Source organism: Helianthus annuus, chromosome 7 (genome assembly GCF_002127325.2).
Source record: "Helianthus annuus cultivar XRQ/B chromosome 7, HanXRQr2.0-SUNRISE, whole genome shotgun sequence".
Classification (NCBI taxonomy): Eukaryota; Viridiplantae; Streptophyta; class Magnoliopsida; order Asterales; family Asteraceae; genus Helianthus; species Helianthus annuus.
The window spans coordinates 126,043,428-126,115,516 of NC_035439.2; the positions used below are offsets into that span (position 1 = coordinate 126,043,428).

Genomic DNA, 72,089 nt, shown 5'->3' on the forward strand with positions numbered 1-72,089 from the left:
GATGGCTTGTTGAAGTAGACTGATCATCATCTTTTCGGCTTTATACATGACCCGTTCTTGATCCGTAAACTCTGATAACTCTTTGAGAACTTGCAAATCTGTTCGAGGCAACACGTATTTCTTCAGAATACATTCCCAAGACCTGAGATGGTTTGCCTGAACCCAGTTTACGAATCTATCTTTCCACCCGTAGTATTCTTCAATACTCATCAGTTTCGGGGGCTTTTGGGTGGTTCCCGTCTCGTTTTCTAAACTCATGGCTTGTGCAATGATAGACGGGCTAGACGGTGTTGCAAATGCGTTGTAAAACTCGGTATCCATGATGACTTATCACGTTTTTCAAAATCAGTGACTTATGAGCGAAATTAGATATGAACTTCAGAAGCGAAATCACTAAAGTACGTTGGAGCGAAATCACTAAATGCACTTGGAGCGAAATCCCAACTTAATTCCCTTGGAGCGAAATTAGATGTCTGTAGGAGCGAAATCACTTAGAAACTGGACTCTCGAGCGAAATTAGACTGTACTCTTGAGCGAAATCCCAATCTTATGTGTCACAAAAGCGAAATTAAGCTGCTTTTAGAGCGAAATCAGATGTTTGTGCAGCTATGAGCGAAATCAACACTGGCACAGGAGCGAAATCACTGGACGTCCATATGAGCGAAATCAACTCGAAGAGTAATTTGGTCCATTTTTAGTCCGAATTTCAGTGTCAAACTTTCAGGGATTTGTCTATGTCCAATTGTCTATAGTCTGTGAAATTTTGAACAGGTTTTGTCCGTTAAAACTCGTTCTGGTAAAGAAAGAAGGTGTAGAAGTAAGAAAACTTGATGAATTCCAGCTAATCTCTGCAGAACTCCTCCTCCTGAGCTCTGATACCACTTGTAGGATCGTGATCTGACCTGAATGAGTCGTTCAGAGAAGCTCTACTCTGTTTCAGGTGCGGAATAACAAGAAACAAAGCTACAAACAGCTGATTCTTCACTTTAACTACTGATTGTATTGATTGGAATGCAATTACAAGTAGTCTTCACACCGGAAGCACCTCGGTATGGAAATCGTACAACTGTTCCTACTGATTTCGCTCTTGAACACTATATATAATGTTGTGATTTCGCTCCAAGAGACACAGGGTCCACATGAGCGAAATCAGAACATGACCACATAAGCGAAATCAGACTCCTTAAGACCCTATGAGCAAAATCAGTGTCTAATACACATACGTTCTCCCATTTTCTCGTAAAATGTGCCCTAATCTATACAAAGCAATCTAAGACTCGATACAAGACGAAGTCGACAGATGTAGTGCACCAACAAAAATACGTCACCGTATAGCCATAATACGGAACAATACGACAAGTAGAGACATACTACGCCATAATACGCAATAACACAACACGTATAGACAATCTACACCCTAATACGACACTTTCAGGCAATAAACGTGACAATACCAAACGTCACCGACACGACCCGTACGACCAATATATGCCATAATATAGAACATATTGACAATATACGTCATAATACGACATTTAACGACAAAATACGCAACTAATGATATTCTAAGACACGTATACATATAACACGACACATTAGAGTACAAGTGGATTTCAAACAAAATTGTACGTAATCATACAATACGATAATCACACGCAACCGAACGTCACCGAAACGACGCATGTTGAAGGTATACTTCATAAAATGACAAAATACGTGAAAATTCATCAAAATACGACACGTATACGTGTCGAACCGAGGAAAACACGAAAAAAAACAATTTTTGCTATTATGGCCAATACGATCATATAGGCCTATACAATGCGTATTACCCCCTGATTTCTCAAAAAATCAGGGGGTCCTTTGAAAATTCAGGGGGTAATACGCATCGTATAAGCCTGTATGATGCGTATTACCCCCCTGAATTTTCAAAAAAAAAAAAAAAAAAACAGGGGGTTATTACGCATCGTATGGGTATAACGATGCGTATTAGTATGCAAAACGATACAATTTTGGCCTATACGATCGTATTGTCCAAAATACCAAAACATGTATTTTTTTTGTTTTTCTCTGTTCGACGCGTATACGTGTCGTATTTTGACGAATATTAGCGTGTGTGTCATTTTATGAAGTATACCTTCAATACGCGTCGTTTCGGTGACGTTCGGTTCCGTGTGGTATCGTATTCTATGATTACGTGTTTGGAATCCACTTGTACTCTAATGTGTCGTGTTGTATGTATACGTGTCGTACGATATCATTACTTGGCGTATTTTGTCGTATAAGTGTAGTATATAATACAATTATAAAATGGATAGTATAGTATAATAAACATGTACCAAACCTATACGACATGATAAATTTTTAAAAAATGTTTTTTGTTTAAAAATAAAAGAATTCTTTTATTAAACTTTTTTTAAAACTATGATTAAATGTATACAAAAAAATGTAAAAAAAAGTGTATTATATAATACGATTATAACATAGATAGTATAGTATAGTAAACATGTATCAAACCTATACGACATGATAAATTTTTAAAAATGTTTTTTTTTAATAAAAGAATTCTTTTATTAAACCTTGTTAAAACTATGATTAAATGTATACAAAAATTTGTAAAAAAAGTGTAGTATATAATACGGTTATAACATAGATAGTATAGTATAATAAACATGTACCAAACCTATGCGACATGATAAATTTTAAAATTGTTTTTTGTTTAAAAAATAAAAGAATTCTTTTATTAAACTTTGTTAAACCTATTATTAAATGTATACAAATATTTGTAAAAAAAAAACAAAACAATACGACCCGTATTGGTCCAGCTAACCGCCAGACAAGGACTGACACATGCAGATTTGACTTCTGGCTTTTGAACCTGTACGACCCATATAGGCCTATACAACCCATATTGAAAAAGTAAAGTGTGCGGATTGATTGGCTGGTGTGCCAGTAGAATTCCCCTTTTAAAAGCACGCCAATGTTAACCAACGGATCGATGAATACATACATGTATCAAAGCAAGTGAAATTAACATTATCCGTGGATATCATCGACGATTTTGGCACAAATCTACCATAGATCGCCATTATAGGAGTTCGAATCTTCTTATACTCGCAAATGTCCTACTACAATTATTAATAAATTAAAAAAAAAAGTAGAGTAAAACGGCGCCAAACATTTTTAGGACCTAAAGCGCTAGTATTTTTTATAGCTAGTGGCCGACAACCGGACCAACTAGATAGTAGTGTTTTTTTTTTTTCTTAATACCTTTCAAGATTCTGAAATGCATGCAATTTAGGGGTGAGCATGGTGTAGTTCGGTTTGGTTATTGCCTAAAACTGAAACCATAACCGCATACCTTGGTTATCAAAAATAATAACCGTTCGGTTTCCATTAATGCGGTTTTAGCTAATCAGTTATAGGCGGTAAATGCGGTTTCGGTTCGGTTACAGGTCGGTTTTTTTCATTGTTTCTAAAGTTGGGTTTTAAATGTGTGGGTCATGCAAAATTAATGCGCAAACACTTAAACACTTCAAAAAAAACATATGGATTGGGTTGTGGTTAAACACTTATATACTAACTTAAAAACCTACTGTGTGACTTGAAGATTTTGAATCATTCAAATGGAATCTGATGATGATTATTGTAACAACTATTCTTAGGTCAGTGATTTTGATTTTTTACAGCATGATTCCGGTAGGCCCGGTTTGATACTATCTTGTTAAACCTGTTACATTTGGTTTGATCTCCATATCTGCTGCTGCATAAGCATGACTTTTAATGTCAGCAAATAAAGCTAGAATCAGGTGTGATCTGCACACATCAGTTATATATCAAAGTAAATCTCAGTTCTGAATGGTATCTGTGTATCTTATTTCATATTAACTAATTATTTAGTAAATAATAATAATTAAAGGTGTATATAAAGAGAAGGAGAGACTGAGCATTGAGGGTAGGTTGAGTCCAGCAGTTGGTATTGAACCCATGAAACCTTTCCTACGTGGAAAATTTATTATCATAATTAAATAAATTAATTAATTAACTATAATATTGTATTCACATTTAATAATTGATTAGTTCCTTTTACACAAGTAGTTAGATGCTTACATCTCAAAGCTTATAAGACTATGTGTAGTGGTTTTAATGAATAATGCCTCACCTTTGGGCGTTATTTATCACGTGGCATCCTTGTAAGCCAAGGGACGTTTTGAAAAAATGAGCGTAATGGGATAATGCCCCACCCTTGGGCGTTGTTCGACACATGTCACTTCCATAATTACCCAATTTTGTTTTAAAACAAATAATATTCTAGTAATTAAATAAAAATTACATAAATAATAAAACAAATACACATAATATTTTTAAAACTAATAAAATTTTATTAATTCTCGTCTTCGCTTTCGCCATTTCCATCATCTTCGTCTTCTTCGTCATCTGATTCTTGCTCTCCCTCGTTTGGAATATGTCGAACCGACCACGCGTGTTTGACCAAATCAAGCGCTAACTCACTATGTGCGGCTTCAGACCGCAATTCATGTGCATTCTTCACTCTTTCTTTCATTGTTGATTGGGGATACTCCCGAACGTCTTCCGGTACATAGTTCTGACATATTGTTTTTCCTTCGTCTTCCAAAATCATATTATTAACCTATAAATAAGCAAGTTATATATGCATAAAAGGTTGTATCTTTAGCTTTGGGAGTCTTTAAAAAAATAGGAATTTTTCTTTTTAACCCTAAAGTTTTAATGTTTGACAATTTAAGTTTAAACTTCTAATCTTTGTTTCCTTTTTAACCCTAAAGTTTTAATCTTTGACAATTTACCATAAAGTTTTAATCTTTGACAATTTAAGTTTAAAATTTTTAATCTTTGTTTCCTTTTTAACCCTAAAGTTTTAATCTTTGACAATTTAAGTTTAAAGTTTTAATCTTTGGTAATTTAACCTCTTTAATTAATTTGATTTTTTACTTCTAATTCAAAAGTTTCCATCTTTTGCGATTTAACCACTTTGATTTTTTTTACTTATGTGTTGTAATCTTGGCTTTGGAGGTTTTTTAAAGAAAAATTGGTTATGCATATGGTTGTTGTAACCTTGTCTTTGGGGGTTTTTAAAAAAAATGATTTTTTTACTTTTCACCCAAATGTATTTCATAAATTACTTTTAACCCAAAACTATTTGTTTTTTTTTTTTACTTTTAACACAAAACTTTTTATCTTTTGCAATCTATACTCACAACTTTTTTTACTTTCAACTTTGGTCCTTTACAGTTTTCATTTTCCGCAAAATTTTCGTTTTATGTTTCGTTCTAAATTTTGTGACTTAACACATCGCAACGTGCATCTTTGGTTTAGCGTTTTTACGTTTCGTTCTAAATTTTGCGAGTTAACACGACGCAACGTGCGTGTGTGGGTGAACGTTTTTACATCGTCTATTTTTTTCCCGTTTGACAGGTTCAACATAACGTGCGCGTCCTAAATCGACTTAGTTATAACTAAAGAATCCCTGCCGCATTGCGGCGGGTCGTAATTCTAGTTATGCATTATTATACAAGCGTACATACCATCTCTCATTTTTTCTTTGCTCCATGCACGACAAGGATTTCTCAAATAATGCCACCGTTGTTGAAGAACCCCAAAGCATCTCTCAATATCCTTCCGCGAAGACTCTTGAACCTTTTTAAAGTGAGCTCTTTTTTCCAAGGTATCTCGCGTTGTTTTCTCGGCCATTTTTAAATATTCGTCATTGATGTCCGTCATGTTTCCGTACCCAAGGACCCGTAGAGCTGAAGTACACTTTTGAATACCGTTGAATCCAAGTGTCCCTTTCGCATCAACTATTTGTTTAAAATAATTATACGTGTTTTCCAAGTCTTCAACGATGCATAAAAATAAACGTTTACTCATCCGGAAACGACGCCTAAAAACTTCGGGGTTTGGGTAAGTAGGCGCTTCAGCGAAGTAATCTTTAATGAACCGGTCGTTTGCCACTTGTCGGTCTCGTTGGATACATTCTCTTGGTAAAATCTCACGTTGAGGCTCGCTATAATGTTTCATATAACGAGCCGCTAGTTCGCACGCACTCGTAACCGCTTCTTGCTCGACCTCCTCATCGGTCGAGTCACCCTAATTTGCTAAGAAATTTTTGTAGTAATAATTTGCAATGGACGACAAGGAGGTGGGGGAATCCAGTTTTTTATAAAATGGGTGAAGGTTGTATAAAATTTTGATGTTTGAAGTTGTGGGTGAAAGAGTTTTTTGGTTGTAGTTTGTATAAAATGGATGAGGGTGTGGTAGTATTTATATAAAAAGGTTAAATTAAAAAAAAAGAATATAGCCGTTAATTATTACCGTTGCCAACGGTAATTGGGCAATTGAAATTCGATCCGACGTGGAATAAAAAACGCTCCAAACAAATTTTGCCAAAAAACACCTACGGGGGCGGCATGTCAGGCGTTGTCTGGCGTTTTCATCCAAAAAAAGGCCCAAAAATCAACGTGTACGCATGGTCTAACCTTCACACTGTCAAGCCTAAACTTTTTCAGTCTTCATATTATTATTATTATGGTTTATATATTAATATGTGTGCGTTTTGTACATGTATAAACTGTTAAGTTTTATTATTTTCTTATGCAAAAATTATATATATATATATATATATATATATATATATATATATATATATAGGGTAGGGATATGTTAAAAAGTGTCTAAATTGTAAGAAGGGTAAGAAGTGTTTTAAACCATTGGATATTTGATCTAATGGTTGAGATCAATAGGGTATCAAAATGTAAATTGTGTTTTAATTAGAAGGGCCTTATGTAAAATTGAAGGGCAATAGTGTCTTTTACAATGTTTCAAATATGGTAACCGTATCCTACACAACCAAAACCCCCTATCAATCTCCTAAAAACAAGCGACGTTCCCGTAAAAGCTAAATTTTGTATATTTTCCGTCAATCTAACTACAGAGCAGGAAACATAGAAGGGTTTTATAGGTAAACGGTGCACATTGTTCGACGCCAAATTCCTGTTGCACTAAAGTGTTTTATATTTCACTAATCACATTACATTCTTGTTCTGTTAACAGTAGAATCAATAATCAAAGGAGGGTTTTATGGATTCAAAAAAAGGAACGATGAAGCCATCGGGTTTGAAGAGGAAGCGAGAATCAACAATTTCGAAACCAGGTTAGTGTTTTATTGGGTATTTGATGTTCGGTACAGTGCATGGTTGTCAATGGTGTTTATTGAAATTTGGGATGTTGTTAACAACCCGGTTAGCACTTTAGGGTTTTTTAAGGGATTTATTGGGTGTTATATGTGATGTAGATGGGGTGATAGTGTAATATAAGTAGATATAAGGTTGTTTTAAAAGGGGTTAAATTTTAAATCGCTCTCTTCTGTGTTTTCTCTGTTTTGATTATTGAAGGGTGTTTTAAATGGGGGTTTTACAAATGTAGTGTCTTTTGCAGTGTTATATGAAAGAATGAAGGGGGTTTTAATGGGGGTTCTATTTTAAATTGGCCTGATTGCAAAAAACACTTCAAGCCTGATTCTGTCATAGTGTTATATGTAAATGGTGGTTATGGATGACAATATTGCATAAAACACTAAACTTCTGAAGTAGTTGGTGTTTTCTAAACACTTTATTGCATAAAACACTACATTTCTGATTAAGTTGGTGTCTTCTAGTGACTTTATTGCATAAAACACTACACTTCTGATGTAGTTCGTGTCTTCTAATTACTTTATTGCATAAAACACTACACTTCTGATTTTGAGAGAGTGTTATATGGAGATGGTGTCTGTTGAATACTTTATTGCATATAACAATACAAGTCTAAACTATGTTATTGCAAAAAACACTACAAGTCTGATTCTGTCATAGTGTTATATGTAAATGGTGTTTGAGAATGACAACATTGCATAAAACACTACACTTCTGATGTAGTTAGGGTCTGCTAGTGTCTGCTAATCACTTTATTGCATAAAACACTACAAATCTAATGTTGGGAGAGTGTTATATGTCGATGGAGTCTGTTGAATACTTTATTGCATATAACACTACAAGTCTAATCACTTTATTGCATAAAACACTACAAGTCTGATGGTGACATCATTGCATATAATTTGGAATTCCTGGTTCGATAACTAATTGTAAAAAGGATTTAATTTTAGTCCGGAGAAGCAGCCGAATACCCAAATTCAAAATGGGAAAGGGATTCCATAACACAATTGGGCAAAGCATCCAGTTGAGCGATTCGGATAATGATAACTTAATGCAAGAAGGTATATGTAAAATAGAAAACTACGCATGTAAAAAACAGTTTGATGGACAATTTACTTTTAGAAATTTGTTATGCACTATCACGTTTTGACGAAATTCTTGCACCAAGTCTCACCAAAAAAATACGACGCTTTAATTTTAGTAATTTGCTGGTTTAAAATAACAAAACGTGTTCGATTTGCAGCTACAACAGCACCCGATGCAAACAGCGATGATGACTTCGAGACACCGCTTCCGGTACCATTCGCGGAAGGTAAGTAGTTGATTAATTCAAATGAAATGTCGGGGTTTTTCGTATGATAGGGATCATAGTATAACACAATATAGATATTTTTTTAGTTTCAGAAAAACACCCTACACCAGCTGATACAACACACCGTGACACAGCCGACGACGACTTCGTGACGCAACCAGAAATGACAAATCAATCAGGTAACTTTGCACACAAAATTTGTAACCAAATCAGTCTTTTCATTTCATTGTAAATATAGTCTAACTGATGTGAATATATGGGTTACAGCTGCCAAATCACAGCCGGTCCGCGACAATGTTGACCACCAACAACCATGCGACGGAAAAAGACGTAAGTCAACAGCGAGTAGGAGGAAGTCGACGAGACCACCAGCGTCATTTCCATCAAAAAAATATGAGCCCTTCACCGGGCTAAAAATTAAACTGAAGACGTCTTCGGAGAACCTTGTTATATTGGTCAACAACTTGAATAAACCACAAAAAAAGAAGGTCATAGAAATGGGATTCGGTACATTGCTGAATTTCAACATACGACATGTACCGACGCGGCTTGCATATTGGCTGGCGAGCAACTATGACGACAACGCAGGAGTGTTGAACTTTGGTGAAACCCGTTTACGGATCACAGCAAATTTGGTGAATACAATATTCGGAATACCAAACGGGGGGATAAAGATTGTAGAAAAAATAAGAGCGAGGGACAACAATCCGGTTGTAAAAGAATGGAGGGACCAATTCAATGATAACACTAAAGTGTCGCCACTCGGGCTGAAGGACATGATGGTTACAGACACTTCAAGTGACCGGGAGTTTGAATTGAACTGGTTGGTGTTGTATAATACTATACTTGGGGAGATAAGCGCATGCAACACAGTTAATCAGCGATTCTTGGGATGCGTGGACCCAAATGTTAAAATATCGAGCTTTGATTGGAGCAGCTACATGATAACCTGTTTAAATCGCACGGCGAATGCATGGAACCGGAAGAGGAATGACCCTTTTAGAGGCCCGATCGTGTTACTAGCGGTATGTGAGTCTACTCTATTGTTCATAATATGAGACTGAAACACTACATGCATAAAACACCACAAAAACTTTATTTAACAACATAAAATTGGTTACATCAGCTACAATTTCATACAAAACCATTAAAGTCTATTAAAACACTAATACACTATGTTACTATGTATAACACTACAGTCACATGTATTAGATTACAAACAAGTCTGTTTTGGAACAATACATTGGATATATTGTATTCTATAGCATATTAAACAGTACAATCATAATAAAACACTACATTTACAGACAGTTCACTACGTAAAATGCTACAGTCAATAGTATAACACTAATACACTATGTTACTATGTATAACACTATAGTCACATGTATTAGATTACAAACAAGTCTGTTTTGGAACAAATACATTGGATATACTGTATTCTATAGCATATTAAACAGTACAATCATAATAAAACACTACATTTACAGACAGTTCACTATTTAAAACACTACAGTCAATAGTATAACACTACAATAAGCATGCATACCCATTAACATGACTACATAATTCTTAGAATTGAATGCTTATATGTGCAGGCTGCATACGCGTACGACCAAATGGATGTTTTCAAGCGTCATAAGAAGGGATCTCATCCGATTGAGTTTATAGATGACGAAATGCTCGATGAACTGCTCGGAAAGCTTGACGACATACTTTGGGCAGACCACATAAAGCATAACACCCCAATGATACCTAAAATTCATGTAGATGAAGATAAGCCGAGGAGTGAAAAGGTTACAAAGATACCTGAAGAAAAAAAATCATCATCCACCAGCGCTAAAAAAGTTGAAACGGCATCTGAAAAAAGTGCGGATGACAATGAGGATGGGGGCAACGAAGACTACGGACCGTACGATGAAAGGGATGACGGCCATCTGGGAATATACAAACATTGCAAAAATTATCTGTTATCACAGCCAAGTACACAGGAGTTGCCGTTTGTATGTCAAGTTGGGGCAGACGACGAGTTTCGGATCCCAATGGTATCACAGTATGGGACGCCGCCCGTCTACTCACAAGAAGAAAAAGATAGTGAAGAGGTACATGACTTGATAACCTTTTTAACGTTTGGTATAATATCATACCTATTTATAATTATATACATCTGACAACGGTTTGGATGACACTTTATAATTTGGTTAACAGGATCAGGAGAAAAAACTGGATGATGCATTTAAGGAATTTGAAGATTGCATTGAGAAGATCAAAAATACAATGACGGAAGCTTTACGTTTGCACCCAAACAGTGAAATGATATTGAGTAGGAAAACGTCATGGATTGCGACGGTCCGCAAACATCTGAAGGACCTTGCGGATAATGAGGAAGGCGATGTTGTGTCAGAAAAAACCCCCACACCTGTCAAAAACACTGGACTATTGACACAAGGTAATCAATCTCCTTTCTCGCCCATGACTTCATCACTTTGCGCAGAAGTAGATGAACTGATATCTGCAATACAATCCATACGACACCCAGGCACACAATCGAAAGCTGAGGGGATCCAACCAGTAAACTTGCAAAGTGAACTGGACAACGTCGCAACAACGTCAAGTATTCCAGACACTGAACAGGAAGGAAACACCTTACTGCAATATAAACTCTAGAGGCCAAAAAGAAACACCAATCTTCCAGATGCGCTGAGGTCACCGTACGTGCAGCGTGTGGTTTCATTAACAGATAAACAAGAACAATTGGAATCTGCATTGGCTAGTTGTATACTCAGCACAACGGGAAACAAATGGTAAGTATCGACAACAACAAAAAAATTAAATAATTGAACGAATCTACTTGTTAATTAATGATTGTGTTTCGTGTTATTACGTAGGGATGTTATATTCGATTGCCCAGCAGGTGTCTCGATTTTGAGAGGCTCGTTTGAGACGATCTACCCGGAATTATGCTTGGATGCAGATATTATATCAGCATGGGCTGCAGTCCTTAACCACGAGGAGCGGTTAAGGGCACCGGGTACCCCCGCGAGGCTGTTTTGCAATGCCGGAATGTTGGTAAGGAACATTTCACACTTTATAAAACACTATTTGATAATGTAGGACAGTTTATAACACCACAATACTAAAAATAAATTAGAAAAAAACTACTTGTAACACTATATGTTGCAATCAACCAGCTTATGAATATCGTCAAAATATCGAAGGGACAAAGTAGCTTATATAAACTTAAATGTGTTATTTATTATGAAACAGGTGGCAACTGATTTTGAAGGGACCGAGGAATACAGAATCTCGATGTTCTGTAGCCGGATGGAAGCAATATTAGGCCAAGCAGATAGCATGGACATCAGAAACTTCCAAATGGTATTCGTGCCGGTGTTGTATAATAAACACTACATTCTAGTGTTCTTCAATCTAGCACAATACCAAATATTGGTGATCGACAATATCGAGGGTGATGTCCCTATCAACATACGATACAGCGGCTACGTAGAAAAAGTTGTAAGAACACTACCAGCAAAATAATAGTTGACATACAATATCTATAACTTTTAAAATACCCCATTTGACGTCGTAAATTTTACAGATCAATGCATTCTGCTCGTATGTCAAAAACCACTCGCCTGCTATCGCTAAAAAACTGCGATCAACATCACCGGTTAGTCTGAAGTTCCCGTGGCAAACATTGTATAACGGAACAGATTGTGGAATATTCGTCATGCGTCATATGGAGACTTTTAAAGGTGTTTTTGTAGTTATAGTTTTATTATTAAAGTTGAAACTGGCATGTACGCTAATTTGATTTGTATTTCTGTTCACTAGGGACAAGTGTGCGCGAATGGAACTGCGGACTATCGCCAGAGCGAGACATCGTGGGGGAGGTGTTGAAAGATCAATCGAAAGAACTATGTGACTTGCGAATAAAGTACTTATCAAAAATCTTGTTAAGTGACATAAACTCACTGCGATCTAAAATGGAGAAAGAAGTACATGAGTACGCAAATTTGAGTCAAGATGAAAGAGTGGAAAATGCTAAAACTGCAAAGCACAGGATCGAGTTACGATTGAATGAAGAATAGCACATAGTTTCGTTACAATTGATAATGTTTTGATACATGTCTTATTTTAGATATTAGCCTGGTTCTGAAATGTTTTGATACACGTTATAATTTAGATATTAGACTGGTTTCATTTTGTCTGGTAAAACGGAACACACTGTAGAAAGTGATGGTAATGGTATATTTTTCTTAATATAACACTATATTTCAGTATAAAACACTGCATGTATAATGTGACAGCATGTAAGTGTTTGATTCACGTGATTATTGTTGTCATAGTTGAAACTATAATGTAACACTACATTTAAATATAAAACACTATATTATAAAAAAAGAATTCATTTAGATCAATTTAAAAAAAATTACAATTTCTATTCATCTTGACAATGTACAAATTCAAAAACATATAACACTATAATTATACATAAAACACTATAAGTAAATGTCAGACTTTAAACTAACTGCATATCACAATAACACCGTGTATATTACTGCATTTAATACAGATTACCAGCATGGACACATTTGATTCATGTTATGCGAAATCGAACCTATAATATAACACTACAATTCAAATATAAAACACTATATTTAGAATATGATAAACGAATTTACGAACAAACAACGTAAAAAAATATTATGTTTTCCCATTCATGGCCAACATGAAAATAAAAGACAAGTTCGAAATCTATAAACTCCAACACAAGGAATCCAACAAAAAATTAAACGTCATTAAAAAATAGAAAAAAACTCAAAGTTTGCATAATTTAGTAATCAACTACTCCTGCTCTTCATCTTCTAGCTCCTCTTCGTCGTCTCCTTCACCCGCCGCATCTTCTAGCTCCTCTTCGTCGTCTCCTTCAAGGGTCGCTTCATCACTTTCTGAGGAGTCGTCGGCCTTTTCCCTTGCCGGGTACGTGCAGGTACGTATATTATGCCCCCGATGTTTGCAATTGCTACATTCACGACCCTTTTTTTCTTCGCAGATTGAATAATGGCAATTTCACGATTACTCTTCATTCTGGAAGGTTTACCCATACCTTTATATCTAACGGTTTTCGGCATGCGAACAGTTACAGGTGTTTCTTGCGTGTATCCAGTTATTTCAGCAAACCTATCGCGACGACTCCTAGGGGGTGCGTTTACGACTGCCTGATCAGCGGTCGATTGATACTGGACAACATGGTCCCTGAAAGCGCACAACGCATCAAAGTTATGAACCAACTTGTTAATAAGAGACTCGGCTGACCTTGTTATCTCCCTTACAACACCATTAACTTGCTGGTACCGATCATCACTTTCACTAATCCCTAATATCGCTCCAGGGGCACTATTAGGAACAGCTGCCCTGGTCCACCGTCGCATTATATACCTTTCAGGGAACTGCCTGATATCAAGAAACCGCAAAACGCAAAAAATGTGCGCACACAAAAGCCCAAACTGTTCATACCTATTGCATGAACAACTCACGGTCATGTCTAGCTGTCGCATCATAACCTATTACATAAAAACAAAAAAAATGAGAACAAATATATATACTCAATTAAAACTATAAGATAAAACACCATGGACAAGAAAAATTATAAACAAACAATTGTTACATTCTATGGTTACCTGAAAAAATGTAGTACACGTTTGAGAAAAGTCCTTCACAGAGATGTTCACAAAGTTATCCTCTCTATCATCCCATTTTCCAATACCACACTTGTGAATGGCTGTCTGAATTTCAAGTTGCGCATCAAAGAAAATTGTCCGTGTGTATATGTTTGCAGCCTGTTGTTCTAAGACAAACTCTTTTGCAAATATTTGGGGTTCGTGTGCCTAGTATCGTGATCATTCTTCTTGTGCTCGTGTCTTTGGGCTTCAATTGCAGAATCAAAATGCCCCAAGAATTCAACAAGCATACAGTTCAGGTTGCAAAACTGCCCAAAGAAATGGTTCTCACTCTCCGAACGTGATGACGTACGCATCAGCCCAGACATGTGTTGATCACGATAGTACGCAGGGATCCATGTATCCCTAATCTGATAAATTGACTGTAACCATTCATGATTCACCAAATCAAAATCAGCTAATATAACACCCCAATTGGTTTCAAACTGTTCTGGTAGTAATGCATCGGTCCAAACAATATCACACAACCTCTTCTTAAAACCGGTGCTATTGCATAGGTTGGCGCCAACCTAATAAACAACTAGTCAACAATAAAAAAATTAAATATACAAAATACATGATAAAACCTGATAAAACATTATATAAAAGTAAAACAACATCGATAAACAAAAAACGACATATTCAGATATAAAAAAGTATAAAAAACCAACAAAACAAGTCCAGTAAAACAATAAACGTCGTAAACCATAATTTTGGTATTTAATAAACCTTGGTAGTAAGTTTCTCCATTATATGCCACATGCAAAGCCTGTGCCTACTTTCAGGCCAAGTATCTTGAATAGCTTTCCTCATCGCTGGGTCTTGATCAGTTACAATCACAGGTGGTGCGCGCCCAAACGCCTGCCGAAATGTGTTAAGCAACCAGCTATATGTTTCAGCAGTTTCATCCCCTATTATAGCAGCACCCAAGGTAACATAACGATAGTGATTGTCAACGCCGGTAAAAGGTACAAACATCATATTGTACCTACACAAAAAAATATAAAGTTAACGAGTCTTTTCATGCATATACCACTACAATAAAAAAATTATCATGGTGATAAAACACTATGAAATAGATCTATTATGGATGTAATGAATCTAAAAATAAAGGTAGGATACGAACTTGTTACGACGATAAGTAGCATCGAAGGACACAACATCCCCAAAAATATTAAAATTTCTCTTTGTATCACCATCGGCCCAAAACAACGCACGTAAAACGCCATCGGCAGTTGTAAGGTATTCCATAGAGAAATTGGGCATAAATTCTTTCTTCCTTCTTAGGCGTTTGATAACCATGTCAGCATCGTACTCAGCTATATACCTATTTAAGTCTCTCTTGAAGTTTTTGAAGTCAACTTTAGTGGCACCTACCTTATCAAAACCTCCATAAAGAGTCCTCATAATGTTAAACGCTCTAACTAGACCAACGTTTATGGCACTCAAAGCATTCACGGCTTCTTCCTGTACGTAATTCATAGATCTGTTTTCAGGAAGCAAGTACCTGTCATCTTCAGCAACAAATGAGTGATTATGCGACTCCTCGAAGTAATAAACCACGTAAAGATTATCCGGGGTTAACTTAACCCGAATGCACGCTTCACATTAGGTCCTTATAGAAGGAACCCTGCGAGTAATCTTAGACTTTCGAGTTAACATTAGAACTACCAGCAGCTTTCTGGGTCGAGTCAATCGCCTTTAAGGGTTTAGTACCCTCTTTTGAGCATACGAACCATTTATTATGTATTACACCCTTTCGAGGCTCGTATTGAGTACCCTTCCTAGCTGTGAAACCTCCCGCCTTAGCATATCTTTGGTAAAAAAGAAAGGCATTTTCCAGCGAATCAAACAGCATATGCATCTGAGGTTTAATCAAATCATCAACATCTGGAATAAATGTCCTCCTTCCAGAATTTGGGGATATCTGAACATTACCAACGGGCTGGTATGTAGGAATATCTACAACGAAAAATCGACACATCAGTCGTTTATAAAAACAGTTATAAGAACATGTTTCTAAATTTGATAAAAAAAACACTATATGAAGAAATAACACTATCTGTTTCCTGTAAAGACACTATACAGCTTAATTAACAAATAATCTGTTGATTTAAAACACTTAATAATAATAAAACTCTATGTCAAATAAAATAAATATGTCTGCACAGAATATAACAGTATTGGTGTGGGGTAAAACACTATGAAAAGAAATTAAGATTGCTGTACATAATATAACACTATATATTATCAAAAAACAAATTAAATAACTCTGTTAATGATAAAACACTACAACATACAATTCAATGTATAAAACACTATGAAGGGGAATTCAGATGTGTGAATAGAATATAACACTATTGTTCATACATATGACACTATACACCTAAATATGGAAAAAAATATCTTTATTAATTATAAAACACTACAAAACTTACTAAAACAAGGGTAAACAATTCAATGTATAAAACACTATGAAAGGAAAAATAAGATGTGTGAACAGAATATTGATCATGCATGTAACACTACACATCTAAAAAACTATAAAACAGAATATTGATCATGCATATAACACTACACTATAAAACACTACGGATCATGCATATAACACTAAACATCTAAAAAATCAAACGAAAATAATAAAAAAAAAGTGATCAAGAAAAAACAGTAAAAGAACAATACCCTGAACAACTTAATGTATAAAACACTACATACACACAAAATCAAACCATACTAATGTCCTGTAAAAACGGCATACTAAAAAACAAAACGTCGAACAAATAACACTAATTATCGGAACATGATAACTATTAAGAGATTAAAATACTATGATACACATGTACCTGCATCGCCGGACTCCATTGGAATTGATATAAAACACCAGAATCGAAGAAGGGCGCAGACGTTAAACAACTGTATTGTGTCTATCGATTTGATAAGCCTTGTTGTATTTATAATTGATGATGAATGATACGTATATAACAATCGTATTGTATCTTGCAAAAAAAATACAAAATTCGATCCAATCCCTAAACAATCTCACTGACAGTTATTTTTTTTTCAGTTATATTGTAAATCAATTAAATGACAAAAATGTACAATTACTAATCTACCCTTTTGAATTAATTAAGAGGAGGGACACTTGTCATTCCAAGATTATTTCTTACACTTCTTACAAAAGATGGACTTTGTACAGGATCCTTTACCTATATATATATATATATATTTTATACCAGTGTAAATATTATTTTACCCTTAAACTCATCATCTTATACATTTGGTAAAATTGTGAAGATTTACTATGTTTATCATAGGGTTTTTCTTTTATTTAAAGTATAACCAAGTTTTTTTGTTAATAAAACCTCAAAAACATTTGAAACATTTCCTCAACATGTTTTAGAGTGTCCTAATGATGATAGGTTGTATGTGTCATGAATGCCTACTTATCACGACAACACGCTAGTTGAGAGTTAAGAAGACTCTCCTTATAAGTTTAAGGTGTGACGAAATTAGTAATATCGATTATACAGGGGACATAATGCTAGTAGATTATACAAAGGGTAATATGTTGAAACATCTGTATAAATGTGCTCCTATTTTTTGTGGCTGGTTTGTTCTAATATCTCTTGTTGTTATTTTGTGTGAGGTTTGGCTCGTGTTTGCTCCTTGGGCCGCTCCCCTTGTGTGTCGCTGGCCTGCTTCTTCCTGGGCTCCTCACATTGGGCTCCAGCTGTCTCTCTTGAAGATCCAGCTGTTGGTTTATGCTAGGGTTGTTCACCCCTTTTAAGGACGTGGTTGGTAGCTGCTTTCACATCATCGAGCATCATCAGCTCTCTACTACTTCTTGGTGTTTCTCATCTTTTTCATCTTTCTCACAAGTAAAATACGTGAGAAATCTTGAAGCCTTTTAGTATTTCTGTTTGGTCTTGTTGAATCTCTTGTATCACCAGTCAATCTGTGATGACTGGATGACTGCTTTGCTGTAATCGCTTGTTAATTTGAATAAAGTGGTGCTGTGCCTTTGAATCTAAGTTTGTGACATGGTATCAGAGCCCCAAGGTTGAGATCGGGCTCTGGTTCTTCTTCCGCTGCGGTTCGTTGCACAGGTCGTCCTTCTCTTGTCCGATCTAGGGTTTCTCCCCTGACGACATCCTGTGGTCTGACTTTTTGTTTCCGGAGTGCTTCCTGCTCAGAGGAGACGGTACAGATCTTGTGGGTATGAAACCCTAAGATCTAGGGTTTGGTTCTGTTGGTGCCTGGAATCCAGTTTCGGCGTTACTGTGTCCTGTTGAAGAAGAAGATCCTTGTTGGTCCCATTAGGGCAAACCAACAGGAGGTGTCCACCGGGTTTTTTGATCTGTGACTTACAACCCTAAGTGAAGGTTGCAGTCCTGGTCCCCTTCTCTGCCAAACACCCACTGTGAGATTGTTCCTTTCCTTATCTCTCTTTTTTGTTTATTGCATCGTTGTGTCGTGTGTCTAGGCATCCTTGATACCGGATTAGGCAAACCGGTTTTGATTATTGGGACACAGAGAGGGTTCACTCTGTTGCATTGTGTCTGGTTGTTGGTCTATTAGGTTGTAGCTCCCTGGTCATTGTCTGCGGAGGCACCTTTGAGTGATGAACCTCTGATCGGACCTTTGTCCAGGCTTCGCCGGTGTGTGATTGGCTTTGTTCTTAACTGTTTTGGTTGACTCTTGACTGTTTATCTGTTTGGTTCTGTTATCTGTTTTTGGGTGTTGACTGTTCTGCTTTGTGCTTCTTTATCTTGCCACTATGCCTGATAAAACTGAAACTGCTGTTACCCTGATTAGCAAGCTGGATGCCAGTGACCCACTATACCTACATGCTAGTGATTCTAGTGGGCTCACAATTGTTAGCATAAAACTAAAAGGAACAGAAAATTACGTGGTCTCGTCTAATGCTATGAAACTTGCCTTAATGGCCAAAAACAAACTAGGTTTTGTTGATGGAACTTGCATTAAATCTAAGGATAATGATGTGCTTGCTAGTCAATGGGATCGATGTAATTCTATTGTCCTTACCTGGATTTTGAACTCTGTTTCTGATGAATTATATGTTGGTCAAGTCTACTCTAAACTTGCCTCAGAAGTTTGGGATGATTTAAAAGACACCTATGATAAGGTTGATGGTTCTGTTATGTTTAGCCTATATCAAAAAATTAACTCAGTTAGCCAAAATGGCTCCAATGTGTCTGAATACTACCATAAAATAAACACTATGTGGAAACAGTTTGATGCTATGCTACAACTGCCTTCTTGCACCTGTAATGCTTCTGCTAAATTTAATGAGTTCAGTCAGTTAATTAAGCTTATGCAGTTCTTAATGGGTCTTGATGATGTTTACCAACCTGTTAGAACAAATCTGTTAACTAGGGATCCTCTGCCCACCATAAAAACTGCCTTCTCTATCATTTCTAGAGAAGAATCACATAGAGGATCTAATGGTGGGTCAAAGATTCCCAATGTTGGTTTTGCTGCTAAGACAAACAATTTTTATGACAACAAAAAGAGATTTAACAAGGGTCTCAACCCTAACCTTAAATGTTCTCATTGTAATAAAATTGGGCACACTATGGAAAAATGTTTTGAATTGCATGGGTATCCCACCAATTATAGACAAAAACAGAATCAAAATGGTCAATGGTCTAAGTCTAACAATTCTACTAATAGTAGTAATGGCCCTTCAGTTAACAACTCTATGAGTGATACTGGCTCTTTGAATTCTCTGTCTGCTGATCAGTTCTCTAAGTTGCTAGGTTTGCTGAATGAAAGTAAAACTGAAGACTCAAATAAGTCCAATGTAGGAGGTAAATGCTTTAACTCCTTCTCTTCTCTAGGTGGTTACAAAAAACACCTTTTGTTTCAACTCTACAAACTCACCATCTCAGCTGTTGAACTGGATCATTGACTCTAGTGCAAACCAGCACATGGTCATGACCAGTGAAAACATGTTCAACTTAGTGGATGTCTCTGAATACAATATAACAATAAAGCATCCTAATGGGACAGATGCTAAAGTCACACAAATTGGATGTTTTAAGCTATCTGACACTGTGATCTTAAAAGATGTCTTTGTTGTGCCTGAATACTATGTGAATCTTATTTATGTGTATAAGCTTGCTAAAGATAACAAACTTAGAGTTATATTTGATGAACATACTTGCTATATTCAGGATTCCTGCACAAAGAAAACCCTGGTGACTGGTAGACAAACTGAGGGTTTGTACTTTTGTGGTAATCCTTTAGGCACTAATTTTTCTTGCTTAAGTAAGACTGAAAATGTAAAGCTCTGGCACTCAAGGCTGGGACACCCAGCTGAACAAGTGTTAAAAGTGTTACAAATTAAAACTGAGTTAAATGACACTAGACCCTGCGACATCTGCCATAAGGCCAAACAGCACAGGGTACCCTTTCCCCTAAGTGATCACATGTCAACTAAAGTAGGGGATCTGGTTCACTTAGATGTTTGGGGACCCTACAAGGTTACTAGCATAGACGGGTACAAATATTTTCTTACAATTGTTGATGACTTTACCAGATCTGTATGGGTCTATCTTATGAAGTCAAAATCTGAAGTGTTTGAAAACATACAAAGTTTTTATAATTTGGTAAAAACCCAATTCGAAGTGAATGTCAAAATTTTTAGAAGTGAAACGGGTCTGAATTCATTAACTCGCAAATGACTGCCTTTATTAAAACAAACGGTATCATCCATCAAACCTCGTGCACTTACACTCCTCAACAAAATGGTGTTGTGGAAAGAAAACACAGACACCTGCTAAATGTTGCAAGAGCTTTATTATTTCAGTCCAAAGTCCCTCTTAAATATTGGTCTGAATGTGTGCTTACTGCTTCCTACTTGATTAACAGGCTTCCCTCTTCTGTGTTGCATGGTAGTTCCCCTTATGAAAAACTTTTTGGCTTTAAACCTTCTCTTAATCACTTGAAAGTCTTTGGCTGTCTCTGTTTTTTTACTGTTTTGGATAACACCGATAAACTTGAAGAACGTGCTGAAAAATGTGTCTTTATGGGGTATTCCAACTATAAAAAGGGCTATAAAGTCTGGAGTTTAGATCAAAAGAAGTTCATCTTTTCCAGAGATGTCAGCTTCCATGAAACCATTTTTCCGTTTGAAAATAAAAACAACTCTCCAGATCGTGTCATAATAAATGATTTAAACCAAATCAATTTTTTCGACAGCATTGAGACTTCAAGTGATACAAATCCCTATGATGAAGAGAAGGACATTTCTGATTCTCCTGTTGCGACACAGCAACACAGTGACGAGGCTGAGCACACTGCTGATCAGCAGTCATCAGGATCTAATGGTGAGAACCATGATTCCACTAGTGCTGAACCTGGTCCTGTGAGGGTTGAGTCGAGCAGCTCCAATGATGAATCAAACCTTCCTGAGGGTACCCAAACCATTAGGAGATCGTCTAGATCTGTGTCTGCACCTAAGAAATTTAATGACTTTGTTGTTGGGAACGCCAAATACAGCTATGATAAAGTAGTAAATTACTCTAACCTGTCTAGGGAAAATATCTGTTTAGCTGCCAATGTCAACAAAACCGTCGAACCATCCACCTATAAAGAAGCCATCAAGGACAAGAGGTGGATTGATTCGATGAATGAAGAGCTCACAGCCCTTCACAGGAACAACACCTGGGACATAGTTGACCTACCTAGTGGAAAAAAACCCATTGGGTGTAAATGGATTTTTAAAGTCAAATATAAATCCACGGGTGAGATTGATAGATTCAAAGCCAGACTCGTTGCCAAAGGGTATAATCAACGAGAAGGGATCGACTTTGAGGAAACATTCTCACCAGTGGTTAAAATGGTCACAGTCAGGTGTGTCATTAGCTTGTCGGTGCACAATAACTGGCCTATGTACCAACTTGATGTTAACAATGCCTTTCTCTATGGTCATCATAAGGAAGAAGTTTATATGACTCTTCCGGAGGGTATAGGTGTAAAAGATCAAAACAAAGTCTGCAAACTGAACAAATCCTTGTATGGCCTCAAACAGGCCCCACGCATGTGGAACGAAAGACTTGTTCAGGCTCTTGTTAAATTCGGATTTATTCAATCAAAGTGTGACCATTCTATGTTTACAATGTCCACGAAGGACATCTTTGTTGTCTTGCTTGTCTACGTAGATGATATTGTTATAATAGGGAATAATGAAGGAAAAGTGACCGAAGTTAAGAATTTCTTGAAAACTGAATTTCTAATTAAGGACCTTGGGCTCTTAAAAATTTTTCTTGGCATTGAGGTCATAAAAACTGGGGATGGGGTGTGTCTATCTCAAAGAAAGTACTGCATGGACCTTCTAAATGAATATGGGATGAGTGGGAGCAAACCCATTGGTTGTCCTATTGACCAAAATCATGTTCTAACACACTTAGTAAAAAAGGAAACTAATTCAGTTGACGTTACCCAATATCAAAAACTAATTGGTAAATTGATTTATTTATCTCACACTCGCCCAGATATAGCATACTCGGTACATTATCTGTCTCAGTTTATGCATCAATCCACTGAAGCTCACACTCAGATTGCCTTCAAGGTGTTACGATACCTAAAAGGGGCACCTGGAACTGGGATTATGTTTAAAAAATCTGATACTTTTCATTTAACTGCCTATTCCGATTCGGACTGGGCAAAATGCACTGAAAGTAGAAGGTCTGTAACTGGATTCTGCATCTTTCTTGGGGGCTCGTTAGTCTCTTGGAAAAGCAAAAAACAAAGCGTTGTGTCCCGGTCGTCTGCTGAAGCAGAGTACAGGTCAATGTGCAATGCGACATGTGAAGTTTTGTGGCTGGTCAACATTCTTAGGGAGCTAAATGTTGAGGTCTCTCTCCCCATTACACTAAAATGTGACAGCACCGCTGCCTTATCCATTGCTGGTAACCCTGTGTTTCATGACAAGACTAAGCACTTTGAAGTTGACTTGTTCTTTTTACGGGAAAAAATAGCTTCGGGACAAATCAAAACCTGCGGTGTCAAAACTGAACATCAGCTCACTGATCTGTTTACCAAGGGGCTTTTACCTACAACTCATGCTCATATGTGTAAGTCTATTGGCCTTCTTAACCTGTTTGCACATTTAAACTGTGGGGGGGGGGGTGTTGAAACATCAGTATAAATGTGCTCCTATTTTTTGTGGCTGGTTTGTTCTAATATCTCTTGTTGTTATTTTGTGTGAGGTTTGGCTCGTGTTTGCTCCTTGGGCCGTTCCCCTTGTGTGTCACTGGCCTGCTTCTTCCTGGGCTCCTCACATTGGGCTCCAGCTGTCTCTCTTGAAGATCCAGCTGTTGGTTTATGCTAGGGTTGTTCACCCCTTTTAAGGACGTGGTTGGTGGCTGCTTTCACCTCATCGAGCATCATCAGCTCTCTACTACTTCTTGGTGTTTCTCATCTTTTTCATCTTTCTCACAAGTAAAATACGTGAGAAATCTTGAAGCCTTTTAGTATTTCTGTTTGGTCTTGTTGAATCTCTTGTATCACCAGTCAATCTGTGATGACTGGATGACTGCTTTGCTGTAATCGCTTGTTAATTTGAATAAAGTGGTGTTGTGCCTTTGAATCTAAGTTTGTGACATAATATTTTTTTTGATTCCGATGAACTTGTAAATATAAGTTAACAAAACATAGGTGGTTCCTAAATGGACATATGGAGAAGTGACATATTTTTTTAAATGACAAACGCACACCCCTAAAATCTATTTATTCCTCATGTTGCGGGACTCGAGCCCATACTACTTTAATAAGGATAAACACCCGGTATCACTAGACCAAAATACCAATAGCAAAGGAGTGACATAAGTAATCAACATTTTGTATTGCGTGAACTATCATATCTTGTTGATAAATGATTTATGAAAGAGAATTATGGTAGGATTTTTGGGCAATGAAATTATGGTTTCGTGTATTGATAATCCTTGTTGTATTTAAAAATATCAACTATTTAGAACTTAGAAGCATAGAGAAAGTAACACTAATATTATTATTAGAATTAAATAATGTAAAATTATAACATAAGTTGTTGAAGAATTTTGTTGTTCCATTTCCGTAGAGTTGCTAAGAAGTTGGTGGGTGGTTACAACCTCACCAATTGTTGTACGTAATAAACTAATTAATATCTTAAACCCATCTAGCACTTAAGTTGATTAAGAGGAATTATCTCTTATGGGGAGACCAATATTGAATCCTTAGAAGGTGTAAGTATTTAAGATGAAAAAATTAGCCGTTCAAAAAAAAATCTTAAACCCATCTAACACGCCAATTTATAACTTTTTTTATGGTAATACAATAATAACTTCTGGAATAATACTAACGTCATACATAAAATGTACATCATAAAAGATATCTGGCGTAATTATTGAACATAAGAAAATACGAAAAAATGACACAACTTACATTATCCGAATGATAAGAGAACACCAATAAAGACCACGATAAGATTTGTTGTGCCGATTATAACTTACATACATTAGAATACAACATAATGCATATAGTATGTACAAACAAAAGTGACATAATTACATAAAGAAGATCTCTAACTCCTACGATATATCATTGCCATTTTCGCCTTTTCCGTACGTGTGTAACTTTCCTTTAATTGTAAATCTTTAATACATCACGACGTGTGTGGAGAAACATAATAACTGGACCGAATCAAACAAAACATATAATTGTTAATTTAATATGTAAAAGATGTATAGATTTGTGTATACACATTATGTCTAGTGGATATGGATATAATCGGGTGGTTCCGATGGTGACATGATGATACTCCAGTGGTCCGTTAGTAATACAAAGCTTGTCGTTCAAAAAAAAAAATTAATATGTAAAAGATGTATAGATTTGTAAAAAATGTAAGTGAAAATGTATAGATTTCAAAATTTCGATAAAAGACTTTGGAATCTTAGAACACCCGTACCGGTAGAGGATTTAGACGTTTTTTTGCCCCCAAACGCCCCACCACGTCCAAGTACACCGCCCCTTCAGGGCGTTTTCCTTCAAAAAGTTGGTTGAACGTTTCCTTTAAAATGCCGGAGAACTTTTGCTTTAGCCAATAGGAAATTTCCAAGTATTCCATATAGGGGGTGTTTGGGATTGCTTATTTTAGTGACTTATTAGCTTATTGAATTTTTGAAAAGTTAAAAGGTGTTTGGCATGAAATTGTTATGTAAGAGAAGAAGTCATAAGTCACTCCATTGTGACTTATTAACTTTTCCAAAAAGTCATAAGTTGTTTTGAAAAGCTAAGCCAAACATGGTCGTAATATTATTTGTTTTATTTTTTAAAAAAGATAATAATAATGTAATCATGGAATGGGATCAAATACAAACACTTAAGTTTGTAAGAACCATAAGAACCAATACATAATTGACAAGTGTCCATCAATAAAAAATTAGTTTAGGGGTAATTTAGACTTTTTGACCATATTTATTTATAACTAATTAAAAATAATTACAAAAAATATAATCAGCACAACACTATATAATTAGCACAACATCATTAATCGTTCTTCATTATCAGCACATCGTCCTCGAATCGTTCTCCATTATCAACATAAACGACATTAGCACAACATCTTCAATCGTTCTCCATTATCAGCACACCAGATGTGCTGATTATATCTACTTTTGGTGTTTGTTTGTATTATTTTGTAATTAACACATAATCAGCACCTTATTAGCACAAATATAGAACACCTTTTGTTAACTTTTTTTAAAAAACACTTTTATAAATACAAAAAGGTATAGCAATATGGTACTCATATTAAAGATAAAAAAATACTTGATTTTATGGTATATATTTTAAAAAAAAAATAATGAAGTATATAAAAGTTATTTTAGTTTAAAAAACTTTGGTGGAATTTGTATTTAATAGAAAATGGTCAAATGACTAGCAATTTTACAAAATTACCCCTAATTTGTTAGTAGTAATTTTTAATTATAAGAGTTTTATTTATAATCAATATCAACCCTTGATTTAAATTAACAATGGTTCAGATCTGTTCTTACGGTTCTTATAATTAGCACTGTTTGTACAGGATCTCAACCCATGTAATCATTGTTGGGGCATTATACTACTACACCCCCTTTTTAACTTCAAGCTCCATAATGCTTATTTGCTAACTAGGACGCCACATGTTGAATAATGTCCAAAGAAGCGACTTGAACAGTTGAACTTCAAGCCCCGCTACACATGTTCTTAAAAAATAAAGGTACACTTTTAATAATACTGTATTAATGTATTAATGACATGAATAATATAAAGTGTTAAGTATCTTAACTCTTAAGCCATATATTTGATATTAACTTTTTTCAAAACAAGATATACAACTTTTAAATACAAGTTTTATTAATTAAAAATAGAATTACATCATATGCATATACATCCACATAGTTTGCCCATTCCTGGCAGGTAACTTCATTCTTACATAATTGAAAATCCCCCCTATTCCATGCAATAATCTGTCCATTTCCCCCTAAAACATCCCTCAAAAACTTCACAAAAAAACAATAACAATTTGCTACAAATTTCACAACAATCTAACCCTTTGACCCATAATAAGATTCACCATGCAACGTCCACCACCGGAAGAATTTGCACTCAAAGAAACCGCCCCAAAAATCGCGGGATCAGGCAAATACGTCGGCGACAAGCTCACCAGCACCTATGATCTCGTCGAACAAATGCAGTATCTCTATGTTCGAGTCGCCAAAGCCAAAGATCTGCCACCAAAAGATGTCACAGGAAGTTGTGACCCTTATGTTGAAGTCAAGCTAGGAAACTACAAAGGGATCACTCGACACTTCGAAAAGAAATCAAACCCCGAATGGGATCATGTCTTCGCGTTCTCACAGGATCGGATTCAAGCGTCGTTTGTTGAGATTGTGGTTAAGGATAAAGATGTGGTTATGGATGATTTTATTGGAAGAATATTGTTTGAACTTATTGATGTTCCGAAAAGAGTCCCTCCGGATAGTCCCCTTGCGCCGCAATGGTACAAGTTGGAAGATAAGAAGGGGGAGAAGCTTAAACACGGTGAGATCATGCTCGCCGTGTGGAGAGGAACCCAGGCGGACGAGTGTTTCTCGGACGCCTGGCATTCGGATGCTGCCACGGTTAACCGCGAAGGCGTGTCGAAGATTCGGGGAAAAGTTTATCTCTCTCCGAAACTATGGTAAGTAATCTAAATACAATTAGAATAATTACAAAGGAAATCTGATCCTACGGTAGAGGTAACGTTGTCTACATCTTACCCTACTCAGACCCTACCTTAATTTTGATATTGGTGAGATTTACTGAGTATGATGATAAGGACAAAAAAGGAAATCTAATAAAAAAGGGAAAAATTATCCAACGGAAACAAATGTTTTACTAAAGTCACTCGATTTTTTTTTCATCCAAAGTTGCTTAATTTTCATCTGGTGTTACAATCTTATGAATATTTTTTTTATAAAATGTTGTTAGTTAAGGTTGTGTGTTATGGTTTGCTAAATTTTCACGCCCCCTCCCACTTCAGCAAAGTCACACCCTCTACACCGCTCCTTCCCTTCGTGAATGGGCGTTAGCTCCACTACGCGTGAAGCCGCACACGCTCCTCCCATCTCCCTTTCCTTTGTTTCAACCAATAAGCTTTGGGCACATCACAATCGATTTTCTAAAACAAATTATTGATTAATTTAAATATTTTTTTATGCGTGATGGATAACGAAACCATTACACAACCTAGTGAATAAAAGTGAGTGAAAGTTTCTGGGTGATGTGACAATCACCTTTTGACGTGGTCATAAAAACCAGTGAAACCGTAACACATAGACTAAGTGATATTTTCTTTCAACTAACTTGAAATATGAGGTAATTGTTCATGACAAGTCAAATTAGGAAAAGATAATCACTAAATGTTTATATGCTTCATTTGCATTTCTTAATTATACAGTTTCATAACATTTATAAAAAAAAGGCATATGGTTGCAACAACTACTGGAAGTTGTTGAGACATTTAGGAACTACTCAAATCATATGTTAGAATATGTTACAGTCGATTACAATAAATCCTAACTAATATATTTTGACAGGTACGTTCGAGTTAACGTAATCGAGTGTCAAGACTTGATCCCCAGCGACCGCAACAAACCGGTCGAGGTCAGCGTAAAGGTGGCATTGGGTAATCAAGCATTCAGGACACAAATATCTCCTGTAAAAACAATAAACCCAATATGGAACGAAGATCTAGTGTTTGTAGCAGCAGAACCCTTCGAAGAAGCGTTAATGTTAACCGTAGAAGATCGAGGTAACAAAGATGAGATCCTAGGAAAATGTTTGTTGCCATTGTACTCCGTTCATCGAAGATGGGATAATAAAGCCGTACATTCGAAATGGCACAATCTTGAGAAACATACGGTGATTGATGGTGAGAAAAAAGAAGCAAAGTTTGCGAGTCGAATTCATCTACGAGTGTGTTTGGATGGTGGGTATCATGTGTTGGATGAGTCGACGAATTATAGTAGCGATTTAAGGCCGACCGCGAAGCAGATATGGAAACCGAGCATTGGGATTTTGGAGCTTGGGATTATAAGCGCGAAGGGGTTGTCGCCAATGAAGACACGAGACGGTCGTGGGACAACGGATGCGTTTTGTGTGGCGAAGTATGGGAATAAATGGGTTCGGACGAGGACGATTATTGATAGTTTTTCGCCGACGTGGAATGAACAGTATACGTGGGAGGTTTTTGATCCATGTACGGTGATAACGATTGGTGCGTTTGATAATGGGTTTTTGCATAAGGGGAGTAACGATTCGAGGATTGGGAAAGTGAGGATCCGGTTGTCGACGTTAGAGACGGAACGAGTGTATACACATTCGTACCCGCTTATTGCTTTACACACTTCGGGTGTGAAGAAAATGGGCGAGGTGCAATTGGCTGTGAGGTTTTCGTGCACTTCGTATATTAATATGTTGCATAAATACTCACAGCCGATTTTGCCTAAGATGCACTATGTGCATCCGTTGTCAATGAGTCAAACCGATAGGTTACGGCACCACGCGACCCAGATAGTCTCGACTAGGTTGGGCCGTGCCGAGCCACCGTTGAGGAGAGAGGTGGTTGAGTACATGCTAGACGTTTCTTCGCACTTATGGAGTGTTCGAAGAAGTAAAGCGAACTTTTTTCGAATAGTAAATGTGGTTAGTGGTTTTGTAGGGTTGATCAAATGGTTCGACTCGATATGCCACTGGACCAACCCGCTCACGACGCTTCTAATCCACGTACTTTTCGTGATACTGATACTGTCGCCGGAACTAATCCTACCTACAACTTTCCTATACTTATTTGTGGTCGGGATCTGGCGATACCGACGGAAACCGAGGCACCCTCCTCATATGGACATCCGATTATCACACGCGGATGCAGTGAACTTCGACGAGTTAGACGAGGAGTTCGACACGTTTCCAACTTCTAAAGGGCCACATGTGGTCCGAATGCGATATGATCGGTTAAGAAGTATTGGTGGTAGGATCCAGACCGTGGCGGGTGACTTGGCGACTCAAGGCGAGAGGTTCCACTCGTTGTTGAGTTGGCGCGACCCAAGAGCATCCGCATTGTTTGTGACATTTTGTTTGGTCACCGCGATTGTGTTGTATGTGATACCGTTTCAAGTGGTCGCACTTCTTTTCGTGTTTTACGTGTTGAGACATCCGCGGTTTCGAACCAAACTGCCTTCGATGCCTGCAAGTTTCTTTCGAAGGCTCCCATCTGGTGCAGATAGCATGTTGTAGTCGAGGAAATTGTATTTTCTAGTCTACCTTATTATTTGTATTTCACTATTTCCTTTATGAGTGTTATTGATTTGGAATGGAATGAGAAATATGGTAAGTCAAGTTGTAATATTTGTTAATCTAATCTAATGTGTAGAAATTAAATTATTTCAAATTCTTCTTCTTGGTTTTGAAAAAACTTAAGTTGTTTGACTCTCCGGATGCCAATAATTGTTCAAAATATTCGGATCCCATCAGTTCAAAAAAGATTTTGCATTTTCAATTAAATAATCAGCTTGAGGACAAAACGGAAAAAAAAAAAAAAAAAAGTTAACCAGATTAATATATGGGTTATGACATTAGGGTGGGGGTGGGGGGGGGGGGGTATGGATTCGGGGACTCATTCGGGGAAGTGGAGTCACCGATCGGTAACCACACCGTAGTGATTGAGTTAGGGTGTTTGAGTAGGAGAGAGAGAGAGAAATCGGTGAATAGTCACCGAAGGTGGAGAAGAGTGATGGAGGAGAGAGAGAGAGAAGAGAGAGTAGAGAACAACAAATCAAAATTTTTTTATTTTTTAATTGAGTAGGTGTTTAACCATACCTAGTGTTTGAGTAGAAAATGGGGAGTGGAATGGAGAGTTGACATGACATAATATTATTAGGTAGAGAATCACTCAAACACCCCTAGAGTGATTAACCATACCCCCACCCTTAGAGGCATATACATAAACGAGTCGAGACAGGGCGGGCTCAAGTACAAGCTTGAAATTAAACGAGCCAACAACCCGAGCCATGAGTCGAGCTTGGCTTGAGTTCGGCTTGGTTACAAAACGTTTTAGCTTGTTTTATTCAAACTCTTTTTAAGCGAGCTGCGAGTCGCGAGCTTTTTGAACAACCCTAGGCAGACAAGTGTATGTTTTTAGCTATACTACTGTTGCTACAAAACTTGTCGCAACCCGAATAGGAGTTGTGTAACAAGATAAATTCATCAACTAGATGAACACGAACTCTAAAACAGATCCAGAAATCAGAGCTATCAACGAGAGAGAATCGAAAGACTAATGAAATGAAACCCTAGAAGTTTCCTTTTATATTTGACGCATAGGGTTTTAGAGCGTTCACATCCCTTCCCCTAGTTTTATGTGAGTGGGTTCTGCATATTATAAAAAGTGGTTGTGAGTGGAGAAAAGAGAAAATGTTGCTGTTCATCCGTAAATTTGGGAGATACTGTTCACCCCATTAATTTTTTTATACTTATTGAAAGTGATTGTGAGTGAATGAGCGAGAGAAAAAAATAATGATAAATGTATAAAAAATGTTATTTAATTGAAAAAGAGAGAGAAACGATAATGATTTTTAGTATAATTATAGGAATGAAGATAGGGTAAGGGATATGAATCAACAAATTCCTAAAGAAGCCCAACCAGCAATAAGCCCCTAAGCCCTATTTTAAATAAATCTCCGGTTCATTCCAGCCAGTGGTGGACCTAGGATTTTTCTCTAATGAGGTCCCTTTTATTCAGTATTCTGATTTTTCACAACCGAACGTTAGAATTTTCGGGTCGATCGTCGTTCGGGTCGGGTCGGGCCAGGCTGGGGAGAGGAACATAATAAAATACAATATCATAACAAAAATATATAATCATTACATATAAGAAAACACACGATGACATTTGAAATGAAAAGAAATCCAAATTTTAAAGTACTTTATTTTTTTTTTTGAAAAGAGACTTTCATTACGAACCAGCCGCACCCGAAGACCGGGACGGACGAAACAACAAAACAGAACTACATAATTACAAAATTACACCAATCGCTCCAAACTATAGAACGAAAGGATGATCTAACCTTCAACCAGAAAAAGCCCAAAGACCTAACATAACTAAAAACATCTTCCACTTTAACCCGGGAACCCGTAAAAACCTTTTTATTTCTGGCCAACCAAATACACCAACATGTCGTAATTATTATACCTTGCAAAATCTTCTTTTTCATAGACCCCAATACGTAAACTTGTGAATTTCCAGGAGGTCTTTAATCGAGAAAGCGAAGATATCCGGGATATGGCACCATCTACTAACCTTCTGCCAAAGTAAAGAAGCGAACTGACACGAGATAAAGAGATGCTCTGCTGTTTCGTCTTCAAAACCGCAAAGAGGACACATCCCCACTTCAGACAAAATACCTCTCGCGACAAGGGCATCCGAGGAAGGAATGCGATTCAGCTCCAATCTCCAAACAAAGATATTACATTTTGCTGGAAGAGTGCAAAGCTCTGGACTGTATTAAATATGGCTCTCAAGATTCCATTGTAAAACTATTAATTTTAATGCTGAACTAATTGTGATAAATCTTGATTACAGAATAACATGAAAACTATTAATTTCATGCTTCAATCTACAATATCAAAGTAGAATAGGTCTGTGATAGATGACCATCAATGCCAAACTATAAAAATTACAAAAAGCATAAAATCTGAATGCATGTGTCTAACTGTAAAATTTTATGAATCAAATCACAAATACAAGATAACACAAGAAATAGTGACAAAACGGTGACAAAATCTTATTTATCCAACCCTAAAAGATTTGCCCCCCAAAATACCCAAATGATCTTACAATAGTAAGATCAAACAATACAAAGTACAGAAAGTACATAGATGATCATCAACTGATGATCAACAATACAAAAATACAAAGAATAATCTCTCAGATACAGATGAGAGATTATTCGTATAATCTCTGTCTCAAAACCCTAATGAAGAACAACAAGAGAGAGAAAGTGAACTGGTGAAGTGAACAAAGAGAGAGGAGATCAACTCTTTTATATCATGAAACTTTGTAAGTTTCATCTCAGCCCAGCACTTACAATCCAAAACAGCTTCAGTCCTCATATTTACACAAACCCCCTTAGATATTTTATCACCTGTTACAACAACTTAACAACCGTATTAGCCCAGTAACAACTATAGTAACAACCTTACTTAACAGGCCCAATCATACTCAAGTCCAACCAAACCAAGTGAATGATAATAAGCACACAGGCCCAATAATTTTAACATCCCCCCTTCATTCAATTGGTTTGAACATATCAATTAAGCCTAACTGTTTACAAAACTCTTCATGTTGTAAAGCATTTAGACCTTTTGTAAAAATGTCAGCAAGTTGACTTTCAGAGTCAACTTTAGTAGGACTTATAATGCCAACAGCCACTTTTTCTCTTAAGAAATGAAGATCCAATTCAAAATGTTTAGTTCTTTCATGAAACACTGGATTAGCTGCTATTGACATAGCAGATTGACTATCACAATTCAAAATCATTGGTAATTTACAGTTAACACTCAATTCAGACAACAAGTTTCTTAACCACATAATGTCACACCCCGATATTTCCACGTTGACCGGTGGGGAGTGGGGAGTATCGTGACGTAGTTGATATCATCATAGTCAAACAACACAATATATAAATGCACAGCGGAAGCAAAAGATAAATATATTACAATCCGAATATAAAGTAATATCAAGCATTACAACGGAAAGTAAAGGATCCACAGGCGGATCTTAAAACATAAACATTGTTCAACAGACTTTAGACGCCTAGATCTTGCAAGATTCCTTATTAACGCCCTGAGCTTCCAGCCAATTACGTTCAGTACCTGTCACTTAACCTTTTTGAAAAAATACGTCTGTTTACACTGGTAAATACACTCAACCGACTCATTTGAAAAGAGTTTAAGAAAATTGATTTAGATGCACCAGGCACAAAATATTTTGACACTTTGATTAAAATGCACAAGGCAAAATTAATCTTTTATAACTTGGGACAATTATATAAATAATCTTGTATACAGATTTACAGGTTCGTTATACGTTCAGGGCCCGATGTAGAAACCGAGTCAAGATTAACATACACGCCACAAGTATAAGCCCACAAGAGAGTGAGATACCGTTTCCCTTTAAGCAACTTTCAGTGTATGCCTACACCTCGTGCTTAAGGCGTGGCCATTTTATAATACAATGATATCAAGGATATCCGGGACATGGTCATTAACCCCTAAAGGCTTTTATTTCAAACAATACAGATTAAAACGGGTTACCTCAATAATTTAATCACAATACGATTAAACATTCAATACCCAACCAAGCGGTATTATTATAATACCGTATCCAAAGCCCGTATAGGGAAAATAAGTTAAGAGTATTTACCTGAGCTAAATATAAATTCAATCCCAGCCGTATATCAATTCAGCAAGCACAAGTACTTCTACCAGGGCTCTTAATCTGGAACGAAGGTTTTTAATAACCTATTAGATTTCTAACGGGTCTTTAATTAAGCCTATGCTTAGATCGGTTAGTTTTTAAAGAGGAAGATACGGTTCAAACGCATGATAAGGCGAAGACCGGTTTAGAATGTGGTTTTTGACCCGACAAGCTTGTATGCTTGTTTAATATGGGTAACTTACACACATTCTGGATTTTGAGACCAAAAAGATATGGTTTGACCCGTTTCAGCTAATTTATGCAAACTAGTCACATAAGCCGATCCGAACACAACAAGCGCATAACGAGTAACCATAAGAGTCATATACAGGTTTCCTAAGTTAATATGCCTTAAATATGTTGTGATATCAGTAGGATACCTTCCAATATGCCCAAAACGAGTTAAATCTCAATATAAGCCCCGAAGGTGTATTTTGGTCATTTACCTAAGGCATATATACTACCTGTCATACAACTAACTAAACGTCGTGACCATAAGGTATAACCTCGGAAGGTTATTCCCTATATACTATGGTCACCTAATGTGTTTGGTCGGATCCTAATGATCGACCAAACGGGTCGGGTTCGAAAGTATAAGCGATTGTTTAGATCGCTTACCTTACGACCCTACATAAGCACTAAACTAAAAGTGACAAGCTAAGCATGTTAAAACAGGTTTGGTATCAAAACAAACGGTTTTGATACCTAAGAGTAGTTTGGTTACAAAATACGCAAGAATATGCATTTTGGCCGAAACTACGACTCGTCACTGAGCCTAGATAACGTGATAATCAGTAGGTATAGTCACTAGGGACTATAGCCATCGTGATTACGCTCACGTTATGAAGTTCAAACGAACTTCGCATTGACCATAAACTGGTCAATGCAGAAAGTCAAACAAGGTTTGACTTTAACGCTAAAACGAATAAAAGAACGAAGGAACACTTACAAAGGGTCCCCGAAAGCTAATCTTGATCCAAGTAACTCAGGTATGAAGCAATGGCTTCAACTTAGAGCATTCTTAGATCAGATTTGTGGGTTTTGAAAGTGAATGGTTTGGGTATTTATAGTAAATGGACAACCGTTAGGATCGTTTCTCGAATATCGTGCTTTGATCTTGCCCCTACACTTGTTGCAACACCTTGGTACCCAAGTTTGGCCCCCTAACATCAGGGATTAACATGTGGCATTGGCCTTCGGAGTGTTTAGAAGCTATTTACAATTTATTAAACAACTTTTTCTGGTCTGAAGGGGCCTCGCGTGACGCCAAGGGGGCTAGGTGTCACGCTAAGGTCCTTCTGATCAGCAAACAGTTTCCAAAGCTTCCATTTCAGTCCCCGTTGAGTATTAAGGCCATTTCCGACATGTTTAAGGCTCGTTAAGTTAACTTTAAGGCCCTAAAATGATGCCTAAACTTTGTGGACATGAAACATGCTCAAAAATATCCCGGATTTCGGTTCGTTTGGTCGTACGATTGCGATGTTCGCTTAATTACGACGGAATGCGCATAAACGCGAAAGACGATCCAAATTGCGTGACGAATGGGTTTTTCTTATGCCAAACACTAAAATAAAATATTTTAGTGCTTACATAAAATTTTGGATGTCCGGGTGTATTCAGAACGTAAGTTATGCGCGAAAATGCAAACTCATGCACTTTTTGACGCTTTTAGTCCCCGAATGACCCACAAGTTTATTTTAGCACACCGAACCCCTTAAAGCCTATTTCTAAGCTATGTATAGGATATTTATGGTATGTTTAACTTATGGTCATGTTCCGGAATGTCCGTTATAGTTCAAATTGGCATATTTTCGCAGTTTGTCAATTTTAGTCCCTGGTCCTTCTACACTTGATCTTAACATGATTTCTTGCACTTTGAGCCCTCTAACTTGACTTTTAAGGGCCTTAAGACATAACCAAACTTTGTTAAGTCCTTGGGTAACTTTATGGTTACCCGAAAAGTCATAAATTTCAACGTTGACGCTTTTAACCCCTCGTATACGAATATTGTCATAACTTTCTCATATGATAGCGAAACTTGGTGAAATTTTTATCATGTATTCTAGTGAGCATAATTGATCGTTACAAAGCTTCGGGTTTGCTAAAAGGTCACTCAGAGGTATACTTTTAAACATGCTGACACATTTAACCCCTGTAGTTTGTAATCTCTCACTTTCTTTCACAATTAGTTTCGTATGATCCATGAATCATTCGTTTTAAGGGTATAAACATCATGTAGGGATATTGTAGGGTACATTTATCCATTGTTGACATTTTGAACACTTATATTCACATATTTTCCATGTTTGTCAACTTTAGTCCTTCTAGAGTATTCTTTCACACGTTCAAAGCTTATGACACGTGTCAATACATTATAGGACGTGAATTTTCGAGGTGTTACACATAAGCTCACAAGTAGCTGAGCACATAGCTCTGTACTCAGCTTCTGCAGTGGACCTTGAAACAGTGGCTTGTTTCTTGCTCTTCCAAGAAACAAGACACTCTCCTAGAAAGACACAATACCCATTTACTGATTTTCGAGTAGACAAACATTTTGCCCAATCTGAATCAGCAAATCCATATAGATCCAGGTTAACACTCTTTTTAAAACTTAATCCTTTACCAGGATTCTGCTTCAAATACCTTAACAACCTTAAGGCTAAATCTAAATGCACTTCTTTTGGGGTATGCATGAACTGAGTTAAAAACTGCACTGTATAACTAATATCAGGTCTTGTAAGAGACAAGTAAATCAATTTTCCAATAAGTTTTTGAAAGCCAGTAACATTTTTAAGTAATTGGTGATTTTTATCAATTTTAGAAGTGACCAAAGAACTTTGTTCTATTGGTGTATTAACAGGTTTACACCCTAAATAACCAAACTCATTTAAGAGTTCTAAACAATATTTTCTTTGATTAAGACAAACAATGTGTTTATCATATAACACTTCAATACCTAGAAAATATGTTAGAACTCCTAAATCTTTGATTTTAAAAGTTTCATTTAAAACATGTTTAACATTTTTAATCTCAATATCAGAATTTCCAGTAATCACAATGTCATCAACATACACCAACAGAAACACAGTAACACTTTCTTTGGACATAACAAACAAGGAATGATCACATTTGCTTTGCACAAAACCAATACTTAACAAGACATCAGTTAACCTTTCATTCCATTTCCTAGGTGCATGTTTAAGGCCATACAAAGATTTAACAAGTTTGCACACTTTTGATTCATTTTTTGAATAATATCCTTGTGGCAATTTCATATAGACATCTTCAGTTATAGAACCGTGTAAAAAAGCATTATCTACATCAAGTTGATACAATGGCCATTCAAAATACACAGCTAAAGTTATAACAACTCTAACAGAGACCATTTTAACTACAGGTGAGAAAGTCTCTCCAAAGTCAAGACCTTCTCTTTGATTAAAGCCTTTTGCAACAAGTCTGGCTTTAAAACGTTCAATTTCACCATTAGACTTATATTTAACTCTATATACCCATTTACAACCAATAGCGTTCCTACCTTGAGGAAGGTCAGCAAGAACCCAGGTGTTATTTCTAAACAAAGCCTCCATTTCTTTGTTCATAGCTTCTACCCACCTGGGATCTTTAGAAGCTTCCTCATAACAAGAAGGTTCAACAGTTTTATTTAAAGAAGCAGTAAAGCACAAATTATCAGCAGACAAGCATGAATAACTAACAACTTTATCTAAACTGTATTTAACTTTACTATTAAGCACAAAATTTTCAAATTTTTTAGGCACAACAACTTTCCTATTTGATCTCCTATGAGAAGAACTTGTTCCCTCAGATGGGCTGATCTCATCATGTGAGGTACTAGTGTCCTCTGCCCTACCAGATCATTCTCTATCACTACTTTCAACTCCAGTCACAGAATGTTGATGTTCAACATTACTTGGAGTGGCAGATGTAGAGGGGATTGGTTGCTGATCATCACCAATAACCTCATGAGATTCATGACTCCCCTCTTCATCATCGGGAACTACAGGATCAGTTGTTAATACTTCAACACTATCAAAAAAAGTTTAAATGATTTAAACTATTAGACAAAGTTTTATCTTGATTGGTTAACTGAATTGATTTATAAGGAAACATTGTTTCATAAAACTTTACATCTCTAGAATAAAACTCTTTTTTATTATCTAAACTCCATAACTTGTAACCTTTTTTAACATTTGAATAACCAATCAAGACACACTTTTCAGCATTAAAAGACAATTTATCTAAATCATTCAGAATAGTGCTAAAACACAAACAACCAAATATCCTAAGATGTGCAAGGGAGGGTTTAAAACCAAACATTAACTCATATGGACTTTTGCCTAGAAGAACGGATGAAGGTAACCTGTTAATTAGATAAACAGCAGTTAAGATGCAATCAGACTAGAAATTAAGAGGAACACCACTTTGGAACAACAGAGATCTTGCCAAATTTAAAAGATGTCGATGTTTCCTTTCAACCACACCATTTTGTTGTGGTGTATAAGAACAAGACGTTTGATGTAAAATACCTTTAGTTTTACAAAAATTATCCATTTTACTATTAACAAACTCAGTTCCATTATCACTTCTAAATATTTTAACCTTTTTCTTAAACTGAGTTAGTATTAACTCATAAAAACTTTCAATATTTTCGAAAACTTCCATTTTGTTTTTTAAAAGATAGCACCAAACAACACGAGAATAATCATCAACAACAATTAGAAAGTATTTAAACCCATCTCTACTAGTTACTTTATATGGTCCCCAAACATCTAAATGAACAAGATCACCTACATTTTTGGTTTTATGTTCACTTAATGGAAAAGGAACTCTAACTTGTTTAGCCCTATGACAAGTTTCACACGGATTTTTTACAATATCAACAACACCTAGATCACCTTTTAAGATTGACAAGATCTGATCAGCAGGATGTCCTAATCTACTGTGCCATAAATTACTGTTGTTCAAACTATTAAAACACAAATTAGCAAGATTACCACCTTTGTTAACAAAGTATAGACCATTATCCTGTTTACCAGTCACCAGGATTCTCCCTGATTTCGAATCCTGAAGCAAACAATTGCTTTCATTAAACACAACATTGATTTGATTATCTTTAGACAACTTGTAAACAGATAAGAGATTAACATTGTAAGTTGGAACAAAAAACACATCATTTAAAATGACATCTTTAGCAAGTTTTATACTTCCAATTTTAGAGACTTTAGCTTTGGTTCCATTAGGATGAGAAACAGTTAGATCATACTCAGACACATCAATACAGTTAAACATATCCTTATCAGTTTTGACCATGTGCTGATTAGCACCAGAATCACAAATCCAATTATAATCAAACCCAAAATTGATCAAACTAGAACAACAAACAAATTCTCCTAAAGAATTAAACACACAGCTAGACTCACCTCCCATATTAGAAGGTTGAGACTCAGTACTTGTTTTTTCACCCACAAGACTCAGAAGTTTAGCAACCTGTTCTGGAGTAAAAGGAGACACAGATGGAACAGATGACACATTTGACCTAGAGTTTGAAAATTTTTTCCCAACCTGACCTCCAGGTTTCTTTTTGAACCCTGAAGGGTACCCAACCAATTCAAAACATCTATCAACAGTGTGACCAATCTTATTACAATGAGTACATTTAAGGTTAGGATTAGGTCCTCTAACTTCTTTTCTTTTTTGTTCAAAAGTTTGATTTGTTTTAGAAACAAAAGACACATTTTGACTTTTTGATCCTGCACTTGTGTTTCTATGTGATTCTTCTCTGGACACAATTGAAAAAGCAACCTTGACTGAAGGTAATGGCTCTCTAGTTAACAAATTTGTTCTTACAGGTTGATAGACATCATCTAAACCCATAAGAAACTGCATAAGTTTGATTAAAGTAGAAAAGTCATTATAATCTTTAGCTGCTTGACATGAACAAGTAGGCAGTTGAAGAACAGCATCAAATTGTTTCCACATTGTGTTTAGTTTATGATAATATTCAGAAACTGAACTGCCATTTTGAGTAATACAGTTGATTTTTTTTTATAAAGATCATACACTATAAGGCCATCAACTTTATCATAAGTTTCTTTCAAGTCTGTCCAGACTTCAGAAGCTAATTTTGAAAAAACTTGTCCTAAGTACAATTCTTCTGAAACAGAGTTTAATAACCAACTTAAGACAACAGAGTTACATCTGTCCCATTGACTACTTAAAACAGGATCATCAGTATTCTTTTTACATTTACCATCAATGAAACCAAACTTATTTTTAGCTTCAAGAGCCAATTTCATAGCACTAGACCAAACCCTATGGTTCTCAGTACCTTTTAATTTTATACCAACAATTGTTAAAGAACTTGAATCACTAGGATGTAAAAACAAAGGGTCACCAATATCTAACTTGTTAATCAAGGTCTGAGATGAACCAGCATTATCATCTTTACCAGTCATGATTAAACAATCACAGATCACAAAATACAAACAACAAATGTAGCTCAGATAATATTAATCAATACAAGTATAAGACTCAAAGGCGAAGCTGTATCAGTGTCAAGATTCCAGGTTCATCACTTATAGTGCCTGGACATGTCTTAATACAGGAGCCAAACAAAAACAACAATTCAAGAAAGAAAAACACAACAAATACAATCAAATAAAATGCCGGTCCTCATTACCCCGACTTCAACTAATCCAATCAACAGAAAATAAAGAGAGGAGAGATAGAACAATCTCACAGTGGGTGCTAGCAACTCCAAAAAACCCAGATCTAAAGTTCACAAGAACTTGTAGATCCAAATCAGTCAACAACAAGAGCGATACACTGGTCAGTTTGCCCTAAATCTTCAAGGATTTAGAGACTAACACAGAGTATAGCAAACACCAGAAGAGAGGAGATCTTCACCACTTCCAAGAAACCCTAGTTAGGGTTTCAACGTCTCGGATACAACGGGATCTAACACTAACAGACAACAGATCTGCACACTTGAAGCAGACCTAACACAAGAACAACAGAAACAAATCAGATCAACAGCGGAAACAAGATCGAATCAAGAGCTAAAGCTCTGATACCATGTAAAATTTTATGAATCAAATCACAAATACAAGACAACACAAGAAATAGTGACAAAACGGTGACAAAATCTTATTTATCCAACCCTAAAAGATTTGCCCCCCAAAATACCCAAATGATCTTACAATAGTAAGATCAAACAATACAAAGTACAGAAAGTACACAGATGATAATCAACTGATGATCAACAATACAAAAAATACAAAGAATAATCTCTCAGATACAGATGAGAGATTATTCGTATAATCTCTGTTTCAAAACCCTAATGAAGAACAACAAGAGAGAGAAAGTGAACCGATGAAGTGAACAAAGAGAGAGGAGATCAACTCTTTTATATCATGAAACTTTGTAAGTTTCATCTTAGCCCAGCACTTACAATCCAAGACAGCTTCAGTCCTCGTATTTACACAAAGCCCCTTAGATATTTTATCACCTGTTACAACAACTTAACAACCGTATTAGCCCAGTAACAACTATAGTAACAACCTTACTTAACAGGCCCAATCATACTCAAGTCCAACCAAACCAAGTGAATGATAATAAGCACACAGGCCCGATAATTTTAACACTAACAAAGAACAATGGGGAATTTACCTATATATTAAAAAACGAAGTAAATGAACAGTAGTAAATAATTAAATATTAAAAAGAGAAATTAATTAACAGTAATAAAAATATAAATGAATTACTAGTATTGGGTACCGGTATCGGTATCAAATTTACCAAACTGAGTGTATTTTCGGCATTCGTTCGGCACTGGTATTCATCGGGTTTTACCCTCAAATATCGGTGCCATACCAGTATCGACCGTATCAAGCCGTACTGTGTCAGGTATATTCGGTACCGGTACCCACTTTTGGGGATTTCGGTAACGGTATTTTCGGTACCGGATGGTACCGAGCTCATCAAGACCTGTAGCAACGTAGCAATGCAAGTAATTAAATATTAAAAAGAGAAATTAATTAACAGTAATAAAAATAGAAATGAAAACTGAGTGTATTTTCGGTATTCGTTCGGCACCGGTATTCATCGGGTTTTACCCTCAAATATCGGTGCCGTACCAGTATCGACCGTATCAAGCCGTACTGTATCAGGTATATTTGGTACCGGTACCCACTTTTGGGGATTTCGGTAATGGTATTTTCGGTACCGGATGGTACCGAACTCATCAAATCCTGTAGCAACGTAGCAATGCAAGTAATTAAATATTAAAAAGAGAAATTAATTAAGAGTAATAAAAATAGAAATGAATGAATAGTATTGGGTACCGGTATCAAATTTACCAAACTGAGTATATTTTCGGTATCCGTTCGGCACCGGTATTCATCGGGGTTTACCCTCAAATACCGGTGCCGTACCAGTACCGACCGTATCAAGCCATACTGTATCAGGTATATTCGGTACCAGTACCCACTTTTGGGGATTTCGGTAACGGTATTTTCGGTACCGGATGGTACCGAGCTCACAAAATCCTGTAGCAACGTAGCAATGCAAGTAATTGCACAGTTTAGCTTACTTTTCATACACACAGTAAATAAACTGTATTTCGTTTGAATTAGGTTTTATATACACAACAACTCATTTTGCTTTATTTTTTGTCTTTTTACGTAATGAATGAATTGTAGCATGTAAAATTAACTTGGATATTTAGATTATTGATGAGCAAATCGTATCAAATCCTGTAATCAAACCGGTATCGTATCGGTACCAAATTTACTATACCAAATCATTTTTGGTACCCACCTTTTGGCATTTTTAGAATCGTTACTTTCGATTCGACACCGGTCTAGCACGATACCTATATTTATTGATTTTTACCTTCAAATACCATACCGTATTGTACCCAGCATTTTCGGTGCCGGTACCTAATTTCGATGATTTTCCGGATCGGTACTTTCGGTGCAGTTACCGGTACCGAGCTCATCCATATTTTAACGTGTTAGCACCGTAATAACTGAACTGAAAACAACCGAATTTCCAACGTGTAGCACGTGTGGGTCCTATTATTATATATTAGGTTATTTAAAATCGCTTCTTTTAGGACGGATTGACTATCCTTTTGACGACATTTTTATTTATGTTTTGATATTCGGTATTCGGTATCTGCTTGCCGTTACTGACACACGTTTTGCAGTCATTGAGTCCCCCGCAACGCGCGAGTGGAATTTAACTAGTTGGGGATAATTTACTAAGCTTAAAACCTTTAAAAAGAAAACAAATAAATAACAAAAAGGCTGAAAAGAGTGAATCAAAAGAGCTGAACGGTTTATTGCATTAAAATTAGATTACGATTTTGCCCCTATGGTTATATTACTTTTACCCTTTTAGTTCAAAAAGAATCTTTTAACATCTGAGCCCTCAACGTCTTTTTTTCTAACTCTTTTGGCCCCCAACGTCTTTTTTCTAACCCTTTTGGCTCCTAAAAGTGAATGGACGAGGTTAGTGTTAGGGGCCAAAATGGTTAGAAAAAAAGACGTTGGAGACTCAGATGTCAAAAGATTATTTTTGGGTTAAAAGGGTAAAAGTGATATAACCACAGTGGCCAAAATCGTAATTTACTCATTAAATTATGTTTGATTATGTTTTAAAAAAATACACACACACACAAAAACCGGCGTACAATAGCCTGAACTCATGACCTCTTTGTTATTTAATAAAGGGATTTATCACTACATCAGCTTTACTATTAATACTATGGGGTCCAATTAAATGTCATCGTGTGTTTTCTTTTAGCCTTTTTGATCTTTTTTATTAGTAATAATAATTATGTATACATACATATTAATTCATAACATGTTAAAGAATAGTTGTTTTGTCTTGTATCTGGTTTTTTTTTTTTTTTTTTTTTTTTTTTTTTTTTTTTGCGTTTCTAATAGTAAATTTTATGTTTTTCAATTATGTAACAAAATTTAACTTTTATAATTTGCCACGAAGGTTTTACCTCTTAATATTCTCATACGTGTCGGTGTAAAATTGATTTTGTCTACACTTTACATCACATGTTATAAATTAATATGTACACATAATTTTATGATTTTCATTTTTTGTAACAAAATTTGACTTTTTATAATTTGCCATGAAGGTTTTACCTTTTGACTTTCTAATACGTGTCAGTGTAAATTCGACTTTGTCTACTTTTTACGTTGCATGAATCACTTAGTGTTAGAAATTCATATATTTATTTTACGTTTTTTCCGGTTTTGATTGTCGTTCGATTGCCGATTTTACGCCCCACACTGCACTTAGAAAGTTGAGGGCACTAGGTGTTTTTCCATCTCCTCACCAAAATAGCTAAAACCCCAAAACCCACCGCCCATACAAGGCCTAGGTTTCCACTCCGCATCTCGCCGCCGTGAACCGCCATGGCCTCTCCACTCACAAAACTCCTCCTCAAATCCACCACCGGAAACCTCATCCTCCGCCGCGAACTCCGGCGAGCCAAATCCGACTCCACCACCAAAATGCAGATAATGATTCGATCGTTCGAGTCAATCGACAAAAACCTTCACTGGCAGCTTCCACCGGACACTCGTAAGATCGGACTACCGTCAACGAGATCATTATTCACCGTGTTAAAATCACCTCATGTTCATAAGAAGGCGAGAGAACAGTTTCAAATGAAAATCAACAAGGAGATGCTTGTTATGGAAACGAAACGGCATGAATTGCAGAAGAAGTTCTTCTGGCTGAAACGACAGCGTATTTTTGGAGCTCAGTTTGAGATCCTATTTTCGTTCAAAACGCGATTGGATAAACAGAAGTTGCAGAGTGTGCTTCTGGAGTCTGGATCTAAACCTCGAGTGAAGGAAGGTTCTGGAAGCGATAAGGTTGAAGAACGTGATGTGTTGAAGGCGATTAGTTCGTTGTTACGTGACGGTTTGTCTTCCGAGGGTTTGGATTGTTCGGTTAATGAGATTGAGGCTTCTGTTGATGGAATCAGTGGTGGATTGTTTCCTCATGGAGTTGCTATGATGATTCCTTCCGTTGTAAGTTGTTTTTGATTGATGTTTTGTTGAAATGAGTTTTTAGGTTGTTGATAACTGTTTTTTAGGGTTTAGATGAGGTTTTAGGGTGAAATTAGGTGTTTATAATGAGTGATTTGAAGTTTATATTCATTCTGTTGCTTGGTTTTATAAAGCTAGAGGCGCACAAAAGCGACGTCTAAAACCGAGGCGCGAAAAAGCAGCGAGCTTTTCGTACCCGAGGCGCAAGCTAATTATATATATTTTTATATATCCCATACGTTTTTAGCATTCCCTACCCAAAATATAGCTACAAGTAAGGTTTTTAGGTTTTTGTATGATTTTAGCTGCATGTACAAGCCAAAAAAACCCAAGGTACACCAGTTAGGTGCATAAAAACGCCTCGGGTACAAGAGGCACGCGCCTAAGGCCAAAAAAGCCCCGAAAAATCCCAAAAAAGCGTGCCTTTTTGGGGCTTCTTGTAATTACTCTAGGCGCTGAGCGAAAAAGCCCCAGGGTGTGAGCCTTGTTGCGCCTCGCGTCGCGGTTAAGCGCGCCTGAGGCGCGCTTTTTAAAACCAAGTTCTGTTGTAAGATGTTTTTGATTGTTGTTTTGTTGAAATGAGCTTGTTAGGTTTTGATAATCGATGTTTTAGTGTTTAGATGAGTTATTTTGGGTGAAATTAGGCGTTTGCAATAAGTAATTTGAATTTAATTTTTATTTTGTTGTAAGATAGTATTGATTGTTGTTTCATTGAAGTAGTCAGGTGTTGTTTGGATTGCTTGTTTAAACATCTTTGAAAGCTTATATAGGGTGAAATCTTGGTTTAAAAAAGCACGCCTTAGGTGCGCTGAAGCACAAAGTGACCCTAGGCGCAAAGAGTTGCGCCTTGTGTGACATAAGGCGAACTCTATACAAAAGGCGAGCTTTTTTGGAAAAAAATCCCACTGAGGCGCGCGCTTTTGTACAAAAGGTGTTTTTGTGCTTTAAAGTGTTATACATGTTGCTAAAATGGTTGTACATTTATATGATTTATACATTAAATCATATATAAACCTTATTTATAACTATATTTTGCGTAAGGGTTGCTAAAAGCCTATAGGATATATAAAAAATATATATAAGCACCTTGCGCCTCGCTTACGAAAAGCCCTCCGCTTTTGCGATTTGCGCTTTGATTTTAGACCATGTCGCTTTTGTGCGCTTTGCGGTTTTATAAACCAAGGGTGAAATTAGGTGTTTGCAATAAGTAATAATATGAAATTCTTTTAAGGAGATTTAAGGGTGAAATTAGGTGTTTACTAATTTCGACTATTTGCATCTCTATATTACTTTTAAGGATGACAATGCTTAGTTCTTTGCCCGCATTACTTATCAATTCTATGATCCCGTTTCAAGTAGGTAGAGATTTAGTTGAATTAGGGCTTTTGATTAGTGACGTGACTATGGCTTCTGGAAGTCAGATGGATATTTAGGTCATATTTATTTTTGTTTAGCCGTAGGTCTACTGTTGTTCGTTTTACAGTTAGTTGTTTTCAATCAATGTCAAAACTCAACAGTTACTGTATCAATTTTGATATTAAGAATATACATTTTGAAGGCGGCAGCAAATCCTCTCGGACTCAATTTTGGGCATGATTTGTTTGTTATACAATTTTGATTGCCTCATTTTACTTCTGTTACACTTGCAACTGAAGTAAACTTCATTATTTGAAATTGCCACCTTAATTACTTGTAAGTTGTAACAATATCACATAACCTAAAGTATTTTATAAGTGACTACAAAAGAGAAAACATTACACCATAAGCTAATTTCATCATATTTTAGCTTGTTAGGATCGTAAGCAAAATTCATGAAAGGGCCCCATATTAGGATTTGCTTTGGGCTACTGAAAAGGTTGGGGCACACTATGTTTTCTAATGATTATGTATTTTGTTATGATATTGTATTTTATTATGTCCCCAACCCGACCCAACGATCCGGCCCGAAATTTGTAACTTTTGGTTGTGAGAAACTTGACCACCTAAAAAGGTGAACCCATAGGGAAAAAAAATCCTGGATCCGCCACTGCTTAACACTTTTATTTTAAAACTTCAGAATGTTGTTATTTACCTATGTGTTTTGATATTTTTTTTAATAGGCGATGCCGGTTCTGAAAGCTAGAGTAGACAGTGAAGGATCAAAGGCTTCATCTGGTCAATTGATAGAAAAGTTTATTTTGAATAATCCTCAGCGTCCAGCTGTTGAGCTCCAGGTATCGTTTTGTTCAACTCGGATTATAAGTTGTTAAGTGTGCAAATGCTAATGTGCATCTTTTGTATGCTCTAATCAGTCTAACGAATCAGTAGAGAAATATAACTTTGAAAAACTCAGAGTATCCATGACTGAAAATGATCTTACTGAATTGTCTCGTGTGACACGTGATCTACAACTCAACCCTCCAAAAGTTCAAAAAGCTGTTCCAAACTTATCCGTGCAGAACATTAAGAAAAAACATATGGAAACTCCGACAGAGGTAATAGTGTAACACGTAACATCTTTTTCATATATTGTATGCATTGTTTCGTGGCTTGATGATCGTTATGAAACATGAATATTCGGAATGCTTGTAGGTTGGAGATATCAATGGGGTAAAAGTATTGCAGCATGAACTCTTTACGAATGATGTTCTGTATGCTGATTTAGCGTTTGATATGACTTCACTTAAGCCTGAGCTTCTTCCGCTAGTTCCACTTTTTTGGTAAGATATTGATTTGGAGTCATAAATCAAGTTTTCACATCAATCAGACATCATCTTACGCCAAATTGTTTTTTTAATATTATTTTGTAGTTTTTTAATATTATTTTACTATATTGTTGAACAGTCAATCATTACTTGAAATGGGTACAAAAGATCTGAACTTCGTACAGCTTAATCAGTTGATTAAAGAAAAGACAGGTGGAATATCAATATACCCTTACACGTCATCAAAGCAAGGTTCAAAGGATCCTGTTAGTTATATAATGGTTCGATGCAAAGCCATGTCAGCAAGCACTGAAGATTTGTTTAATCTGGTATTTTCACTTTGTCAGTTTCAGTTTCATTCGGTGGAGTGCATACAAGTATAAAGTGTTTATAGATTTATTTTTTTGTAGATAACGTGTGTTCTAAAAGAAGCCGAATTCACAAATCAAAAGCGTTTCAAGCGGTTTGTCTCGCAAAGCAAAGCAAGATTAGAGGTATTTATCGAAGCTGTCGACCGTTTTATATCACAACTATTTCTACTAAGTGGTTTCATTTCATAGTTTGTTATTTTTTTGTAGAATCAATTAAGGGATGGTGGTCATCTTCTTGCAGCTGCACGGCTAAATGCAAAGCTAAATCATGCAGGATGGATTGCTGAACAAATGAGTGGTATCAGGTATGACTTTATGGGTGTAGTGATGTACACCTTTATTAACGTATGGTTTAAGATTTTTTTACAGTGGATATATAAACAAGAGTAAAATGCCATTTTCGTCCCTGAGGGTTGGCCATTTTTGCGACTTTCGTCCAAAGCTTTATTTTTCTGTATCTGGATCCAAAAGGTATGAAATCTTGCCATTTTCATCCGGCTCGTTAACTCCGTCCATTTTTCTTCGTCCAATTCGGACTTTTTCACTAAATACCCGTGAAAAAAGACCGAATTGCTCTTTAAGTTAGCAAAAAAGACAGAAATACCCCTGGCTTAACGGATAATGATGGATTGAGTTAATGAGTCAAATGAAAATGGCAAGTGAAAAAGACCAAATTGCCCCTTAACAAAAAAGTCAGAAGTACCACTGTCTTAACGAAGAAAAAATGGATGGAGTTAACTAGCTGGATGAAAATGGCAAGATTTCAAACCTTTTGGATCCAGATGTGAAAAAACAAACCTTTGGATGAAAGTCGCAAAGTTGGCCAAACCTTAGGGGCGAAAATTGCACTTTACTCAATAAACAATAACAAAACAAATATTGATCCTGATTCATGTTAACATGTTAATTAGAATTTAGCATACCTGTGCAGTTACTTGGAATTCTTGAAAGATACGGAAAAGAAAATCGAAGAACAGTGGAGTGAAATTTCTGTTTCCCTTGAAGAGATTCGAGGAGCCATGCTCTCCAAGAAAGGCTGCCTTGTAAATCTCACTTCTGATGGAAAAAACCTTAAAAATGCTGAGAAATACGTACGAAATTTCCTTGACTTTCTTCCAACTACTTCCCCGCTTACCACATCGTCTATTTCAAATGCACTACTTTCGTCTGAGAATGAAGCATTTACGATACCTACCCAGGTTAGTTTGTGTTTCTTGGTCAATTGGTTATTTTGTTAGAGGTGGCAAAATAGGCTGGTCACATGGATCGGATAATGGGTCAAAATGGGTAATTTTTATGCTATGCAGTTAATGCACTAAAATATTGGATATCGGTCAAGGTCTGATATTTTGAGATATAGGTTATTGTGGTGGGATATTGGTAATTTTAATATCATGCTGAATTGATATATATATATATATATATATATATATATATATATATATATAGCAATTTAACACTTAACAATTCAGTATATTCTCCTACCAATAACAAATTAACTTTTTGCAACTTGCAAAACACTAACAATTGTAGCAAGCAGGAACTGATTAAGACTTAGAACACTAACAATCTAACATGTAACACTAACAATTAACACTTAAAACACTAACATTTAACACTAACAATTAATAATTGAGACTTAAAACACTAATAGCCGCAATAAGAAGAAAGACGGATGGAAGAACTATGAAGTAAGAAGAAAGGTACTGATATCGGGAAAATCCGTGATATATCGGTCAATATTGCCGATAATATTGGTACCGATATTCTGACCGGTATCTGACACTAATATTTTACATAGGGACCGATAACCGATATATCAGTGATGTATCACCGATATTAATTGCATAGTGAAAGTTATATAAATTCAAGAGGTTTTAAGCTAATCCTTTTTTTACTCGTTTGACCTGTTAGAGGTGGACCATAACCCGGACTGACCTACTCACAAGTAAATGAGTCAAAATTGCCGACTCTAGTTTCTGTCTTTTGTTTGTTAAACTTGAAATCTTGTTGCAGGTAAACTACGTCGGAAAAGCAGCTAACATCTATGAAACTGGTTACCAACTTAAGGGGAGTGCTTATGTTATATCTAAATATATAAGTAATACATGGTTGTGGGATAACATTCGAGTTAATGGTGGGGCGTTTGGAGGCTTCTGTGATTTCAACACTCGTTCAGGTAGTTCCTTATACGATGTGTTCATGTTTCGCTAGTAGCAATTAGCAAAATGGGTGTTTTTTTTTTTTGTTTATGCTGTTCTGAATGGTTTGGGTGATCTAAACTATAATATCAGCGTAATGATCTTATTTTTAGAGTAAAGTACACAGATGGTTCTTGTGGTTTGTCAAAATTTTTGATTTGGTCCCTGGCTTTCCAAAAGTACACAGATGGTCCCTATGGTTTGCATTTTGTAACGCATTTAGTCTCCAGCCAACAAATCTAAAGGTTTCAGCACGTCCAAGTTAGGGACTAAATGCGTTACAAAGTACAAACCACAGGGACCATCCATGTACTTTTGGAAAATGCTGGGGACTAAATACGTTACAAAGTGCAAACCACAAGGACCATCCATGTACTTTTGGAAAGCTAGGTCTAAATCCAAAATTTTGGTAAATCACAGGGACTATCCGTGTACTTTACTCTAATTTTTAAAATAAAACAATTTAGAAGGTTTTTATGCATTTTAGAAATGCCTTTTGGTTTCTTTGACCTGCTTTTCATGTTATCTAATTTGTAAAGTTTTGCCCATTTGACTTATGAGATCAAATATAACACAAACGTAATATAACTTACCTTTATATACAGGAGTTTTGTCATTCCTATCGTATCGGGATCCTAATTTATTGAAGACACTAAATGTATACGATGGAACATCGGATTTTCTACGTCAACTTGAGATTAATGATGATGCTCTTAAAAAGGCCATTATTGGGACTATTGGTGACCTAGATTCATACCAACTACCTGATGCCAAAGGCTATACTAGGTATTCATCTTTTTCTTATATTTACCAAAAAACACATTTTCTTTAATGATGGTTTTCTTTCTTTCTTTTATGTTGGGGGTCATGGGCGTTGTAAAATTGATGCGCTCGCTTGTTTTGCAGTTTATTGCGATACGTATCAGGGGTTTCGGAAGAAGACCGACAAGCAAGACGTGAAGAGGTGTTATCAACAAGGTAAAATCCACAATCTTTTTTTAGATTGCAGTTGTTATTGAATCTATATATTAGCAAAGAACTTATTGCAAAAAAACTTATGCTTATACATCTTTTTACCAACTCTACGAAAGGCCGAGCGACTTTAAGGAATTTGCGGACGTAGTTGATGCCATCAAAGATAAAGGCGTGGTTGTTGCGGTGGCATCGGAACATGATGTTGATGCTGCAAACAAGGAATGCTCAAACTTGTTTCAAGTGAAGACATCCTTATTATAAGGTCTTCTTTTAAAATCATTGTTTTCTTCCTTGGGTTACTAGTTATAGCACGTCTCGAAAGCATGCGGCACATAATGGTCTGCGTTTAGTAGACATGGCAGCCGTTCGGGTTCAGGTCAATTTTGCCGCATTAATCGACAGTTATTCAAGTGATATTTGTAAACATTATATGTAGCTTTTTTTATTTATTTTTTTATTTTGGGCTTTTGGAGGTAGCCCTTAGATTGGGAAGGGAAAGAGCCTTTTGTCAGTTGGGCCTAACTAAAAACCTATTCTTCACATTGTCGTTCGTGTAGCCCATTGGGTTTCTTGCTGTTTTGGACCTTTTATGTTGTCATAAAATGATCCTGATCGGTTCTAATTTAGATCCATTCTTAAAAGATTATTTCTATATTTTTATATATACTGACATTTGTAACATTATTAAGTATTCTCTTTGGCTCTATAATTTCAATCATAATGGATTCATATTTTGTGGTTATATTATATATTCATAAATAATATTTGTTTTATAAACATATATTTGAAAGTTAAGTTATGGAAAGATGAAAAACTTAGAAATATCGACATCAAATTCTAACAAATATGTACTACGTATTCGAAGACATGCCTTTAGCATGAAGAGAAATTTGATAAGCGAGTGAAAGGTGATATGTGATTATTGGTCACGTACGACATTCATTATAGCTGGAGATATGGAGTTAAAAGTCTATATTCGCTTGCAGTTCGCGTATATGTGCTTACTGAAGTAACTTACTAAAACTATGTTCATTTTGTGCAAATTTCTCAAGAGTGATCGTAGGCGGAATGTTACTCATTGTGTACACACCTCTTATGGCGATTACAAAGTGTTAGTTCGACACGTATATGGAATAATCTTTTTTTCTATAACATCCAAATACTTGTACTATTTCCAAATTTTTATATAATACAACGATAAAGGAGTTCAAATGTCTATTGAATACCTTGAAGTCTTATAAGAAAATTAAGAAAAAAAAATTCAAGATGCTAATTATTTAGATAAATATTCTATAACGTATTATTTGATCACATGTAAGACTTGATTATTATATCTAGTGAGCTCCTTTGTTTCCAACTCCAAACTTATTATTTTAACATTTTCTCTGTTAACAGTCGTAGGAATTTTGCATAAAATATTATGTGTTCATTTAGTTTTTTTAAATATAATTTTTCTCTAAGATGTTACATGTTTTTTTTTTAAATATTATGTGTTCAATTAGTTTATTTAATGTTCATACGTGACTGAAATTCGGTGTACATTTACATATGAGGTGCCACTTGCTTCACATGTGATTTATACATACAATTAATAACATTTGTTTAAATGTGAACGAGTGTTAATTAACTATTTGAATTCGGCTAGATTTTTAATATTCGTATCCAATTAAAGTTTAATGTAAATTTACATATGAAGTATTATTTCTCATTGTGGATTTATATATTGAATTTACATAGTCAACAACATTAGCTACCCATATCTAATGATCTAGTGGTTTAGTGTACGTTCCCTATAAAAATGATGCGAGTTCAAATCATTTCAAGTGAAGATTAAATGATATTTAGGTGAAAAAATTTGTTATCAAAAAAAGAAAACTAAAATAAAACATGCGATTTAAGCTATAAATTTATGTGTTGTTAACATGTTATCTTAATAAAAAGAATATTAGTTAGATGCATGTTTGAAATATATAAAATGCTTTTGATAATTTTTTGTTCTTTAATGTTTAAGTATAACTAAAATATATCATTTTGAAATTAAAACAATATAATTGTTTAATTAATTTAGTCCTCATTCATTGTGATCACTATTTGTCGCCAGTATGCTCGACAGGGGACATCACAACAACGTACACAGTGATGCCATTCATCTTTTTCCCTTTGAAAAATATAGAGTATTAATACGGGTTCATTCAATAAAATATTAAATATTTATTAGCATAAAAATTAAAAGGAAGTAGTTTTTTTATATCGCGCGTTGCGGTGAAATCGAGCAAATGATAATGTAAAACAAACGTGATTTGAAAATAAAGCATATTGTTTAGAAAGTCAAACCATTAGAACGATTTAGTTTATCATCGTACCGTTTTATGATACCAAATAAATACTTTATTTTGAGTATAACCTCGTTTCTAAGAAAACATATAACGGAATGTCAGGGAAAGAAATCAAGCACAACTACGTACTTAAGTTTTTAGAAAAAAGTTATAAACATAACTTATTAAAGAAGTATCAAACTAATCGATATATTAATATATCTCAAAAAAAGAAAAAAAAACAAATATTAAAAAAAGGTAAACGAAATATATGTTTTAAAAAAGAAAAATACGTTATTAAAAGTAAATATAATAATAAATTATTATATTATAATATGTAAAACAATAAAATAATAAAATAATAAAAAAACTATATATTATTATAAAAATAAAGTTACTATTCATCATCCTTCGAAAACAATATATATATAATATATATATAATATATATATAATAGTTGAAAAAAATTAAATTATTAAAACATTCATAAAGTAATTATTAATAAAGAAAATAATAAATAGTTCAGAAACAATGAAGGGAAAGAATTTCATTTAGTTACGTATTTAGTAGGTAAAGCTTGGGCTAACAAAAAAAATAAGCGAGAAATTTTCAAACGGTTACAAAAATAATGGGCACACAAAACTGTGATACGTAGCTTAGTTCCTTATTTATTAGGTATAGCTTAGTATTAAAAATGAATAAAAAATTATATTATTCTGATTATAATATAACAATCAAAATATATTTATTTGCATTAAAGTTAAACTTAGGACGACTTTCAAGTTTCAATTGATCTGTCTTTTCATCGTAGGCTAGTTTTATTAACTTTTTAACCGTTTGCCCCACTAGAGATAAAACATAACTTAAATCAACTAACTTAAGACAATGAGTTGAAATTGCCATCTCTACAAAACACAAATAAACTTACACAAAGAGCTAAAATACGCCATGATATAAATCGAAATGAGAATAAAAGAAAATAATCATTTGAATACTTTTGGCTATAATGACTTACATGACAAAAAATACAATAAGATTCAACAAATCGTAGAAAAATTAGATCTTTGAATCTTAAATATATATGGTTGACTATTTTTTTAATTGGATCGTAAATGTTTATAAAAGTTGTTTTCAGTTTGTATAATTCATGATTAAACAATTTAATTAATAAAAAAACAAAACATTGAATTAAAAAATTCTATAGACAAAAATTGAAACAATTGATTAATCTAGTTATTTAAAATAGTGGAGCTGATTAAATTGTAAAACTAAAGGGGTTAGACAAGGAGACTCGTTGTCACCTTTTCTGTTCCTTCTGGTTATGGAGGCTTTATCTAGCATTTTCTGTAAAGCGGGGGATGAAGGTTTATTCAAAGGAATTCAAACGCCTAATAATGGTCCGAAAATATCTCATTTGTTTTATGCGGATGATGTTCTTTTGTTGGGGGAGTGGGACAGGGTTAATGTTTTAAATGTGGCGAGATGTTTGAGAGTTTTTTGCTTGTGTTCGGGTCTTAAAATTAACCTCCATAAATCTAATATATTCGGTCTGGGAGTGGAAGAATGAGAGGTTAGGGATATGGCTATGGTGGTGGGGTGTAATTCAGATAAAATTCCGCTCTCGTATTTGGGAATTACGGTGGGGGCTAACATGAACAGAATCAATAATTGGAATCCGATTATTGAGGTGTTCGATAAAAGACTGTCGGTTTGGAAAGCTAAAACTATTTCGATGGGGGGGGGGGGGGAGACTTACTTTGATTAATTCTGTGATGGAAAGTCTTCCTATATATTACTTTTCGTTATATAAGGTACCGGTTGGAATTATCAAGATTCTTGAAGCGAAAATGAGAAAGTTCCTTGGGGGGGGGGGGGGGGGTTACAGATGAAATTAAAAAAATAAACTGGGTGGCTTGAGATTGGATCACGTGGCCTAAATCTAAAGGAGGGTTGGGTATAAACAGACTTAAAGAGATTAATTTGGCCCTTCTTTTTAAATGGGGATGGAGATACATGGTCGAAAATCAAAATTTATGGAGAAAGGTGGTGGAAGCTTGCCATGATAAAAACAATCAAAGGAGCTTCCTTCCTATAAATGGTAACATTAGGGCTGGGTCCAAGTTTGACAAAATGACATTTTACACCCCTAAATCTTCATATTTACATGTTTTATGGGGTTTTCAAGGTGTTTTGAGCATTTTAATCATAGTTAAGGGTATGAGATGTAATTATATCATATACTAAATAGAAAGCAAGTACAAACGTGTATAATTGTCGTAAATAAGTGTCGAAATTGTATAAATGGGGCATATAGATCATAAGTTTGCAAGTTTGACATATTTAGCCAAAGTATGAATAAAGTGTCGCATGAATGATATTTTTGAATGTATGAACATGTATAAGGCGTATATAACATAAATGTAACGAAAACACGAATTTCATTATGATTCAATTCTCGAATTTTACATCGATTGCAATGAAAGAACGATTGCAAGAGTACGAAGTTTCCAAAAATAGGATTACAAGCAAGGGTTTCCAGATATAGAAAGTATGGAAACGCATGGCGTTACAACCGCCACCCTCCGCCGACCACACCACCATCCTCCGCGGCCACCTCCCGCTACCGGCGACCACCACCCGTCGTCGTTGTCACCACTACCATCGACCACCATCGCCGCCACCCGCCACCACCGACCACCGCCACCCCGAGCACTACCGCCACGCTCCGCCGACCACCACCACCATCCTCCGCGGCCACCACCCGCTATCGTCGACCACCACCACCCACCGTCGTCGCCACCACCATCAACCACCATCGCCGCCACCTACCACCGCAGACCACCGCCATCCCGACCATCGCTGCCACCATCGCTAACAACCGACACTCACCGACCACCGCCACTAGCCGCCACCACCCATGGCCGAATTAATTCATTCCTTTTTCTTACCTACCAAACAACACAAGGTAATGATTTATTCCTTTCCTGCATGGTAACAAAACAAGAGTATGGAATGTAATGATCAATTTCATTCCTTTTTCCATTGCATTACCTCGTCCATTTCATTACCTCATCTATTCCATTATGTTATACCAAACAGACCTTTAAGGTGCCTTTGGTTCGCAGGAATTCAATGGAATTGGAATTTGAATTCCATCTCTTAAGATGTTTGGTTCATAGAATTTGGTAGAATTGGAATCCCAATGGGATTCCAATCTTTATGTGTTTGGTTGAATGGAATTGGAATTGGAATTAGGCATGGATTCCTTCAAATTCCTTTAACTGAAGGAATTAAAGTAAATTCATTGGAATCTTCGACCGTTTCGACCCGCACCGTTTCGACCCGTACCGTTTCGACATGAACCGTTTCGACGCGACCCATTTCGACCCACACCTTTTGGAATCAAACCGTTTTGACGCTAACCGTTTTGACCCGAATCGCTTCGAATTGAACTGTTTCGACGCTAACCGTTTTGACCAGTACCATTTCGACAAGTACCGTTTCGACCCAAACCGTTTCGAATGGAATCGTTTCGAATGGAATCGTTTCGATGCGAACCGTTTGACGCGAACCGTTTCGACCCGTACCGTTTCGACCAGTACCGTTTCGAATCGAACCACTTCGACCCGAACCTTTTCGACCCGTACCGTTTCAACCCGTACCATTTCGACCCGAACTGGTGGTTGTGGGTGCCGTGGTGATGGATTCCAATTCATTTGACAACCAAACACAACAAAAATGGAATTGAGATTCCAATTCCAACAATTTCCAATTCCAATTGGAATGTTTAAATTCCGAATCCAATTCCTTCAAATTCAAATTCCTATACAAATTCCAATTCCAATCCCAAATCATTCCGCGAACCAAACACACTCTTAGTATTTGGAGTAAGCTTTTTAAAATGACTTTTGTTTGTGTATATCAACTCCATTTTATAATTACTTTTCTAGATTGCCTAACATGGCATCAATTTATGTTTGCTGACAAACATGTAATGCACAAATGTTAGTATTTATATTAAAGTTAAATGTGACAAAATAAAAAAAACGAGGTATAAAAGTGCATCTACGAATATGCTTATTGTGTCTTCTTGCTTTAGCCTTTAGTGCCCTACCTTCGATCATATCTCTAGTTTTATCATTATATGTATAGTGACGTATTAGGCAAATCCAAGAAGTTGTCCCCCAAAGTAGTAATTTTCACATTGTACAAGAAAACAAAATGTTATTATTTATAATATCATAAAGAAGATAAGATGATAAACAATACAACGCGGCATTCATTCCTTATGTTTGTAACACAACCTTTATTTGTCTATTGTGCCCCCTTCTTGCTTAAACCATAAAAGCATATTCACATATAATATCATTTTTTTTGTAGCGTATCTCCACAACAAGCTATTATTGGTGTTTTTTTTGTTGGTTTGAGATATATGATTTTAGGTGGTGCCAACCCTAAACTATATATATATATATATATATATATATATATATATATATATATATATATATATATATATATATATATATATATATATATATATATATATATATATATATATATATAGGGGAAGGATAAATCGAAAACCCACTTGAGTTGAGAAAACTCAGAAAACCTTTGTAAAAAAACCATGTAAACTCAAGAAACATTTCTAAAAAAAAATAGGAAATGTAATATACATATATTTGAACATTTTAAAAAAAGAAACACAAAAAAACACCAAGTAGTTTTTTTTTTAAAAAATGTTACAAAATTTCAGGATACATAATATATATGTCCAAAAAAAATGTAACATACAAATTTTCAACATTAAAAAAAAAATAGTAAGCGTTTTTTACATTTTTTTTTTCATAAATAGGTCCGTGTATATTTATATTACATTCCCTATTTTTTTTAGAAAAAAATAAAAATGTTACATAGGGTTTATTTGGGTTTTCTCAACTCACATGAGTTTTCGATTTATCTTTCCCCTATATATATATATATATATATATATATATATATATATATTATTTTTAAACTGATGAATTGTTCTTTCTTCTTGTGAGTTTGTTCTCTCTTGAAATTTTGTTAGATATCATTTATTCTAAAAAGAACTCATAGCATATATCTTGAATTTTTTTTGACTTTGTGCTTTAAAATATTCGAAGTAATATATCCAAGAAGTAGTAGAACTAATTATGCAATTTTCGAAGGGAAAGAAAAGAAAAAAGTAGAACTAATTATGCTAGTCATTCATCAACTATTAAAACCGCAATATCTACTCAATCATGTTGGAAACCGAAAAACAAGCATTCCTTGTAACCATCCTACGACATGATAATAAGTATTGCTTAAGAAGAATAAATAAGTGTTTGTTAAGAGTGAGAGAGTAAGGGAGCCGATCCTTGAACTTGTGGTTGAAGGTTGGTATTTGTAGCCGAAGAGTGTGAAGAAGGAGATGAGCCTTAGGCCAGGCGTCGCCAACAAGGAATATCTGTTACTGTCTTTTTGTACTATTGGGTCCTTTATGATTGATCATCGTGGGGCTTGTTTAGGCAGAGCCTGGCGCACACTGATTGGTTGCAGGTTCCTACCATTTGTACTATCTGTACTTGTACTGCTGTCATTACCGTGTGTGTGCGGATAAGGTCCGGGCAGGAACTCTAGGAGCAGCTGAGTGTTGTGTTGATTAAGTTTGGGTATGGTCCTCTGCGCACATGGGTTGTAAGGCCTTACACAGGATTTGGGACCATACCCCTTCAAGTCCCCCAGTCTAGTGCTGCTTCCATGCGTGGATGGCAAGTAGGAGGAACTCTCAAATAGATAAGTGTTGTCTTTATTCGGATGTGGGTTGGCGTGAGTCCAGCTTACCTCTTGGATATTGCAAAGTCGTGCGCATGAACCTTTTGCTTCCTTTTATAGTAGCTGGAGCATGGCATATAACACTTTACTTCGTTGGAAGGAAAAGGTCTGGGTTGCGCATGTGCTAGAGATTTGAATTTTGGAAAAAAAGGAATATTTTAAAGATACGGTTTGGTGAGAAGTCAGGGTGCTGTGATTGCTGACACTGTGCAGGGGAAATCGTCACATTGTCAGCCACACTCTTTCGCCGCTGTGTCAGGCGAGTGACTGCCACGTGCGCCTGGTAACTGCTGCTCCATTTTTTACGCCTGATGTGTCACCCTGTGATTGGGCCTACACCACAAGTTATGGGCATACTTACCCATCTCATTAAATGTGATGGGTATAAATAAGGGATATGGGGTTTTGGAGAAAAATTTTTCTTCAAATTCTCTTCCAATTTTCTCTCAATTCCTCAAACTGTGATTGGGCCTACACCACAAGTTATGGGCATACTTACCCATCTCATTAAATGTGATGGGTATAAATAAGGGATATGGGGTTTTGGAGAAAAAATTTCCTTCAAATTCTCTTCCAATTTTCTCTCAATTCCTCAAACTGTTCATCTTCGTGTTTGAAGTTTTTCTTCAAATCATCAAGTTCCTCATGACAACTTTGTCTTCTTCCACATTCACCTGATTATGTGAACCCCTACGCAACCAGTATCTGGGGGAGATTTGTTAAGCGCCCGACCAGACTGTTGCCGATGGCTCAGCAGGCTTTATCACCTTATATTCTGACTTGTTTCATGAAATTAATTTCCGGTTTCCAATCACTTAGTTTTTTTGGTGAGATTGACTATTCTGAAAAGTGCGGAGTGGTACAAGAACTTAAGCGTGCTGCCAAATAGGTCCTTTGGTGAGAGAGCTCTTGTTGCTGCTGGTATGAGTGCGCGTTGGAAGCCGAATAGTCGAGATGTGCCCATCTATACAGAGAATGGCATTGGTAAGTGTACGCTTTTACCTTTGTTATAGTTGTTTGCGTGATGTATTTGTTTTGATGACTTAGTTACTTTGCACAGAGAACCCCCTTTTCAATATTGCTTTTGAGAACCATCTGGGGGTTATAGGGGTTAGGACGATTAAGGCAGGTGAGAAGCTTTGGTACGACTGAATAGTAGGTAACTTCATGTTCCCCATGGTTGAGTTGTTGGTTGTGCCGCTGCCCCAAGGTCAATGTGCGTAGATTCCCAACCCTAGACCTTGTAGGGCCATGACTCCTACTAGGGAGGAAGTTATGATTCTTTCAAGCAAGGAGTCAGTGGCTTCATCTAGAAATGGACTAACTCCTCCCCATCGTGCTTCATGTGAAGGTTCACTACGTGACTTAGGCATTGGCCTCGACACTGGAAAAGTTGAGAAAGCCCCCAGGAAGAAAACTGTTAGTGCAATTGGTCCGTCTAAGAAGAAGAAACCTGAGTAAGTTATTATTGTGCTTAATGCTGGGTTGAGGAAATGTATAGCCGCGTTTGAAAGACTTCTTCAGACGATTGCATTATATTCTATGATACTCTTGTTGGACTCGACGTTGCAGGTGGGAAAAAGAGCATGAAAGGTGGGTCGTCTTTTTCTGTTGTGGGTGTCGGAAGTGCGTTGACTGCGGAGAGTCCTGCAAGCGCAATGCCGACCTATGTTCCTAAAGACTTGGAGCAGAGCCCTGTGCGGGAGGTGAAGAAAAGAGGTTTGGGCAAGAGGCCACGTGCTAGAGATAACGTACCACCAGTGTCAGTAGCTAAAAAAGTTTCTTTAAGGTACCTGCTATTGACAAAAAGGGTGACTTACAGTCCCTTATGTCAAAGATTTCTCCTATTGTGTATATTTGCTCAATGTCTACTTGATTTTTTTGGTGTATTTGCGTGTTAGATTTATTATTGTGTGATCAAGCACGCGCCCTACACAACCAAGATTTAAGTTTGTCCATTCCAAAGATCCTAAGGCAAGTGACTTGCCCTCTCCGCCTCCACCTCCACTTCCATATGTCCAATCAGAGGATAAACATGTTGAGGGGTTGCAAGAGGAGGGTGGCGCAGAGGTAGAAAAGTTGAAAAAGCAGGCGTGAGACCGAAACTGTTCTCGTTGTCTTGGAAATTGCAAAAGGACCTTCTATGAATTTTGAGGAGCCTGTTGAAACCGTTAGAGTGGAAACACTAGTTGGTGGGAAAGATCTACGTACTGGTGAGCCAGAAAAGATTGTCGAGACTGCTAATAAACCATTTGTCGAAGGTTATGCTATTCATGCTTCCCATGAGGAAGGCAAAGAAGAGGAGAATGTGTCTTTGATTGGGCGCACCTCTCGGGGGCGCCGAATGTTGTTGCATCTACTACTGCGGATGTAGGCGCAAGTGGTAGTGGAGTTAAGGTTGACGATCTGGAAGTGATGGAGCTGGTAATTTGGATGTTGAGCAAGAAGACATGCCTTCAATGCTACTCAACGAGACTTTGGGGGATTATTATTATCGCACCTATAGTGCGCATCATGCCGAAATTGTTCATGCCCCTGTCTAGAAACACAAACAAGGTGTTACTTTTGGCACGATGGGTGCTTGTCAAGAATGGTTCAAAGGGGACTTTCCTCCAACAAAAAATGTGCATCAACGTGGTAGGGGCCATGGGAGCTTGTATCATGCTCACTTTTTTGCGCAAGCAAATTCTGTTTCCACGAGTAACCAGATTATGCGCGAGTGGCGCATGACGCATAGGGAAAGGGTTGCTTTTGAAGAGACTGGGATTCAGTTGGCTGCTAAACACAAGTTGTTTCTAGCAACCCAAGCCCAGCTGGCGGGAAAAGAGGCCAAGTTTGAAGCAGAGAAAAATATGAGGAATGGGGGGGGGGGTGGGGTTGCTTGGAGCTAAGAAAAGGGTTGAAGTGCTTGAGAAGGAACTCTCTGATGAGCACAAGCGTTGGTCTGAAACTTGTAAAAGATATAATATAGTTTTGCATGGTATTCGCACAGAAAATACCAATCTCAAAGTGCAAAATGAAATCCTTAGGAAACTAAATGAAGAGTTGCAGGCTTTGATTGATGAAGCTCGATCCCACCGTGAGCACGACGAATAGCGACAAGTTGAAACTGAAGCTACGTCTAGAGTGAAAGATAGAGAAATTGAGAAACTTACTGTTGATTTGTTTGAACAGGAAGAAGTTGCGAGTCATTTAGCTGCGAGAGAGTGAGATATATATATATATATATAGAGAGAGAGAGAGAGAGAGAAAGCGAGAGAGAGAGAGAGAGAGAGAGAGACTTTGCTCCAAGGATGTCGAAATTGCCGAGCTTAAACGTCACTTGTGCGAAATCCAGGATAAATGTGAGTCTCGGGAGGTGGATGTTTGAGCGGAAAAAGTTCAGGCGGAAGTAGCTGAGGCGGAGCGGGATATTGCTCAATCTGATTTGAACATTGCTCAGAAGGCACGCGCTAACACGGAAATCATGCTGGAGACTTTGATGAATAACACTGTGTGGTTGAAACAACGTGGTATCCTGCAAGTGAGTACTTGAACTTTTCCTTATGCTCTTAGTTTGACCTTGTGAACTCCGTTTTATTTCTTGTGTGGTTGCAAAATCTATGCTGGACTCTATTGAACTCGATATCGTCGTTGCAACACTGACTTTGGTAGCACACAATGACGGTTATAGGGAGGATTACCTGGAGTGTGTGGCGCATGTTATTGAAGCGTTGAAGGTGTAATGGGATGACCAGTATTCAGCTATCCATGGTAGGAAAACTGGGGATGAGTCGGTTGTTACCCAAGAGGCATATAACAACCTTCGTCTCCTTGTGATGGATTTGGTGATGGAAGCTCTTCAACATGATAACTATGTGGATCACTTGAAAGATATCTTTGAGCTACCGGTGCACCCGGATGATGTTGAAGCAGGTGGTGAAGGCAACGATGAAGAGGATGCTCCTAAAGCCTGAAGAATTCCAGCCTGCGTGCCGCGTATGGGCTTCTTGTCCTTGTAATAGTGTTAGGTTTAACGGATAAGTTCTACCCCATGCTGCCTTTGTTGGGGCGTGGGTTTACAACATGTTTTATTTTCCCGGCCTGTGTGCCGAGGATTTGACCTTTCATGGGCATGAACAAGTTTCACCTTTTCCACAGTCTCTATTGATTGTGGAAAAGTCAACACTGTTTTGGCGCATCGTGTGGTTATTTTTCAGCTTATTGGGCGTAAGTAAATAGTAACTTAGTATGTTAAATTGTTTGTTACAATATTTATGTGTATATTACTACTTTGTGCAGGTATCGCGAATGCAGATTGGCTCAAATTCAAGTGGGAACAACATACAATACGGCCATGCGCCTGGAGTGCGACTAGCCTTGAAGATCGTTCGTGTTCATGAAGTTGTAGTTTAGCCAATATGTTTTTACGTGTACCCAAAATGGTGCGCGTATTTGTAATATAGTTTATATGAATGTAAGCATTGAAAATATGTGACACCCCATGAAAATCAGGAAAACCACGCAACTTAACTAGCTTCCTCAGTAACCACGTGCTAAATTTCGGGACGAAATTCTCTTAACAAGGGGAGAATGTGACAACCCTAAAAAATTTCATGTAACCGTACAATTTATTTATGTTAATTAAAGTGCTTGATGACTGTGTGGAATTACTTAACTGCTTTCTGGTTACTACGTCATACCTACATGTGCTTGTTAACATACTAGTCTTGTGCAAAGAAGCTACTAAATAGTCCTGTATGCTTTCCTAGGTGCCGGGAATTAATTGTGACACAAAAAGTTATATAAAAGACACTTTACGGAATAATTAAGCACTTTAACGGAACGATACCCAACCGAAATAATGCTAGAAGCATTGTTTCTATTTTTCTAAGCTAGTTAGGGCCCCCGAACACCCTAACACACTATATACTACACAACACACCATAAGAAACTAACTAAACTTTTGAATTCCAACCAAATCACTAACTAATAGTTGAAACCCAACCCTATACCCTCCTTGGCGACGGTCACCATGGGTGGCCCACCCATGGATTTGTTTCAATATTAAATTATGATCTTGTTGCTAGTATGGGAACATATTACACATAAGGTATTAACATGTTGAGGAGTTATAAGTAGTAACCTTAGGTTCATCATCCTCTCACTTCTCAACACCCATTTCACTCAAACACTCCTCTCTGATACGTGGTCAAAAACCGGTGCTTGTAATTGCTTAATTTGATGTTATTACACAAGTTTTAGTTTCGAATGGCCTACTTTTGATTAGATATGTATTTTGCAGGTCTAGCGGAGTTAAAGGAGCTTTTCGGGAGCTTTACGGGTCACCGAGATGAAAAACGAACCACCGGGAAGCGAAACGGGTCAACCGGGGACAAGGAACGCGAAAAACAGAAAAGACAGTTTATGGGCACCGTCGCCGACGCCCATATGGGCCGTCACCGACGGTCGTTGTATGTGTGCGTCGCCATAACCCTCCGTAAGCAGCAAGTTAAGCAGTCGGCAACAAGTCACAATACATGGACCATCGCCGACGGGGCATCAGGCCGTCGGCGACGGCCCTCCAATTCTGTTGCGCGATTGTTTCTTGTTTTGGGTCAAATAAACAATCAAATAGGCAATGTTGGTCATCAATTCGGGGAGTTACACTTGTTTTTCAATTTTGAACATCATCTTGGAGCCACAATTCATCATTATTCACCCACCAATTCCATCATCATCAAGATAGAACCCGAATCAAGAATCACCTACCATCACCATCTTCACAATCAATCCATCATCCACAAACCCTAATCCTTCTACCATCATCATCTTTCACCAAACATCATCATTCACCATTCTCAAGGCTTCAAGATGTTTAATTTCGAGTTCTCAACATCCGGTGATCAAGCTTCTTCAATCATGAGCGGCTAATCATCTCGGTTTCACCCCGGTGTAGGTAGTTGTTAACTTTAGGGTTTCGAATTGTTCTTGTTTCAACTTAGTGACAATTTGTGTTTGATTTTTGAAACCTTTGACAATAGTTTGCATTTGTTTCGTATTCGTAAATTATCGAACGATGTTAAAAGTTATGACTTTACGAAATGGTTATGTGTAGTATGCATTGTCTTGGTTAGGTTTTACTTTTGTTGATCATAAAGTGTATTCTTTTCCGTTTCTCAAAACGTTGATAGTTATTAGCACCTAAGTCATGGTATACTAAATCCGCTAATCATACACAATTGAGTTGGATCTAAAAACTTGTAGAAACCCTAGGTTGAAAATTACCGAAACCGGGTGTGAACCCTTTTTCTCATTAGCGTTTATTAATCAAATTTTTGTGCAATCGTTAATTTTTAGTTGTCAATCAATTACACCAATTTCTTTAGATTAAATTCACATCTCTCAATTAAACAAAATACAAAAACATTCTAGTAAGCTTCATAAGTTGTGACACTCTTGATAATTCAATCGAATCCATTCACAAACCACATACTCTTCGTTGTTCGACCCCTTGCTACCACTGACTATTTGTTAAGGGTAATTTGGGCTTATAAATATTATCTTTGACCCGAGCGCGACACTCCGATCAAATTTTGGCGCCATTGCCGGGGAGTGCGTGCGCTTTGTGTTTGGATATTGTTTGAATTTGTGTGATTAACTGTTTAAATTGCATAATTTCTTTTCTTGTACTTTGTCTTTTTCTTTGTTACGCGGGGTGTGTTACTTGTGCAAGTTACAGGTAGTGCATGTATACGCGGAACTCCGGGAGGACTTCACCTTTAGTGTACGAACCGGAAATAGAAAGAGTCGCAAGGAGAAATTAAGCAAGCCGATTAGAGGCAACACTTGCTTCTAATCAAGCCACCACAACACCACCACTCACACCAACCATTGAAACCGATTCAATGGCAAACCAAAACTCCAACCAAAACCAAAACCAAAACTCGAACCAATTCCAATATCGAGGCAACTTCAATCCCGCCCAAAACGTTCAACATATGCCTCAAGGACAACATGGTGGTAACAACAACAATACCGGACCACCTACACCACCTTTTCAAAATCAAAATCCCAAAAACACCCAAAGAACACCCCAACATCAAAACCTTCATCGACAAACCTCCTTACCCCTCAATCTTGATGATCGGAATGTCAATTCCGACCGTCGAGGCAACCGAGATCGTGGCAATCCCGCGAACGAAGACCCCTTCTTCAACATAGACGATTTGAGAAACACCATCCCCGATGACGAACCATATAGTGTTCCTGGTTATCAATGGCCGGAACACGTAAGTGTTCATACAGAAAATTCAGACGATGGGGGTTACTATGATGATCGGGCGAATGATGACGAAGATTGGGGATATGTGAATCAGGGTAATTTTTACAATGCAAGAGGGTATGACGATGAGGAGTTTGGTTACCAAAACGCCAATTATGTTGGGGATGAAGACTACGGGTATGGAAATAGAAGGAATGACGGTTACGAAAATAACCGCCAACCACGAAATAACAACCAAAGGAACCGAAATGACGGGTTTTACAACAACAACAACAATGGCAACCCTAATCGGATTCCTCGTTTCGTGGGAGGGGGTAACCAACGGGGTAATCAAGGTGGAAATCGAAGAGATGATAGAAGAGGTGATAGGGGCGGTGATCGAAGGGACAACCGAAGGCCGGTCGATCAAGAGGTTAATGGTCCACAACGTCGTCAACAACCTCCACGGGGAGTGAATGACCGTTTTCGACCGATAGTTACCGAAAATGACTCTCCGATAGTGTGCGAACGGAGAATGTTTGATTGTAAACCGCATTACATCAATATACTTCCCCACTTCAATGAGAGGTCTAATGATGAGCCGTATACGCATTTGGCGGAGTTTTCGTCCATTTGCAACACTATTGGGGGGCACAACTTCGTACTAGAGGAGGTCAAGCTTCGTTTGTTCCAATTTTCGTTGAAAGACAAGGCAAAGCAATGGTTTTTCACACTTCCGGAGAATAGCATCCGGACATGGGGTGAGATGCAACAAGCCTTTTTAGACGAATATTACTCGATGGCGAAAACTGACGACGCTAGGGATGAAATAAGGTCATTTCGGCAACTATCGAGTGAACCATTGCATGAAGCGTTCACTCGATTTAAGGAATTGATGCGGAGATGCCCACATCACCAAATAGAAAAGTGGGAATTGGTGAAGTGTTTTGTACGTGGGTTGGATGACACAACATGGAATCTTCTCGAATCGACGAGTAACGGGACTCTTTTGAGCAACCATGAAGACGATGATTGGGAGTTTTTAGAGCGGATGAGTAAACGGTCAAAAGAGAAGGAATCGGCCGATCAAGCTAAGAAACATCCCATTTCCCAGTCGCTTCCCGATCTAGATTCTAAGGATCAAATTTCTACCTTAGAGCAGGAAATGGCTCGCATGAAGAAGAAGGAAGTGAACGCGGTACAGTTTGCGGTGTGTGAAGAGTGTGCAGATATTGGGCATAGCACCGAGCAATGTCCAACGGGATCGAGTGACTACACCGAGGAGGTAAACCAAGTGTATGGGGATCGAAAGCACTATGACATGAACTCCAACACTTACCATCCGGGCTTGAGAAATCACCCTAATTTCCGGTATGGTAATGCCTCGAATCAAATGAACACGAATTTTCAATCGGGTAATCAAGGAGGTCAAGGTGGGTCATCATACAACAATCGTCAAGGTGGTAACCAAGGGGGTTACCAAAAGAATTACAACCAAGGTGGTAACCAAGGGTATCAAAACCGTGAAGGCAACTACCAAAGGAATTACAACCAAGGTGGAAATGGGGGTGGTGCATCTAACTCCCAAGGTGATGATTCGATTAATTCGAAACTAGATGCCATCCTGTATACTATGAGCACTCTTACCAACTCACATCAAGATCTCATGAATTCAAATCAAGAAATTAAAGCTGAAATGCGGAAAGAGTTTGAAGTGAGGGATAAATCCCAAAAGGCATTAGAGAAACAAGTAGGCCAACTCGCGGAGGAAATGGCTCAAGTGAGGGGAAGCATGGGGAAGCTTCCAAGTGACACAACGGTGAACCCTAAGCATCAAGGGTCAAGCTCAAGGAACACACGTGAGGTACCAATTATTAAAATTACTTTACGTAGTGGTCGAGTCGTTGATAATGGTGTCAAAACACCATCACCCTAGTTTGTTGAAGGGGTGGTGGAAGATGCTAGTGAGGATGAGAATGAGAATGGTCAAACGGGTCAAAATAAAAATAATTTGAAAAAGAATAATGACACTCCCGTTGTGACCATACCGGTCCCTAAGACTAAGGAAACGGGTGTGGAGGTTAATACCGCCCCTTATCCCGAAGCATTGAAGGGACCCATTAAGAAAGTTGTAAACAAAAGAGGTCCACAACAAGAAGAGTCGTTGGAAATTTTCAAACAAGTAAAAATAAATCTACCTCTTTTGGATGCAATTAAACAAGTACCGTCTTATGCTAAGTACTTGAAAGAATTGTGTACCCAGAAACGAACTCATAAATTTCCAAAAAAATTAGACTTAACCGAAAATGTGAGTTCGATTCTTTCGGGTGCACTTCCACCTAAGCTCCAAGATCCGGGTGCGCCTATCATTTCAATTCAAGTAGGCGATTTTAAAATCAACCGGGCACTTCTAGATCTTGGTGCTAGCGTGAGCATTCTACCGGGTAGTTTGTATGACCAATATGAGTTTGGTCCACTTCAATCGTCAAACACCACTGTGGTGTTAGCCGATTTGACACCTAAACTACCTCGTGGAATTGTTTCGGATGTGATAGTAAAAATCGAGGATTTTTACTATCCGGTGGACTTTTTGGTACTTGATTATGTGGCCAAGGACCCAACCAAGCAACCTATGGTGATTTTGGGTCGACCGTTCTTAGCAACCGCAAATTCTCAAATTGATTGCAAAACAGGAACGGTTGATATGACATTTGGAAACCGAAGGTTGAGGTTGCATATTTTTTCCGGACTTATGAACCCTCCAGTTGATGATGAATGCTATATGGCGGACATTGTTGACACGTGTATACCTCTTTGCGACACAGTCGTGGATGGGGAAAACACAATGGAGGACTGTTATATGTTTGACAGGTCACAGGTGGAGGTGGAAAGGAGCATAGACGAAGAAGTGAAAATCTTGGAGGTAAAAGTGTTTATGGTTTCGTATTATTGATGATCAGAAACAATACATGAGGGCCCTTTATATAGGGAAGAAACATAACCCTAACCTAGCACCTAATTAGGAAAAGATAAAGTTTCCTAATTTACAATGGTTATCTATTACAAAAATACAAAGTATCTAAATAAGATATGGTGCTAATATTCCCCCGTAGTTTGAACGGGCGGAGTACAAACGCTTAAACTAGACCGAAAAGACTAAAATAATTCCCTAGGAAGGCCCTTTGTGAAGATATCAGCATACTGAAGTGCAACAGGAACATGAAGAACCCGTATATGACCAACACGAACCTTCTCTCGAACAAAATGAATATCAATTTCGATATGCTTGGTCCGTTGGTGTTGTACTGGATTATCGGATAAGTAGACCGCTGAAACATTATCACAATAAACAACCGTAGCTTTCTGTAAGGGAACATGTAAGTCACACAACAAATTGCGTAACCAAGTGGATTCGGCAACGGCATTAGCGACCCCGCGACATTTAGCCTCAGCACTAGAACGGGAGATCGTCGCCTGTCTTTTAGAAGACCAAGAAATTAAATTATCACCCAAAAAAGTGCAATAGCCACTTGTAGAACGCCGAGAATCCGGGCAGCCACCCCAATCAGCATCCGAATAGGCAATTAATTCGTGCGACGAGCTTTTAACAATCCGAAGACCATACTCCAAAGTTCCCTAGAGATAACGAAAAATACGCTTCATGAAAGCAAAGTGAGCCTCCCTAGGCTCATGCATAAATAAGCACACTTGCTGCACCGCATACGAAATATCAGGACGAGTGAACGTGAGGTATTGTAATGCACCTGCTAGGCTTCGATATAAAGTAGGATCATCAAACAGTGGACCTTCTGTAGCACTAAGTTTGGCGGATAAATCCACCGGTGTAGTACAAGGCTTGCATGCAGTCATAGATGCCCGTGCCAGAATATCCTTCGCATATTGCGATTGAGATAAAAACAAACCATGTTGGTGCCGAGTAACTTTGACTCCAAGAAAATAATGCAAAGTACCCAAATCCGACATAGCAAATTCCCGTGATAGGACCTGAATAATATTATTTAAAAGAGTAGTACTAGACGCAGTGAGAACGATGTCGTCTACGTAGAAAAGCAAATAAGCCGTGTCGGCACCCTTGGTATAAATAAATAATGAGTTATCACAAGCACTGTTGCGAAAACCATGCTGCAAAATATACGAGGTAAAACGGTTGTACCATGCCCGTGGTGCATGTTTAAGGCCATATAAAGATTTCTTCAACCGGCAAACAAAAGTAGGGTGACGGGTATCAACGAACCCCGTAGGCTGATGCATAAAGACTGTCTCGTTCAAGTGACCATGAAGAAAAGCATTTTTGACATCCAACTGACGAATAGGCCATGAACGGGAGACTGCCAGAGAAAGCACAGTTCTGATAGTGGCCGGTTTAACTACCGGGCTGAACGTATCATCACAATTGACCCCCACTGTCTGTGATTTTCCATTAACAACCAGTCTTGCTTTGTAACGTTTCAATGACCCATCTGCTTTAAATTTGTGGTGAAAAAGCCACATACATCTAATAACCGGTCTGTCAGCCGGACGGGGAACCAATTCCCAAGTGTCGTTTTCCTGTAACGAATTAAATTCTGTTTGCATGGCATGCACCCAATTAGGGTCGGCAAAAGCTTTTGAATAAGTGGTGGGGATTGGGGAGATAGAGGTGGTCAGAAGAGTCGGGTAAATGGGTGGTTTCATAGACCCAGTTTTGGACCGAGTAGACATTGGGTGAGTATTGGTTCGAGGTGTAGGCGTCGGGACTGGTGTAGATGTGTTAGGATTTGGTGGAGGTGGGTCGGGTATGGAGTGGGCAGGCTGTGAAGCTGTGGGCTGAGTTGGGTTAAAGGTTGAGACTGGGTAGGGTTGGGCTGTGGACGACGAGAATAGGTGAAGGTATATGGGGCCGTAATGTTAGGCTTAGGCATAGGGGTTGACCCGAATTGAAACATGGGTGGTAATGGGTCGTCTAAAGAAGAGTAGATGTTCGAGGGGCGGGTATGGTATAGGGGAAGGTTTGTTCATCAAAAGTGA

At 37.0% G+C, this 72,089-nt stretch overlaps 2 protein-coding genes across 2 annotated transcripts; both read left to right on the forward strand.

Moving 5' to 3' along the window:
• The first annotated feature begins 26,716 nt into the window (after positions 1-26,716).
• On the forward strand, positions 26,717-30,203 carry LOC110868478 (FT-interacting protein 3). The gene is made up of 2 exons (XM_022117640.2): positions 26,717-27,495; positions 28,394-30,203. Exons 1-2 carry the CDS (start codon positions 26,891-26,893, stop codon positions 30,090-30,092), a joined length of 2,304 nt encoding a protein of 767 aa, XP_021973332.1. The 5' UTR covers positions 26,717-26,890; the 3' UTR covers positions 30,093-30,203.
• A 14,455-nt stretch (positions 30,204-44,658) lies between these two features.
• LOC110868479 (presequence protease 1, chloroplastic/mitochondrial) lies at positions 44,659-52,313 on the forward strand. The gene is made up of 12 exons (XM_022117641.2): positions 44,659-45,410; positions 47,528-47,641; positions 47,720-47,902; positions 48,000-48,127; positions 48,252-48,441; positions 48,523-48,606; positions 48,691-48,788; positions 49,415-49,682; positions 50,500-50,662; positions 51,290-51,470; positions 51,591-51,662; positions 51,776-52,313. The coding sequence occupies exons 1-12, from the start codon at positions 44,787-44,789 to the stop codon at positions 51,918-51,920; spliced, it is 2,250 nt and encodes a 749-aa protein (XP_021973333.1). The 5' UTR covers positions 44,659-44,786; the 3' UTR covers positions 51,921-52,313.
• Positions 52,314-72,089: the final 19,776 nt, after the last annotated feature.

Coding starts and splice junctions, on each gene's coding strand:
- LOC110868478 (XM_022117640.2), top strand. CDS start 26,891: ATGCAACGTCCACCACCGGAAGAATTTGCACTCAAAGAAACCGCCCCA. Junction 27,496..28,393: donor TATCTCTCTCCGAAACTATG/GTAAGTAATCTA, acceptor ATATTTTGACAG/GTACGTTCGAGTTAACGTAA.
- LOC110868479 (XM_022117641.2), top strand. CDS start 44,787: ATGGCCTCTCCACTCACAAAACTCCTCCTCAAATCCACCACCGGAAAC. Junction 48,607..48,690: donor AAAGCAAAGCAAGATTAGAG/GTATTTATCGAA, acceptor ATTTTTTTGTAG/AATCAATTAAGGGATGGTGG. Junction 50,663..51,289: donor TGATTTCAACACTCGTTCAG/GTAGTTCCTTAT, acceptor CTTTATATACAG/GAGTTTTGTCATTCCTATCG.